This window comes from Sorex fumeus, unplaced genomic scaffold, assembly GCF_029834395.1.
Source record: "Sorex fumeus unplaced genomic scaffold, SorFum_2.1 ptg000011l, whole genome shotgun sequence".
Classification (NCBI taxonomy): Eukaryota; Metazoa; Chordata; class Mammalia; order Eulipotyphla; family Soricidae; genus Sorex; species Sorex fumeus.
In genome coordinates, this window is record NW_026606068.1 from 6,138,919 (window position 1) to 6,196,666 (window position 57,748).

The 57,748-nt window shown below is 59.8% G+C and overlaps 2 protein-coding genes across 2 annotated transcripts; one reads left to right on the forward strand and one right to left on the reverse strand.

Annotated features, from left to right (window-relative positions):
- Positions 1 to 1,017: 1,017 nt before the first annotated feature.
- On the forward strand, positions 1,018 to 37,829 carry AGO2 (argonaute RISC catalytic component 2). The gene is made up of 19 exons (XM_056110923.1): positions 1,018 to 1,188; positions 19,712 to 19,904; positions 27,004 to 27,124; positions 28,956 to 29,137; positions 29,748 to 29,884; positions 30,285 to 30,419; positions 30,752 to 30,839; positions 31,188 to 31,335; positions 31,544 to 31,663; positions 31,739 to 31,861; positions 32,592 to 32,725; positions 32,813 to 32,997; positions 33,614 to 33,773; positions 34,236 to 34,326; positions 34,698 to 34,892; positions 35,268 to 35,402; positions 35,491 to 35,592; positions 36,275 to 36,474; positions 36,573 to 37,829. Exons 1-19 carry the CDS (start codon positions 1,167 to 1,169, stop codon positions 36,679 to 36,681), a joined length of 2,580 nt encoding a protein of 859 aa, XP_055966898.1. The 5' UTR covers positions 1,018 to 1,166; the 3' UTR covers positions 36,682 to 37,829.
- A 10,801-nt stretch (positions 37,830 to 48,630) lies between these two features.
- CHRAC1 (chromatin accessibility complex subunit 1) lies at positions 48,631 to 51,582 on the reverse strand. Its single transcript, XM_056110933.1, has 3 exons — positions 51,353 to 51,582; positions 49,293 to 49,419; positions 48,631 to 49,091 (listed from the first exon to the last, which is right to left on the reverse strand). The coding sequence occupies exons 1-3, from the start codon at positions 51,497 to 51,499 to the stop codon at positions 48,991 to 48,993; spliced, it is 375 nt and encodes a 124-aa protein (XP_055966908.1). The 5' UTR covers positions 51,500 to 51,582; the 3' UTR covers positions 48,631 to 48,990.
- Positions 51,583 to 57,748: the final 6,166 nt, after the last annotated feature.

The following is a 57,748-nucleotide window of genomic DNA, read 5'->3' on the forward strand; positions in this document are numbered from 1 at the left end:
CAAGGTGACCAGCCTTCAGACCAAGGGCACGCGAAGAGGTCAGCTGCTGTGCCTACGCAGAGCTGGCACACACCCGCTCACCACCAACTGCTCAGATATTTGGGGGTGGGGGTGGGTTGTCTGGGGGCCGCACCTGGCGACGATCTGGGTTTACTCCTAGCATTGGGATGATGATCCGGGTTTACTCCTAGCATTGCCCTCGGGGATCACAGCGGGAGGAGCTTGGGGGATGGACCCCCTGCGGGCCAGACAAGTGCCCCACCAGCTGTACCACGGCTCAGGCTTCTTCCCTGCTGAGTTTTTAACTCTGAAAACCATCTCAGAAGTTCCTTCGGAGCTGGAAGGGTGCACAGGCAAGCACGGGGGGGTGGTGGGGAGTGGGGGAGGGGAGAGCACAGCGTGCGGGGCACTTGCCTGGCACGACGCACACCTGGGTTCAATTCCTTGGCTCCCAAGTCCGCCAGGAGGGAGTGACCCTTGAGCGCAGAGGACGCCCCGAGCACTGCAACCAGAAGCCCAGGAACCAACCAGGGATCCTCCTCCCGGAAGGCAGAGCGCGCGGTTCCCGGCCGCGAGTCCCGAGTCCTGCGTGCGCGGCAGCGAGATCCCGGCGACCTGAAGCCCCCGAGCCCGCAGAGACCCGGAGGACCCCGAGCCCGAGCCCGGCCGCGCCGGGAGGGGGCGCTGCAGTCGCGCGGCCGGGGGGCCGAGGGGGGGGCGTCCAGGAAGGGCGGTTTTGGCGCCCAGCGGCCGCCAAACACGGGGCTGCGCTTCCTCGGCTTCCCGGCGGCGGCGCTCGAGGCCCGCGGGAGCGGCCCCAGCCCCGTCCACACCCGCGGAGGGGGCGGGGCTCCTGGGGCCCCGCCTCCCGCCGCCGCGCCCGCGCTCGCTCGCCCCGCCCCCGCCGGCGTCCTCGCCCCGCCCACGCCCCGCCCCCGGCGCCCGCCCCGCCCCGCCCCCGGCGCCCGCCCCGCCCCTCCCCCGCCCGCCCGCCCGCCGCCCGCCGCCTCCGCCCGCCGCCCGGGCCGCGTCGGGTAAACCTGTTTGGCGAGGCGGCCGCGCCGGGGCGGATCGCGCGGCCCGGGCTCCCTCGCGGCTCGCGGCGTCGGGGCCCCTGGCGCGCGCACGGCCGCCCCTCGGCCCCGGAGCCCCTCGGCGGCGCCACCATGTACTCGGGAGCCGGCCCCGGTGAGTCCGCGCGCGCGCGCTCGCTCGCGCCTCAGGCGGCCGGGCGGGCCGGGCGGGCCTCGGCGGCGGCGGGCGGGCCGGGGCGGCGGCGGGCGGGCCGGGGGTCGCGGCCGCCCCGCTCCGCTCCGCGCGGCCCGGGCGTGGGGGCGCCCGCGCGGCCTGCTCGGGCCGGGCCCCCGCGTGCGCGCGGCGTTGGCGGCTAGGCCCGAGGCCCGCGCGCCGCCGCCGCCGCCTGAGGGAAAAGTCTGGAAGGGCCGGCGCGGGGCGGCCGGCGGGGGCGCCCGGGAAAGTTGCGGGACTCGGCGGACTCGCGGGGGCCTCGCGGGGGGCCTCGCGGGAACCGGCCCCCCGGGGCCCGCCGCCCGCCGGACACGTGGCCGCGGGCCTGTCACCGGGGCTCGCGCCGCCCGTCGCCGCCTTTGTCCGCCGGCCCCGCGCTCCGGGACGCGGCCGGGGCCGGGGCCGAGGCCAGGGGGCCGCTGCCTCCCCCGCCCGCCCCCGGCGGAGACCCCCCGCCCCGCCCGCCTCCGCGCCCCGGGCGATCGGGTCTGCCCCGGCGGCCCCGCGCCCGCGCCCTCCCGCCGGGGAGAAATTTCTGGAACCGGCGCTCCGTGGTGGCGGGGCGCCTTATTTGGAAGCGGGGGAAGGTCCGGCTGGGGGGCGATCCGACGGGCTCTGCCCGGGGGCCGGGGGTCGAGGGGCAGCGTCCTCGCGCGGCCCCTTCCGGCTCCCGCCTCTCCCGGCCGAGTTCTGGGTCGGAGCCGGGGAGCCTCCGCGGCCCCCCGACTTCGGAGACGCGCCGGGTTTGGGGCCACCCCCGCCCCCCGGGGGGAGGGGACGGAGGGAGGCGCGGGGGTGACTGCTCGGGAGACCCGGGATCGAGCCCGCGGGGACGGGGACGGACGCTGCCCCCCCCGCCCGCCAGCCCCGAAGGGAGGACGCGGAGGCCCCTGGGGTCAGAGCCCCTTGTGCCCACTGCCCTGCTCCGAGCGAGGCCAGTCTGGCCGGCTGGTTTGGGGGGGCGCCTCGAGCCTCTAGGACGCGGCATTTGATGCTTTGACGTCGGTCTTTGCTTTTATCTGTAAAGTAAGTCGGGCTGCGCCCCCCGATGATGCCGTTTCCATTTTCACTCTGCGTGTGTGTGTGCCTAGTGCCGCTGGTGCTGGTGGAGGGACAGTCCGATTCACGGGGACCTTTCTCTGGCGCCCGGAAGATGCTGGGCTGCACTTCTGGAACCTTCCCCATCTTCCTCCTCCTCCTTCCTGAGCTTGTCTGTGTGAAGCCCCTGGGGGTTGACCCCTGACCCGCACGTGCCCGCCTGGTTGCATCTGTGCCTGTGTTGGGAGGGATTGGGGAGACCCCAGCTGGGCGCAGATTGGCGCCTGTGAAGCTCTTGCTCCCCGAGTGGCGGCTGGGTGGACACCCCTTGGCAGTCAGGGTGTATGGAGGACCCAGGGGGCTCCGGCTGGTCTCCTTCCGGCGCCTCCAGGCCTGCTGGGGTCGCCCTCACTTCCATCCCCCGGCAGTTTCTCTTCCTGCTTGCACCCATCCCAGAGATCTCCCATCTCTGGGGTCTCCTTTTTTTTTGGTTTTTTTTTTTTTTTGCTTTTTGGGTCACACCCGGCGATGCACAGGGGTTACTCCCGGCTCTGCACTCAGGAGTTACTCCTGGCGGTGCTCGGGGGACCATATGGGATGCTGGGAATCGAACCCGGGTCAGCCGCGTGCAAGGCAAACGCCCTACCCGCTGTGCTATCTCTCCAGCCCCTGGGGTCTCCTTTTTCTCCATTGTCCCCCGAGTTTTAGAGCCCCAAACTGCCCTTGAGCCTCTCCCCTGTGATGGGGGGTGGGGGCAGCTTGGTCAGGTAGAGGTGGGCTGACAGCTGGGACGGGTGTCGCCCTGGCTGCTGGCCAGCACTGCCTGGGCCCCAGGTGACCCTTTTGGCGCAGCCTTTCTTGTTCTTTGGATGCCGTGCTCAACGTGGATCGGCCTCTGCTCTGGGTCTCGTTGGGGCCTCCGAGGGGGCGAGTACCCTTGCGGTCAGTCGCCTGGTCTCAGGCTTGCTCCCTAGCGGGACAGACATGGGGGAGCTTGTGCCACATGGTCAGGGCCTGAGGCCGTGGGGCTCCCTCCAGCATATATAGGAAAGCCCCTGGGCGCCGGGGAGTGGAAGCTTCCAGACCCAGACACTGTGTGCATGTCCCCTGCCCCTCAGCCGGGCTGGGAGGGAGGCGGAGCCCCTTGAGCTCTCATGTTTTGTGGGGACAAAGCCATGACGGGGAATATGGAGCTTGGGCCCTTGGCTGTGGTGGAGGGTCACAGCCCTGGCTGCACGCCTGTCGCGGCCACAGCACCAGACTGGGAGGACGAGAAGTCCCTTTGACCCCAGCCAGCTGCTACCCTCTCTCTCTGGCCTCAGTTTCCTCCCCTCAGAGGTGGCCCCGACCCGTGGCTCAGCGGAGATGCTGGCAGCACATTGGCCCTGGTGTTGGGCCCGGAAATGCCAGCCACCCTCTGAGTCCTCCCTCTCCACCTGCCTGGTCCCCTCAGCTGTCACCCCGCTGGCCTGCCTTCTCATCCGCCCCTGCCCAAGGCGGCTCTCCGGCCTCCCTTGCAGGCTGTGAGGAAGACGGGTTTCAGACCCCACTCAGAACTCCTGGGCTGGGGAGGGCAGTGCCACCTGCACTCACCAGATGTGTTGTGGCCTTGGGCAGGGACAGTGCCAGGGTGCTTCCTCCTAGGGATGGGAGGTGTCCTGACTGCGGAGCCTTGAGCTGCAGACATTGGGAGTCAGGCTGGAGGGGGACAGACTTGAGAGGCTCTTGCCCCAGGAAGCCGATTGTACCCCAGCACCAGCAAGGGCTGGAGATGGGGCGGAGGGAGGGGCTGCGATGGGGCGCTGAGTGTGGCCCCTCTCTCGTTCTTATTTTGACTTTGGTGGTTTGTTTCATTTTGGGGTGACACCCGCCAGTGCTCAGGATTTACTGGCTGGCTGGCTATTCAGGGATCACTTCTGGCGGGGCTCAGGGAACCCTTGGTGGTCCCAGGGATGGAATCTGGACTGACCCTGGGAAAGGCCAGTGCCTGACCTGCTGCGCTGTTGCTCAGGGCTTCTTCCCGGCTCTGCACTCAGGGCTCCTGGTGGGTTCCGGGAACCTGTTCTCCCTAGCCACCGTGCAATGTCTCTGGCTCACCCCTCTTCCCTGTGATGGGCCTTAATGTGTCGGCCCCTGTGCTCAGGGCAGAGCAGTTCTGCAGCGAGCAGGAAGGTGTGTCCACAGAGACGCTGAATGTGTCCCTACTACAGTGACACCTGTGTGCGTCCACTCCTTGGGACCTGCAGGCTCACCTCCCCTGAACCCTCTACCCCACCCACCCGTCTCCTGCAGTCTGGAACTGAGGGGGAGCTCATTGTGGGGGATTTCTGGGAGTACTGGGGCTGTGTGTGCAGCTCACTGCAGAGGCCTGTCTGCTCTTCCTGTGGGCATAGGGATTCGGGGTCACCATGGGGGCTGGTGCCCTTTTGTCCTACCCTGTCTCCTTGTCTCTGGTTTGCAGCTGTGGGCACAGTCAAGACCCATCTCCAGTCTATGTGCTGGGCTTGACTGGGAGAAGGCACTGGAACACCTGGTGCTAGGGTTCTGCTGGCCTGCTGAGAAGGTGGCGAGCTGTAGCACCCCCCCACACACACACACACACACATATACACACACACTCCCCTTGCACCAGTGCTCCTTCAGACAAACCTCTTCTTGTTACTTCGATTCAGTTTGGGACTTTTTTCCGTCCTTGATGGAAACACTGGTGCTGGGCTGGGGGCTGTCCTGCCTGGTGCTTGGTCCTTTGCCCCCGCCCACGGAAAAGGCCAGAATTAGGGGCTCGCTTCAGTCTGCTGCAGGATGGCAGTGGGTGCCTGAGTCCCAACCTGGTGGCCAGTCTCCACATCCGCCTGAAGGGGGTTCTGCCCTCGTCAGCACGTCAGCACCTGTGTCCCTCTATCTGGAGAACTTAGCCCCTGGCCTTCCGAGATGGGGAAGAGGCATTTCTGAGAGCCCACGGCAGGGGGGCAGGGAGTGGACATCCCTCTGTGCCCTGTCCCCTCTTGAACCACTCTGGTGTCTGCACACCCAGGGGTGTGCTTTGCTGGTGGTTGTGCTCCAGTGGCCTGTCTGTCCCCATCCCAGAGTGGGTGCCCGTGGAGGCAGCGATGCTCCCAGAGTCACACCTGGGCGGAAGTGATGAGTGACGTGCTGACCTTCAGGGAGCTGAGCTGTCCAGAGTTCGCACTGTCCTCACACCCTCAGACTGAAGGTCTTCACCCTGAACAGCTATTTCTGGATTAAGCTTCATTTTTTTGTTTTGTTTTTGTTTTTTTTGTTTGTTTTGCTACCGTGGTGGTATTTGGTTCGTGGGGTGCAGCCAGGGGTCAAACCTGGTGCCTTGTGTGAGCCAGACTGCACTGGCATTTCAGTCAGGTAGAGAAATGGGAAGGTGTTAGGTATCCACTCGTTCAGCCAGTGCCTCACGGCTACCAGGCCCATGTGTCTCAGTGTGCCACGGCTCAGTACATTCGGACCCCAGATACGCTCAGCAAAGCAGCCCCGCAAACAGGGCAGAAGAAAGCACTCGAGGCCCAGCACCCGGCCAGGCTGTGTGTTGAATGTCACAGAAGTGCACTGGCGTGGGTCTGGAATGTCAGCTATGTGCTCGGTGCTGTGCCCAGCCTAGGGACAGGCGGCCAGCCCTGCCCGCCCTGTGAGCACTGCCCGCATGGTCACAGGTCCCTGAAAATGGCAGGTGCCATGAGCTTTTCCTGGGGACCTGCCTGCCCGGGCCGCCCCTACTTGTGGTCCCCTCGGGCGGGAATCAAGACTGGCAGGGTCTGGAGGGGCTGTGCATCCACCAGCCTCTGCCCACTTCAGCCCCGGTACTCCTTCCCGCCCCGCCCAGTGGCCTGTGTGGGGGAGGGAGGCTCCTGCTTTCGCATGTGAGTTTCTGGCCTGCGTGTGCTCGTTCCTGCATTTGTTCCCACTCGGAAACGCACATGCCAAGACTTTCTCCTCTTAGGGCCCTGCCCCCGCTCCTTATCTGTACTCGGGTTCTACTCACCGGTTCCTACATGAGATGTGCACGGGGTCACTGCTGTCCCCACGTCCCCCTCCCTTGACCTGAGCTGCAGGACTGGCTCCTGTCCTCTGATGGCCGGCGAGGGTCCTGGGAGACGAATGAGTCAGTGAATGAGTGTATCAGTGACTGCCAGGCGCTAGAAGCTTGTGGTTTCTGCGTAAGCTGCTGGTGCTCTCTGGGCAGATGTGCCCTGGGAAGCCACTTGAGGTGTCAGGTGAGGCCTGGCATGCTCGTGGCACCCGGTATGCCAGGCCAGGTCTCTGGTCTGGGGAAATGGAGCTCCCGGTGGCATTTGGTGCTGGAGGCTGGCAGCGCTTGGCCTGGCGAGCCTCTGTCAACCCCAGGCTCCTCACAGCTGTCGGGCTCAGCTCAGCTTCACGGGTGGACATGCCCGGGAGGCGGGGGCTGTGGCAGCTGCACCCCAGCTCTGCCTTTGCACGCTGCCTTTTTAGGAACGTGTTCTCCCAGCACGTCTCCTTCCAGGTCGCTCCTGCTCGGCCTGCGCTTCTCTCAGGCCGGGACTTTTGGACCACTCGAGGAAACCCTATTCCCCTCTTTCGGGGGGTCCCAGGGATTAATCTCAGGGATCCGCTCATGTTAGGCAGCAGCCCTGCCGTGGAGTCATGTCCTGGGAACATGAGTGTGTGTGTGGGTGGGTGGTGTTTTTATAGCGAGTAGTGTGTTTATAGGGGGCGTGGGTGTGTACATGTGTTTGTGTGAAGGGGGTGTATGTGTTTGGGATATGTGTATATGGCATGCATTTGAGTAAGATGTGTGTAGGGGGGTATATATGGCGGGTGAATAGGGTGTTTGTGGAGTGTGTGTGGGGTAAGTGTGGAGTTTGTGAGTGTGGCGTATAAGTGTGTATGGGATGTGGGGGTTTATAGGGTGTGTGAGTGGTGTATGAGTGTGTATGGTGAGTGTGAGTATATGGGGGTGTGGGGTGTGGAGGGTTTTGGGGGATGTGTGGGGTCTGGAGAGTTATGCGATGAGAGTGGTGTTTTGAGTATATGGTGTGTGTGTGTGTGTGTGTGTCGTGTATTGAGTGGGGTGTGTGAGTGGTGCATGAGTATATGGAGGCGGTCGGGGTGTGAGTATGGTGTAAGTGTGGGGGTGTATAAGTGGTGTATGAGTGTATGGGGTGTGAGTGGTGTATGGTGTATGGGGTGTGACTGTGCTGTATGAGTTTAGGGAGTGTGAGTGGTGTATGAAGTGTGTATGGAAGTGTGTGATTGTGTGGTGTATGGGTAATATGGGGGTGTGAGTGGTATGAGTTTTTGGGGGTGTGAGTGTGATGTATGAGTGTAAGGGTGCATTGTGGGTGTGAGCGTGAAGGGGACCCTTGTGACACACACTGGCCACTTGGTTTCAGAGGCCTGTACCCACCTGATCACCCAGGAGAAGGGGTAATGACATTTTCCTGTGCCCCTGCCTGGACCTGGCTTGGAAAAGGGGGTGGTCAGGACCTGCTTTAGTTGCAAACTTGCTGGCACATCAGCAGTGAGAACTGTTGATCTGATTAGCATGTGAAGGTAATGGTTCGGGCCCCTGTGCTCAGTGCCCCCAGATGGGCGCAGAGTCTGGGCTCCCTGCTCTGGGAGCCTGCTGCCTGGCCTGGTCAGGGATCGGGTTCTATGATCCTCAGGAGGCTTGCAGGGCTTGGGTGTGGACAACTCTGGGCAAACCCTTTGTGGGTCCCCTAGCAGAGCACCCCAGACAGCCCTGTGTGTCTGCTGGCCTCGGCCTTTCCCGGAAGTGCTCCCAGCTGCTCCCGCCTTCGGTCCTGCTTGTTTGCTTGGACGACCTTAAAGTTGTTTTTTTTTTAAACAAAGTCCCAGGAGAAACAAAGCAGACACATGAGCACTGTAGCTGGACGTGCATTTTAATTCAAAACAGGCCGAGGGAGCCTCCTCCAGAACAAGGTGTGGTGCAGGCTGGAAACAGACTACACTCATTTAATTTGCAAGAGGCGTGTCCAGCTGGCGGAAAAGGTCCTCACTGCCATGCTTAGAGTAAGTTTGGTCATGTCAGGCTTTCGCGTGACCCATGTTTTCCCCCGAACACACGCAGGTCCTGTGACTGCCGCCGCTGAGGGCCCCCTGTGGTCGTGAGCCTCCCCTTGCCCCTTGGGCCTCAGTGTCGTGCCGGCTGGTCTGTGTGGAGGCAGCTGGGGCGGGGGCGTTGCAAGTAGCTGTGGTGGGCCCCGGGTGGCTGGACATGGTGAGCGGCTACAGTGAACTGGGGAGGGGACACAGTGAGTGGCTGTGGTGGACACAGCAGCTGCAGCAGCCTGAGCGGGCGGGTGCCCTGCAGCCAGCCCCTCCCGCTATTTGGTTTGGTTTCTCTCCCCGAAAGGGGCCTGTCTTACGTCTTCATTTCTGTGCGATGGGGTGACGCCAACTCGCACAGTGCCTGCGTTCCAGGAATCTGTTTCGCGCTTTTCCCAAAGGAAGTTTCCCCTCGCTTGCTGCCAGAGCACCGAGACCCTTGGGTGCTGGGACTCACAGCTGGGCACTGGGGGGTGGCCCATCTGCTCCTGGTTTCTCTGGCACACATGTGGACACTTTGTCCTTCAGACTTACTACTTGCTGCAGAACCCTCAGGTGATCGGGGGGGGGGGGGGGGCGCCGGGCAGGGGCCTTGGTTTTGAGGGACCCTCCAAGCTGTCACTTTCTGTGACTCAGCCAACCAGGATGCAGTTCAGTGCTGTGAGAGCCTAAGGGGGGGGGGGGGGGTACCAGGGATGCTCAGGGACCAGGGCAGTGTGAGCATGGAGGGTGCCCTGGCCTGTGTGCTGTGTCTCTGCACCTTTGCTTCCGTGGCTGCTGTACGTTCTCTGTAGTTGTGGAGTTCACACATATTCTAGTTGGGGTTCGGTGTGTCCCCACCTTTGGTGGTTGGGGATCAGTACGTGTCCACCTTCAGTGGTTGGGGTTAGGTGCGTGTCCACCTTCAGTGGTTGGAGATCAGTACGTGCCCACCTTCGGTGGTTGGGAGTAGGTGAGCATGCCCCTTCAGTGGTTGTGGTGTGCTCAGTCAAGCATACTTGAGTGAGTTGCTATTGCCACACCTGCTGTGTGCTAGGACTTGTGTCGTCTGGGGTCGCAGGGAACACATCCTGCATATGTGGGCAGCACTGGGGTGGAATTCTCAAAGTAAGCCTTGAGTTCCTGAGCCCGCCTGTCCCCCATTCCCTCCCGGGCTCTGTTTTATTTATTCGTGGAGAGTGTATGTTAAGGGCACACCTGGTGGTGCTGGGACGAGAGGGTAACTGCTGGGAGGGCCTGGGCTGGTGCTGGGAAAATCACTCCAGGGTCAGCTGTGTGCAAGGCCATTGCCTCGCCTGCTGCACTTTCCCTGCCCCTGGTCTGTTTTCTGTGCTGGAATTTGGCCGTGCCCTGCAGCGCAGGTGCTTTGAGCCATATCAGACTCAGGCCACTGGGGGAGAGACTCTCGCAACTTGTGACGCTGAGGGGACACATAGGAAGGTGATCACAGTTGACGTGCTTGCATGCTGCCACATGGGGTGGTTTCCAGTGTGCTGGCTTCATGCAGGGTTCTGGCTGAGCCCATTTGGGACAGGAAGACACTGGGACTTCGGTTCAGAGCAGAAACCTCTGGATCCCGCAGGCTGGCCTGGGTGTCCCGCATTCCATGCCCCTGCTTCTGCCGCTCTTCTGGGCCCAGTTGCTGACCATTTCGAGACCTTAGATTTCTAGGATGGCGGGGGTGGGGAGGTGGGCGGGAAGGGGCTGAGTAGCCTCCAGTTATACGTGGCAAGGCCCACACTCGTGGGACCCACACTTTGGGGATTTCCAGCCTCGCTGACAGCTCAGATCTGAGGCTCTCATGTACATTTATGAGGACAGTGGCCCAGACAGGGCAGAGGATGGGGCTTCTTGTTACGTGTATGGGTTTCTCCATCAGCTTAGCCCCTTTTCTGTGGGATCAGGGGTTGGGCACGGGAGTCTGGAAGTGTTTGGAGGCCCAGCACCCCAGCATTGGCGTGCTAAGTCCTGGGGTGCTTGGAAAGCAGATTGCTTGGCAGTGCCTGGTTAGGCCTAAATGACCTCGGAAAGCAAAGTTCCCTGTTACCCAGGGACTGCCGCTCCTTTGGGGGCCCGCCTGTCCCCTGTTACTGACTGGTTTGGGAAGAGGCGTTTGTCACTCTCTGGGGGTAGGCCAGGGAGTGATGGCCCCCGAGGAGAGGCAGGTCGGGGTGAAGGCGCACAGCTTATGTGCATGCAGCCTGTCCCATGGACACAGTGGGGGGTGAGGGGTCACAGTGGTGTCCGGGCCCCTGGGAGCTGTGGGGATCAGGGGTTCACAGCACTCTGTGGGGTTGAGGCTCCCTGATAGGGAAGCCTGTGAGGGCTGATGGAAGGCCAGGGGTCCATGGAACTCTCCAGAGCTGTTGGAGCAGAACCCAATTTCCTTGTGTGCTTCTCTGCGGGATGCCCTTCGCTGCAGAAGGCAGCAGCAGTGCGTGCAGGGTTTGGGGGCAGATTTGGGAACTTGGGAGCCATCCCGGGGAGGTGGGGGTGCTTTGGGGTGTCTTCAGAAGCTGTGGGTGAGACTGCGGTGTGCTGAGGGTCTGGGTGTGCTCTTCGATTAGGAAGCTCCTGCTGAGAATGCTCCTCTCTCGGGTGGGCCACACCTGGCAGTGCTCAGGGCTCACTTCTGGCTCCCGGGTCGCTGCTGAGTGGATCTTGGGGGATCATATGTGGTGGCAGGGATTGAACCCAGGTTGGGCACTTGCACGGCAAGACCCTTCAGCCCTGTACTCTCCTGACGCCACAGAGTGTGGCCAGGTGGCCCCTGAGCACAGCTGGGCCAGCACTGCCTGGCTGAGTGTCCCTGAGTGTTCAGAGCCTCACCGGTTATTAAGAAGGCCCAGAATAGAGTGGCCTCGTTTGTCCCACCAATCCCACCTTGGGCACCTCCTCCAGCGTGGGCAGTTTGTTCTTGGGCTACTGTGGCACCCTTGTAAGTGGGGTCTGCACCTCTTGCTGGTGGCTCCTTGGAAGGGGGGGGGCAGGGTCTGCCACATGGGCGAGCTCTGCAGTGGGCTCTCAGTTAGCCCAGGGTCACCTTGAAAGTCGAAGGTTCCAGCTGTTGTGCCGTGTGCCAGGGGCGGAGCTGCAGCTGCATCCCCGCGCCTGCCCTGGCGGCCGGAGGGGCCTGGCTTTGCTCTGAAGCCCCTTGGGAGCTTCTGCTGCTATTCATAGAAGCCACACCCCGCCCTGCTTCACCTCCTGGCTGGTGGGGTCCCCGCGGTCAGGGGGCAGCAGGCTGCTCCTGGCTTCTTCTCGTTCCTGCTCCTTGTCCTGAATGTGGGGCTGGTTGTGTGTCTGTCCCCTCGCTTGGCCCAGCATGGCTTGCGGACATCCGTGGGGTTGGCTTGTGGCACTCAGGGAGAGTGCCACACTGTTCACACAGGCTCTGAACACTGATGACTAGGGCCAGGACGGGTGGCCTGGGTCTGCACTGCTTCTGGGTGGTTCCATGGTGGACACGCTCAGGGGTGCCCACAGCAGGCACAGCCAAGTCCAGCAGGACACCAAGGCTGAGCCTTTGTTGAGCTCTTCCCTCGGACCCTCCTGTGGTGTGTGGGTCACATCCCACTGCCGACCAGCGGCACAGGCCTCCGCTCTGCTCTTTGCGCCTGCGTTGTGGTCTTCCTCCCCTTGCACCCACCCCACTTGATTCTCCCGGGGCACCTCTCCCTCCCCCTGTACCCCATGTCACTCTCCTTGCGCTCAGCCTCCTCCTCCTCCTCTCTGATGCTGCCCTGTGTTCCCTATCTGTGCTGGTGTGTCCTGTTCAGACGTGGCCGCTGTTGGTAGGGCCCGTTCACAATCTGGCTGCTGTCCTTGTTCCTTTGTGGTGTGGGGGTGGGGGATTGTGGAGCCCTGGCCGCTCTAGACCTTGCTCTAGGGGAGATTCTTGTGGCTGGGGGTCCTTATATGTGCTGGGGATGGGACCACGGTAGTGACTACAAGGACTCCATGCGGAGCAAGTGCCTCACCTGCCCCAGGGGCCTGCCACGCGCCCCTTGCTGTGTCCTGAGGACATCAGCCTATGGAGGCAGGTGGCTTGCGTGGGAGGGGCCAGGTGTGGCCCAGGTTCTCCCAGAGGGTTCAGAGCTCACCTGTGGAATGGGCTGTGACTGTTGGTCTGTGAGGGAGAGAGCAAGAGAACTGCCCAGCAAACAGTGCTGGGCATCTGCTCCCTGAGTGTGACCGTTTTGTGTCCACTGCTAAGCCCTGGTCATCTCAGCCGAGTCCTGCATGCCCTCCCCTGCACTGTCCTGGCCCCTCCCAGCCCTGCAGCTCCCTGCCAGGCCCTGGCCTCACCCGCCACCCTGGGCTTTGGGGATCGAAAGTCCTTGTACCCTGAGTGGCTCTGGAGCAGCTGGGGCTTGACTGTCCACGCATGCCCTGGAGTGGCGGTGGCATGGCTGCAATGCCTCCCAGGAGATGGTGTCCTGGTCTTTGTCCAGTCTGAGGCCCCTCTGTCTGCCTGGTGTGCTCATGGGATATCTGCTGACCACAGAGGGGTACCATCAGACCTCCTGGCAGGGCAGCGGGGAGAACCCCTCTCTCTGTCCTGGCACCCCGTATGGTACCCCAAAGAGCCCCAAGCCCTTCCCCACAAAACAAAGGGTTTTCCCACCATTGCCCAACCGCTCCTGAGATCTGATGACGTCCAAGCGTGTCTGTGGCCGGCCTTGCTTGGGGCTTGCTCCTGGGTGACCACCGTCCCTGCGGCATCTCTCTCTCTGGCCCTCAGCTGCTTTTTTTTTTTTTTTAAATTTTTGTTTTGTTTTGGGGCAACACCTGGTGATGCTCAGGGGTTACTACCCCTGGCTGCACACCCAGAATTACACCGTAGTGCCGGGGATGAACCTGCACTCTGTACTGTGTCTCGGCCCAGAGCCAGGAAATCGGTGCCATTCCTCTTTCACCTCAGCGATGAGCTTGTCTCCCTCAGGCCAGGCAGCCTGGAGTTCATAGCCCGTCTCCAACAGATTGGGTTCGAATTGATTATTCTGATTTGCAAAGGAATTGCCTTTCAGCAGGAGGTCACCACCTGGAAGTGACATTTCAGCCGTCAGGTGGTGTGAAGTGGGGACTCTTCCTTGCTTTGTCACTCTTCCCTGTGTTGTCATGTCAGCATGGGATTGTGTGCCTTGGGGATGCTTCTGGCGGGTGGGCTGGTCAGTGCAGGACTGAGCAGCGCTGTCTGGCCACTCGTCTCTTCGCCTGGGTGTGTGGCTGTGAGCCGGGCAAGGCCCTCGGGGCTGCTGTGCCACGCGTCCCTTCCCACCGCCTTGGCTCCGTGGGCAGCTTTTCAGCCGAGGTCCCTGGGAGACGTGGTAATGAGCCCGCCTCCAGCAGAGAAGCACTGTGGAGGGAGGTTTGGAGGCCCCTCAGCCAAGCCTCCGAGGCAGACTGTGCCTGGCCTGCAGGTGACCGCCCGGCCGTCCCTCTGCTCTGCCGGGCTTCCAGGGTCAGGGGGAGGGGTGCTCCGGAGGAAGCTGACCCTGCCCCTGGGTGTAGGCAGGACAGTGAGGCCCGTCTGCAGGTGGTGGGCTAAGCTCTGGCTTCTGGCCGTTTGTGAAGGGCCCCGGGTCATGGCAGGTCAGGTGGGGGTGGCCTGCACGGGGCGTGTTCACTGAGAGGTACCCCTTCCCGTGGGGCAGGATGGGGCCGGGCCCCTGTCCCTCAGGGGTGCTGTGGGATGCCCCTTGCCTTAGTCTCCCTGGTGGTGGGAGGTGCCGGGAAAGGCCACGGGACCCTCTACAGCCTGCTCCTGGGCATCTTGGGGCCTCCCCAGGTCCTGCCAAGCCTTTGTGCCACCAAATCCCATGTGCTCCCAGCTCGGCCTCCCTCTCCCAAGGGTCAGAGGGCCCGGCCTCAGTGTCCCCAACTGCTCTCCCAGCCCAGAGTGGGGAAGGTCGCAGGAGCGAGGGTGCTGGAGGGGAGAGGTACCCCTTCCCGTGGCAGCGGCATATTCCAGGTGCTCTCCCGCGTGGGCCAGGAGGCTGCTTGCAGGGGCCACGGGCCTCATCTGTGTCTCACCCACATGGGAGTTCCTCGAGTCCATGGACACCTGACCCCTGCATGCTTCCAAGCCAGACACAGCTTGGCCGTACTCCTATAGTGGGCCAGGTGCCGGCCAGGTGCCAACCGTTGCTGGTGGGAGTGCAGGAGGGGGCAGGTGTGTATGGGGCCCAGGTGTGTGGCGGGTTTCGGGGCCAGGCAGGTTGTGGGGTGTGCGTGTACAGGGAGTGGCTGTCAGCGGGGCAGACTGCAAGTGTCTTGACTGTCTCGGGTGGCCCTCAGGTTTGTGCCAGGAGCACAGTGCCCATTGGCACTGGTATTCCTGCGCCTCTGCACGTGCTGGTGATGCCTAGACGTGGAGTGTGGCATGAGCGAGCACTTTTCTGAAGCCGCCCCAGAAACTCTTCTGGCCCCTGGGAAACCCATTGTCCCCACAGTTGCTGGGTGCTGCGGCCCACGTGGATCTGCTGCAGCCTGGGCGCCTCTGCCTGGCCCCAGCAGACCCAGGCAGACCTGTGTGTGGGCCGCCGCCCTCGCGGGCAGCCCCGGCTCAGCTTCTGAAATCAGTTGCACTATTTTGGGGCTCTGACTCACTCAGCCACAAAGCGGATGAGGTGGTGGCAGCCATCCCCAGGGCAACCCGCTTCCCTGGGGTCCCAACCTGCTCCCCAGGAGCCCACAAGGAAGAAGTGGGTGTCCCAGGACTAGCATGTCTGCGACCTTTACCATCTGACTCTGGGAGAACAGGGTCACCTCCGAACACGGGCCCCTCTGTTCCGCACTGCTCGGACCCTGATTTGCTGGCAGGGGGGAAGCAAGGCTGGGCTGTTGTCTGTCCCTTCTTCTGTCCCAGACTTCTCCGGGGCCTCGGGCTCCTGTTCCCGCTCTGCTCAGTTTTCCTTCCTCACCATCCTTAGAAATTTGGGGTGCTCCCAAGCATTATGCTGGCAGTTTGGCGGCATGGAGGGGCCCTGAGGAGGTTGTGTCCAGGCCCCACGGCCACAGTCCAGCTCTGAACGCGAGCTGGGTATGTTGAGGGTCCCCTGCTCTCTGTCCCGCGAATGGGATCCAAAGGATCGGGCTGGGGGAGGCCTCTGTCCTCTCTGGCTCCAGAAGCAGGACGTGGCTATGCGGCTTCCCCGAGGGTTGATGTGCTCGGATTCTGTAAGGGGTGTGTGCATGTCCTCCGCATCTTGGTCTGGGCTCCAAGAGGGTCCAGTGCCCGTGTCCACACGCTACCAGGAGCCAGTAGGCCAGGGAGCCTCACTCTGGGCCCCTCCTGCTGCCCTGTGGCTCTGCCACCATGTGCCAGTGCGGGAAGGGCCAGCGCTCTCCTCACGCAGACAGGCTAGGGGGGTGGCCGGCCGGAAGAGCCTCCCTTCTGGGAAGTCTGCTATTTCCATCCTCCCCCCACGCGCCCCGAGAGGGAGCCCCACACTACGGTGGCGGTGGCTGTGTCCCCAGCCCCCACTGCTGCCGCTGGCTCTGTCTGCGATGACTCACAGTTCCTCGGCCCCTCCGTTTCCAAGGCAACTTGTGGCTGCCAGTCTGTGATTTCCGACCGATCTCCTGCGGGTGGTGGGGCTGACGGTGTGAGCTGACGCCTGTTGCGTGGACACACCCCGGTGCAGCCCCTGTGGGTGGGGGCCCTGGTGGGCAGGCCCAGTGTTACGTAGCAGGAAATTCCTTGTACCCGGGGCTCTGGCTGGGCGGAAGCGGAGCCTCCAGGTAGAGCTGCGTGGCCCAGGCGCGCTTCACTCCCTCCTGGAGTGGAGGTAATGCTGCCAGTGCTGTCAGGGCGCCTGATTCCTGATCCCCAACTTGCGGGTGGCTGCTCGCTAGACTGCCTGTGAGACCTGTGAGCCCGGGAGCACCGGTTGTCATGGCAATGGGTAAATGGTGCGCTCACGTGACCGCGGTGGAGGGCAACGTTGGAGATCGCCCTTGGGGCCTGGGCCTACCGGGCAGGTGGGAGCCGGGCAGCTTTTTTGACCCCCGTCCCCTCTGGGCTACGGACCCCTTTGTGGCTCTGGTGGCTCCCTTTCTGGAACTGTGGGTTTCAGGACAGATTAGAGGGCTGGAGGGAGGGGAGCACTGCTGCCGCACAGGGCCCACGGCAGCCAAGCCACACACGCATCCAGGCGCCTTTGGGCCTCTGTGGGCTTCGCCTCGGCTTCAGGTGGGAAAGGAAGACTTCGCCCAGCTGGAGCGTGGGTTTGGCCGGGTACCCCGTTTCCTGCCTCCTCTGTCCCTGGGCTTCTGCTGGTGACTCCCCTCCTCCTTTCTATATTGGGCCACACCCAGCTGTACTTGGGGCCCACTCCTGGCTCTGGACTAAGGGCTCCCCTGGGTCGATTGCCCTTCCCGCTGAGCACCTCCTCCACCTCCTGCAGACTTATTTTCCCTGAGAAGACATATTTCAAATGGTTTTTAATTTCTTTATCACTGGCTTGCCATTTTGTGGAATTTCAGGGGCTCAAGTTTAAGTCCCAGCAAACGTCCAGGACTCACGGAACCTACTGCAAAGCTCCAGGACTGCCCGCCCCAAGATCTCTCTGGCCACAAAAGGGGGTTTGGGCCACCTGGGCAGTGCCCTGGCCCTACTCCTGGCAGGGCCCAGGGACCTGTGCACTACCTTGGTCCTAGTTTTGTTTAATTTTTGGGGGGATGTAGGGGGCACCCAGGAGTGCTGGGGGTCCCCAGGCCAGGCCTTGAAGTGGGGAGAGGAGATGCATCCTGTGCCGTGGGCAGGCCGGCCACACGTGGGCAGGACCACAGCACTGGGGTCCCTCTCATCTGTCCCACTGTCTCTGTACTGTCCTTGTGCTCTCGAGATGCGGGTGTGGAGGCCTCCAAGGGAACACAGGCAGCTGCCTCGTGGGTGCGGGAGTCTGGGGCAGGGACATCTCTGGGGATCCTTGAGTGGGAGAAACCCAAGTGGGAGGGAGAGGGGAGGAGGGAGAGGAGAGAAGGGAAGAAGGAGAGGAAAGATGGGGGAGGAGGTGGAATGCGCATGTGTCCTGAGCAGTGGGGGTGGGGGTGGAGTTGGGCGTCTTTGGTCTGAATTTTCAGGAACCCCAGGAGCCCAGCCTGGCTGGTCTGCGCTGCTTCCTGAGCGGGAGGGAACCCCTCTCAGCCCTCCTGCTCCCCACCACCATCATGGAGCCAAGGCAGCCTCTGCCTGTATGTCCTGCATCCGGGAGCTGTGTCTGTCTGTCTGACCTTCTCTACTGGCTGCTGCCACACCTGCTTGGGGACCCTGGGCTGCATGCTGGGGCCGGGGGCAGGGCTCATGCAGCCTTGCCCTGGGACTGACCCTCCACCTCCCCCCAACACTGTGGGTTTCCTTAGGGGGCTGCCCTTACTCCAAAGCCTGAGAAACCCCACAGCTATTGTGACTGCCGTTCTCTGCCTGGAGCAGAGGTGCCGGACTGGACCCCACAGGGCTGACCGCCACCGCACGGAAAGGGTGGTGGTTCTGCCTCCTGTGGAGGGGATGGGAGAGTGGCCAGGTGGGGCAGGTGTCTCTCCAGGCCTTGCAGCACCTGGACTTTTCCTTGAAGTGGGAGAGCTGTGGGGGGCGGGGCAGCAGGAGGGATTGGGCCTGATCCTGTTGCCTCGCCTGTCTTCTGATGGGCTGATGCTCTGCCCCCTCCTGCCTCCTGTACCTTTGTGTGTGCGCGTACAGACCAGCACACACGGACACGAACACACACACATACACAAGCCTGTGGGTGCACACATAGTCCGGCATGAGTGCACATGTACACACACACAAGCCTATAGGTACACACATGCACACTCACTCAACGAACACACTCAAGCTTGCAGGTGCACATGCAGACCAGCGTGTGCATGCTTAGTGTGGGTCCTGCCTGGCCCCGGGCCGGGAGTCTGACAGGTGCCTGTGGTTTTTGATCCCACGGCCCAGAAGTGAGCTGGGCCGAGCTGTTCTCCGTGGCAGAGGTGGTCGTGCCTGAACTCGGCCTTGCTTGTTTTCGTGGCTTCCCCTCACGTACTGGAGATGTGGCTGGGCGCGCCTCTAGCTTCCCAACAGGTGTGTGCAATTGACCAGCAGTGGACACACTCTGAGAAACGGCCCAGGCTCCTGGGTGGGGGGGGGCAGGCAGTATGACGTGGTCACTGGAGAAAGCGGGCCGTGGGGTCTGCACTTTTGCTCAGCAGTGGCCCAGTACCCCAGCCCCAGAAGCTGCTTGGAGACCTCCGAGAGCTGCGAGCCACCTCAGGGTCTTGCTCCTGCATGGGGCAGGAGTGGGCATTTCCTGGGACCCCGACACCTGTTATCGTGGCCCCAGAGCCAGGAGGTTGCACTTCCTGGATTGGAGGGGCATCCCTGAGAACGGGGCTGTGTGTTGTGAGAGGGTGCCTCCTTTTCTTGTTTTGTTTGGGGGGCCACACCCAGGGATGCACTGGGGTCATTCTTTGCTCTGAGCTCGGGGTTCAGTCCTAATGCTGCTTAGGCGACCCCATAGGGTGTGAAGATCGAACCCAGGTTGGTTGCTTGCAAGGCAAATGTTCTATCCTCTGTACTATCTCTCCAGCCCCCAGAACATCAAAATTGGGGAGGATTTAGGGGGGAAAAAGCATTTGTACAAAAATGAAGTCTTAGGGAAGAATGTTTAGTGGTATCTCCTGGAGCAGTTGGGAGTTTCCAGAAGATGTCAGTTGGGATCGCTGCGAGGGAAGCTGGCACGTGTACTCCATGGCCTCTGGGAAAGCGGCAGCTCCACTGAGGCAGCTGTGGGGACAATTGGGGCCCTTCCAGTCCCCCAGCACCCCCACCCTTGTTGGAGATTGGGTCTGGAGCAGGGCATGGGGACCTAAACGACCCCTTCTGAACCCTTCCGTGTGGCTTCCAAGAGCCGTGGAAGTGGGCACTGGGTGGTCTCAAACTAAACTTTCATGTACCCTGATCTGGCTACGTGGGGACCAGTAGGCGGATGTACATCGGAAATGGCAGGGTCCAAAGGTGGCTTCTAGGGTATATGGATGCTGGGAACCCACCGATTGGGGGTAGAGTGAGAGCAGCATGCGCGCGCGCGTGTGTGTGTGTGTGTGTGTGTGTGTGTGTGTGTGTGTGTGTGTGTGTCTTCAGGAGCAGTGCAGTACGCTGCAGGGGGAGCAGGTTCTCTAAGGGGCCATAGGCGTTTGGCTTGCCATGGAGGAGCTCCAGGGTCCTGGTTGGTGGGAGAGGCTACATGGACCCCTGTCCCCACGTGTGGGCTGAGCAGGTCAGGACAGCATGAGTTCTGTTTTCTGGGGGCCACACCTGGGCCCTCTGACAGCCTCTCTCTTTCTGCTGTTGCAGTGCTCACGCCTCCAGCGCCGCCACCTCCCATCCAAGGATATGCCTTCAAGCCGCCGCCCAGACCCGACTTCGGGACCTCCGGGAGAACAATCAAACTGCAGGCCAACTTCTTTGAAATGGACATTCCCAAAATCGACATCTACCATTATGAACTGGATATCAAGCCTGAGAAGTGCCCAAGGAGAGTGAACAGGTATGCCTCCCGGGGCTGACCATGCTGGTCCCTCTGAGCAGTCTTTCTGCCGGGAACAGAGGACACGAGCCGTCGGGCTTGTCTGTGTCTCCCTGCTGGCCTCGGCCTTGTGTGTGTCAGAGCCACTCTTCCTGGCGGGGACAGTTTGTTGAGCTGAGTGTTTCACCGTTTGTCTCCCTCGGCCCTGAGCTGTCTCGGCTCTGTCATTTCATTCTGAACAAGGTGGGGGAACTGTGTGGTTCCGGGCTTCGGTTTCTCCTGGTCTGGACTGACGCCTCCGGCCTGATATGTCCTTAAGATGTCTGCAGCAAGTCCCTGCTGGGCCACATCCACTAGACTGAGGCTCTCCTTCCTTCCGGTGTGGGGTCCAGACCGCGGGTGCTCGGGTGTGCTGGTGGGGCTTCTTCTCATTCCCGAGGGCTGCATCCCCTTCTCCGTGTCGAAGGCTTCCCGTATAATCATGTGGAAATCAGACCCAGGGGAGATTACAGGGGTTAAGAGAGATTACATGTGGCCACCTGGGTTCCAGCTGTGGCCCCAAACCAACCAAACCAACCCTCTGTTCAAATCCCACCTCTGAAATTGAGACTGTCACGCAGGGTGCCTTTGGAAACCTCTGCCTGCCTGAGGGATACACGGGCATGCACGCACACTCACATCACGTCCACGCATGCCTCCTGTCCTCAGCCAGCCCAGGCCGGCCAGCTGCCCCCGGCCTTGCATCTTTGCCTGCTGCTCTAGGCCCCTCTGGCGCTTCACTGGCACTTTCTGGCAGGAAACCCCGGTGGCTTTGGTGTGGGTTTGGGCCAGACCGGCATCCCCGGGCCTGCTCCTCTGTGTCCAGGTCTCTGGGCAGTGTTTTCATTTGCCTGCTCCTGGAGGGGGCGCTGGTTGCCGACGAGGAGGAGCTCTTTGCCCATCAGTGTGTGTTGAAGCTCTGGCAGGACCGAACCGTTGAGCTGGGCGCTGTTTCTGAGCTGGGTGTGCCTCTCAGTACTGGCACGCACGCTTGGTGCTACTTCATGCTTTCACTTGGCTCGCAAGGTGTGAATACCGTGTGGTGGAGGAGCACCCTGGCCGCCTCGTCCCTGGTTGCCGGACGTGCTTGGTGTTCATTGGTTGTCTCTCTGCTGTCAGACAGTGGCAGGCCAAGGGCGTTTGCCCTCCCTGTGCAGAGAATCCTTGCCGTTGGGTGTTGAGTTCTGGCAGATGTCTTTTCTGCACCGTTGAGGTGTGGTGAAGTTGCTCTCCCCGCATCTACGCACCATTTCTGTGGTGTATCACATTGGATTTCATTTTGGATGCTAGTTCAGACTGAATCCGAGTGACATGCCCTTCAGTCACACCCCGTGGTCAGTGTCACTGGGTGGGATCCGAGCAGTGTGCCTATGACCTCAGGGACGCTTCTTCTGTCTGCCAAGGTCCCACTGGAGGTTGGACTCATGTCGATGTCTTCCTGGCATGTGTCTGAGTGTGGGCATGGTGTGGTCCAGTGTCTGACAGAGTGTCGGCCTCTTCAGGTCTGTGACATCGGGTGCGGTGGCTTTCCTTTGTACAGGGAGAGCCCTGTTGGTCTCCTCCTGCTTACTGGGGATGTGTGTGCTGTTCATCCCTTCTTGCCATTGTGACCGTTGTCGGTGCTGGTAGTCACCCCATGCCCGATTGACCCCCCCCCTCCCATTTTTGCCTCTATTTTTTTTATTGTTTTTCCCTCTTCCACTTTGAGTCAAAATCATCTACTTTATTTTTCATTTTTGCCGGGCTTGGATCACAGCTGCCAGTCCGCAGGCTGTTTCTGAGTGCTTGGGAGTGACCCCTGGTGGTGCTCAGGACCATACGGCTGTGCTGGGAGTTTGTACCGGGCTGAGTGGGATGTGAGGCCTTCGTCCCTGTCTCTCTCTCCAACCCTAGATCATTTATTTAAACCTTTGGTTTTCAATTCTGTTTCCTTAACTCTGTGACTTTTCCTCTGTGCCGGACTTTACCTGTCGCTCACAGATTTTAATGTATTTTAATTCCTTTGCAGCTTAAAATATTTCCTCATTCTGTTTTCGGTGCATTCTTTAAGAAGCAGCCTCCTATGTCTTTCACTGAGGATTTTTTTGAAAAACCCAGACCCACCGGGCTGTGGGCTTCAGGCCTCTCCCGGGGTGCTCCCTGTGGTGCGGGGTTGAGCCCTGCGTGTGCCTGACATGTGTTCGGTCCCATCTGTGGCCTCCCCCTCTTCGCAGGCAGCTGCTCATTCAGGTGGCTCTGAGGTGTGAGACTCAGCAGCACCTGGCGAGGGGCCATTTCTCACTCATGCATCTGAGAGTCGGGGCATCGGGTGACCCGGTCTCCAGCTCTTTGTGACCCGGAAGTGATGTGGATTTCCCTGCCTTTCCCTGGCCTTTCCTCTCAGCTCTGCCTTGGTCTTAGAGCTCTGTCGAGGTGTCAGTGTCTACACTTGCTGTGTCTTCACCAAAAGTGGGACCTGTTACCCTTGGGAAGTGACCTCCGTCTGGTAGTTCTTCCTGTGCAGAACTTTTAGATCATTAATAAGCCTGATAAATAGCCTCATTCTTCCTGTTTGTTTTCTATGCTTACATCTATGTGGTTCATGTGTGTCTTTGGTGAATCATAAAATTGGCATTTTACCAAGCCTGACAGTTTGTCTTTGTTTTCCGTGTCGGGGATGGAACCCATGGTTTCATACACAAGACATGTTCTCTTCACTGAACCCCTCAGCTCGGTTTCTTGTATCTGGAGTGTTGGTTTCTTTTGAATATTATCTCTGGGGGCTGGAGAGGTAGGGAAAGTGGGGAAGGCACCAGCCTTGCCTGCGGCTGACCTGGGTTTGATCCCAAGTACCTTAGATGTCCCCGGACGCTGCCAGCTATGGCCCAAAAGCCCAAGCAATAAAATCTGTGGTTGAATTATTTTCCAATTTGGGGCCATACCCAGTATGGTGTTGGGGGGCCTCCCCTGGCTCTGTGCTCAAGAGTGGTTCCTGGTACTGCTAGAGAACCAGGCAGTGCCCTGCAGGGACTGGCCTTGGGCTGCCTGCATGCAGAGCCTGGGGTCTGCCCCTGAGCCGGCCGCCTCTTCTCCCTGCCCGTTTCTTGTCCACAGATCTGTTTGTTTTCCGTTCTGGTTTCTGTCCCTTTCCCCCTGGGCCATCAGCTGTTCTTCAGGGCGTGGTATTCCCTGGTCATCCTTGCTCTGATTTCGATGCTTGCTCCACGCTTGCGACACGTCCCTTGGCTCAGCAGTCTGGCTGGCATTGCTGCTTGCCTTCAGGTGAGGCGAGGGATCCCGTCCTGCTCGATTCACTCGTCACTCAGTCCTGCTGCTGTGCTTGCTGTGCGTGTGCGCCGAGCCCGTGGCATGACATCGCCTTTAGAAGAAGCGAGGCGGGGGGCGGATCCTCTGTTGGCCTTCTCCTTCCCGTAGCGGTGCCAGGTGTCAGATGGTTGAGTGGCGCCAGCTGAAGCCTCTCCTTTGTCCGTGCCAGCAGTAACGGGGTCTGTCAGCGTCCTTTGTTGGGGGCCATACTCGGCAGGGCTCAGGAATTACTCCTGGCTTTGTGCTCAGAGATGACTCCTGGTGTGCTCGGGGAACCAGATGGGTGCTGGGGATCATCTCAGGACCTGGGTTGCGTGTGTGCCAGGGAAGCGCTGGCTGCTACGTATCTCCTGCCCTGTGTAGCATTTGGAAGGTCTGCTGCTTCCTTCTCGCTCTTTCCTTCTTGCTGTTTCTTTGTGATGGTCTCCCACACAGTGCTCAGAAGGCCCGAGGCCCTCTGCTGGTCAGCACTCAGCCCTCGTCTCTCAGAAGCCCTTTAACTAGTTGTGGGTCGTGACGGGTCCCGGTCCTGAGCACCTGGGTGCTGCCTTCTGCCGCCTCGTGTCACACGTGTCACCTGAGCTCCCGGGTCACTCATGTCCTCTCCCCACCAAGCCCCTTTCCTGACCAGGCAGTGAGGGTCTGAATTTTCAGGATACTCATACACGCAGGCACAGTACTGCCCCTCTCCACACACCGGTGCTTTCATACACTCCAGTTGCAGTTGAACCCCAAGACCCCCCTCCTCCCACCCTGCTTGCCCTGTTTTGGGTTGCCGAGCTCGCTGGGGCCTGCACCCCTTCAGCAGTATCATGGCTGTGGTGTGGCTGGCATCACATGTGGCGCGGGGCCAACAGGTGGCCACGACTGAGCTCAGGGCTCGTGGCTGCCCCCTTGCAGCAGGCTTCCTCGTCCGAGCACGCCTCTGGGTGTGACCATCTGTCCAGCCACATGTGTGCTCACTTCTGGGGACGCTGTGTGGCAGGTACAGTGACCCTTCCTGGCTTCCCGAGGGCAGACGCCCTGAGGACTGGGTTCTGGGCCCTCCACGGGGACACACTGTGCCAGAGTCAGGACCCGAGTTTCTGCATGTGACAGTGGCCTGACTCTGGGAGTCCTGAGAGTCCTGGTAGAGGGGGGGCGGCAGCGGCAGCCACCCTGTATGCGAGGGAGGACCAGCACAAGGGCCACGCGTGCTGCCACATAGAGCCCAGCACAAATCCCTGAGTGTCTCCAGGGCCAGAGGACCTGGGGAGGGCCCTGCCCGCGGTGAGGAGGGATAACAAAGCAGAAGCCTGAGAGGCAGCATCACCATCCCTGGCCTGCAATCTAGGCTGATGTGACACCCCAGAGACACACCCCATGCCCTTCTCTAGGGACCGCCCACCGTGAGAGGACTCTGAGTCCAGCTGGGCAGGAACTGGACTCCCTCACGGGAAGCCTCGACACCCCACAGACCCCAAGTTTCCCACGCACCTGGGTGAGAAAGCGCTGGGGAACCCTGCAAGGGCAGAGGTGCGCAGATGGCCACTAATGGTGACATGGCGAATCCTGGGACTGGGACCAGAGACCAGCAGGAGAGATGATCAGAGGGCAGAGGACGCGAGCTGAGAGGGACCCAGAGACCAGCACAGCAAAGAAACAGGGAAAGTTGTGTGGCCCCACCTGTGCCACACAGGGGCAGTGCCCTCCACTCGGGAGCCATCAGTGCCCTGTGCCAGCTGAGGGTCTGCCCGTGCCAGGTGATGGTGGGGACTGTCAGGTCAGCGGAGACTGTGCCAGGTGATAGTGGGGACCATTTCAGGCAAGACTTTTGGCGTGTGCGCAGCCAGGGGGCTCACTAGGAACTCGCCTCCCAGCCTTTCCTGCCTTCCTTTTCTGAGGCTGGACTGGGCCCAGGAACCCCAGGTGCCATCCAGCCCCTGGCGAGAACAGTGTGGAGGTGACAATGGGCACTGAGAGTGGTGAGTGGCCATGTGTTATCTGTATTTTGTCACAGTTTACAGTTTTAAAAGTTTAATTGGGATTGATTCCAAGTCTCAGTTAAAGCTTGCTGGGACTTGGAATCCTTGTGTGCTAGTGGAAGGTTCATCCCCTTTTCCTTTCTTTGCTTTTGGACCCTCCTGGCAGTCCTGGGGGCTCTGGCTCAGCACTGCCGCACCTTGCGCCCTCGACCCCCCTATGCAGAGACCGAGAGCACTGTTCTTGCTCACCGTGCCTCAGGGGGCACTCCGGCCTGCCCTTGTAAGGTTAGGTGCCGGTTGGGGTACATCTTAATTCTGTCCACGGCAGCGAAGTTCTCTGAGTCTTTGGGCAGGATTCCCCTGCGGAGAATTGAGTGTCCGCGCCTCCACAATGTGGCGCTTCTCTTGGAACTTCAGTGCCCAAGTCAAGGGCCTGCATGTGCCGCTTAGAGGGTGGCCCCTAGCTTGAGTGCTCTGCCCTGTCCCCCGTACTCTGTCCTCTGCAGGGGCCGTTTCCTTCCCTGCTCAGCTGGACGCCCCTCTCCCTGCAGCCCTGGCTTCCATCCCTGACACCGGAATCAAAGAACAAGCTCACAGGTGGCACAGCACAGTTGAGAGATCAAAGTTCAGTTTGCCTGGATTCCAGCTGGCTGGTTTTTGCCATCCCTTCCCTGTTCTGTTTTTTGTTTGCAGGAAGGCAAATCTTTATCCGGGCAAGACAGCCATGTGCCCAGGACTGTGACAGAAACACAGCCTGCTTTGGTGGTGAACCAGGCATCCCTGCTTTCCATGTATTTAAGTTTCGAGTTTTAAACAATTTTTCTCAAAAGATTCCCCTCTCTTTGACTTTCGGTCTCCATTTTTTCTTCCTACTTCCGTGAACCCTCTTAGAGTCCACCTGAAGCCTCACTGTGGAGAGAACCGCCAGTCAGCAAGAAGATAGCAGCTAGTCTCTGTTCCAAAAAATGTCCTCACTCAGGTTCTCACATCCTGTGGCTTTAGGTCTCAGAAAGCCCGAAGCCCATGTCCTGTCAGCCACTAGGGTCCTGCCTTGTTCGTGCCCTGGCCTGTCCGTCACCATAGCCTGCAGCTTCATCTCACATCCTGGGGTTTGTTTTGAGATGAGCTTCACTAGACTCACGTGGTGAATTGGGGCACCCCTCTCTGCCCCCCTTCAGCTTGCTTTCTGGGGGTAATTGTCCTGTGGTGCATGCAGGACCCAGAGGAGCCATCTGAGGACAGAGTCCTTCTAGCTGTAGGGGGAGGCCAAAGGTGGCAGGCTGGGAGGAATCCTGGTCTCGAGGCCCGGCACAGCCTGTCCAGGGACTCCTATCTCCTGCTTGGGAACCCCAGAGGCCATTGAACTACCACCTCATGGGGGTCGTCTGGCGGGGCACACAGGAGGGCCCCCAGCTTTCCTTAGTGCAGGAAAGGACAGACACAGTCCCAGTCCCTGGGGCTGGAACGAGCTGAACGGGCTGAACGGGCTGAACACAGGTTCTGCACGCAGGGACCCAGGGTCCAGCCGCATGGCGGGCATGTGGGCCTTCCCCACACTCTCCTGACTGAGCCCATCGTGGGCCTGTGGACCTTCCCCACACTCTCCCGACAGACTGAGCCCCACATTCCTTATGGGAGCGTGTGGGCGTTCTCTAGCTCTCCTGACTGAACCCCTTGTAATGGTAGTGTGCCTGGCCATTTGGCTCCTTAGAGAGGAAGGTGGGATGTGGCCAAAAGGAACAGCGGCCTTAGGTTGCTCAGCGCCAGGGCAGAGTGAGGCCTGGCTTCGCTGATGTTCTGTCTCATTTCAGGGAAATCGTGGAGCATATGGTCCAGCACTTTAAAACTCAGATCTTCGGGGATCGGAAGCCAGTGTTTGATGGAAGGAAGAACCTCTACACGGCCATGCCGCTGCCCATCGGCAGAGACAAGGTGAGGGCCGCACGCGCCTCCCAGGCCCACGGGGCACTGCTGGTATTTCCCGTGACACACCCACACGCCCCCTCTCCCTGAGGGAAGGGCCTGGGACCCCGCAAGGGTGAGTGGCTGAGAGGTGTGGCTGCAGCACCCGCGGCTCCTGGTCTTCCCCGTCGAGCCTCTGTGTGCCCAGACTTGTCACTTGTGGCACACTCTTGCCCCAAGCAGCCTTTTGGCTGATAACGACTCCCACCTCAGAGGCCTCGGCCCGCGCTTTCCAGAGAGCCAGGAGCCGCCCACCTAGTGCTCGTTCCCCGCCACCAGGCACTGGGGCTCCGGTGCCCGGCTGATAGCGCGGGCGTTAGAGCGGAGGCTGCGATAAGGGCCCCTCCCACCGCTCTCGGGGACTCAAGATAAGGGTGGGCACAACAGGCAGTGTCCAGGGGGTGACTAGGGTGCGAGTGGGCCAGCTGGAGTGCGTCCTTTGATCTTGCGTGCGTGTGTTCAGGGCTGGTGTGCTCTTCAGAGAGCCAGGTGCCATCGTCCTTCACACTGGGGCGCACCATGTCCTCACTGCCCTCTGCTCGGTGGCAGCGGAGGACCCCACTTAGGGCCACACAATGAGAGACCACCCCAGGAACAGCGTTTCCGCTCCAGCATCCTCCTTCCGCCAGCTCTGGGGCTGTGCTCAGAAGCAGCCTGCCAGGTGTCCCCGCTGCCCGGCACCAGCCCCTGCATGGCCAGGGTTCAAGTCCTTTATCCCACGGACACATGGCAGCTCCTGCTCAGTGTTGTGGTCTGGCTCTGTCACCCTCTGCCTGCTTGCCGGGGTACCTGGTGGGGTCAGAGCTTCGTTCTGTTGGCCTAGGAACCTGCCCTGTGGGGTTCAGGAAGAGACAGTCCTTTGGGGTCCCCTTAGCCCTGTGTCCCCGACCAGGTCCCCCTTCCTGTCCCTACAGGCTGCTTTGTCAGGTGATTGAAGGATTCTGCAGGGCTGGTAGCGGGGGGTGCCGTTCTGCATGTCCTTCCCCGAGGGCAGCGGCCATTTGGGCCATACTGGACAGGGGTGGAGTGGTGGCTGCCCCCCAAGACCATGGTCACCCTGGCTACGAGCATGCAGGTGGCACCGGAGAGGCCGGCATGTCCCCCACGGATGGCATGGTGGGGGTGCTCCCCAGCGTTGTGGCTTCTACGCAAGTTCGTGTGAGCGGCTGGGGGCTGAGTGCAGCATGGCGCTGGGCGCAGGGGAGGCCGTGCAGGAGCAGGAGGAAGAGTGGGGAGCGGCCTGGGTCTCGGCCCACAGGACGCCTCACGGGAACCGCTGGCTCTGAAGCACCAGCACGGGGTTGGTCATGGTGCAGACGTCAGTAGCCATGTGATGTTGGGAACGTAGGGCGAGCTGAGCGCCACACAGAGGCCGCCAGTGGCGTCGTAAATTAGTCCTAGGTGTGCTTTCGAAACGGGGACAGTTGCCACACAGGAGGCCGTGGCCAGCATGCGGGCACTGGAAGTGAGCCCAGCGCCAGCTGATGATCGCGAGCCAGAGCAGAGGCACAGCGTGCCCGCTGCCAACCCCATGACCACCTGCTTGGCTCACGATCTGTTGGGCCGCAACCCCCGTCTCAGCAGGGCACCATGGACAAGGGGAGGGGCCAGAATGACTCTTGCCCCATGGCCTCCCCAGCAGGCTCAGTGGACTTCTCTCTGGGAGCTTCCTCTCTCCTGGGCATCAGGCGGTGGCTACGGCCCAGCTTTGTTGTGGTCTGCAGCGAGCCGTGCAGGGGGAGGGGGCAGGCGGGTCGCTGCTGCCTGCGTTCTGGTAGCTGACCAAGCGCCTGGCCCGCAGGTGGAGCTGGAGGTGACGCTGCCGGGGGAGGGCAAGGACCGCATCTTCAAGGTGTCCATCAAGTGGGTGTCCTGCGTGAGCCTGCAGGCGCTGCACGATGCACTTTCGGGGCGGCTGCCCAGCGTCCCTTTCGAGACCATCCAGGCCCTGGACGTGGTCATGAGGCATTTGCCATCCATGAGGTAAGGCCCGCACCGGGGGTTGGGGCCATGGTCTCATTGGGGTCACGGTGCGGGCTGCAGCCAGGGCTGACTTTGGGCTCCTTTCTGGACTCACTGGGATCCTCAAACCCTGGACGGAGGGCCCAGGGGCTTCTCACCTGATGGCGCACAGCGGGACCATGACCCCCCCGGGAGCTCCTCACCCAATAGAAAAGGTTCTCAGAAAATGGGCTTCAAGGAGCAGGACAGACCCCAGCCTTCGGTCCCGCTCCGGGGCTGCTGGGTGGGCTGCAGCCCCGTCTCCCTTCCCTGGCCTGGGCCCAGCCCGAGCTGTTGACGGAGGGTAATGCTGCATACAGACCTTCTAGAAAGGGCTGCTGCGAGGTCAGGGTCTCTGGTTTTGTTTTGGAGTGACTCAGCAGTGTCTGAGGGACCAAGGCTCCCGCGTGCACGCCAGCCCCCAGCGCCTGCCTGCCGCAGCACCCGCTGGCCCTTCCTGGGTTCCCCGTTCTTGGGGCGGGAGGAGAAAGTGGTGTTGGTCCTGCTGGTGTGGAGCAGGGGGAGGTGGTGGCGGCCCCGGGGTGGCATGAGGCGCGTGCTCCTGGGCCCAGGCAGCGCTGGCTCCTTGCAGGTACACGCCCGTGGGCCGCTCCTTCTTCACCGCCTCCGAAGGCTGCTCCAACCCGTTGGGCGGGGGCCGCGAGGTCTGGTTCGGCTTCCACCAGTCGGTGCGGCCATCCCTGTGGAAGATGATGCTCAATATCGACGGTGAGTCCTGGGGAGGGAGGGCACGGACGGACGGATGGACCAGGCCGGCACTGGCTGCTTCTGCCCAGGGCAGGGATCTCCTCTTTCTCAGGCCTTCTGGCTACGCAGGTCCATGTAGCTCAGTCTCGGGCCAGCAGGGCCAGCCATTCTGTCCCCACGCCGCGTGTCTTTCCCCAGCCATGTGTCACCTCCCTGTCACACTATCCCCACGCCATGTCACCTCTGTCACAGTCTCGACGCCACAAGTCACCTCCCTGCCACACTGTCCCCATGCCACATCACCTCTCTGTCATACTGTCCCCCACACCCCATCACCTCCTCGTCACTGTCCCATGCCACATGCTATCTCTGTCACGCTGTCCTGCGTCACGTATCACCATTTGTCTCTTCTTACTTGCAGTCTCTGCCACTGCATTCTACAAGGCCCAGCCAGTAATCGAGTTTGTGTGTGAAGTCTTGGATTTTAAAAGTATCGAAGAGCAACAGAAACCTCTGACAGATTCCCAAAGGGTGAAGTTTACCAAAGAAATCAAAGGTTCGGGGTCACCGTCCTCCACTTCGGGGTCTGGAATGGGTGGGAGTGTCCCTGGCAGAACTGAGCCCACTTCTCGGGCCCCCCTTAGGGAGAGCTGATAGCACCGTGCAGGATGTGACCATATGGACCTGGGATAGAGCCTAGGCAGTATCCGTGCTCAGAACTTTCTAGACCTAGGTGCCTGTGTCCGCATACCTGGAGAGGCTGTGCCCACTCAGTGTGGCCTTCTGCCTCTGAGCTACTGGGCTCAGCTGTCCCCACTGCAGGAGGCCTTGCTGGTGGGGAGAGGGGGGACCCTGGGAAGGCCAGGCTGGCTGACCGCCATGTCTCAGGCCTGAAGGTGGAGATCACACACTGTGGGCAGATGAAGAGGAAGTACCGCGTCTGCAACGTGACCCGGCGGCCCGCCAGCCACCAGACGTAAGGCCCCCCCCCACATGCTCCTGGGGCGTCTCCCGGGCCACACCTTAGGAAGGGGAGTCGGGGATCCCGCTAGTGGGTGGGGTATGACTCTTACCCCATGCTCCTTTCCCTAATGCACATTGCTTGCCCCAGCATGCAGCAGGGCCGGCTGAGGGGCGGGGAGGTTCACCTGGGGAGGGGGAGGGAGGGCAGGCCCACGTGGGTGGGCTCAGGAGCCCCGGAGCCAAGAAGTGGCCTCTGCGTGCCTGTGCCATAGCCATTGCAGGCCCTGCGGGTGCACCTGCCCTGGTCTCGGCCCTGCCTGCTGTTCTGGCCTGGGCCAGTCTAAGCCGTGTCCGTCCCCAGGTTCCCGCTGCAGCAGGAGAGTGGGCAGACCGTGGAGTGCACCGTGGCCCAGTACTTCAAGGACAGACACAAGCTGGTCCTGCGCTACCCCCACCTCCCGTGTCTGCAGGTCGGCCAGGAGCAGAAGCACACCTACCTCCCTCTCGAGGCGAGTCACAGCGCTGCCCGCCGCCCTGCATCCGCATCGTCGGCCCCTGCTCCAGGCCCGGAGCGCTAACGTGGGCACTCGTGCCTGTCAGCACGTAGCCTCAGGGACCCTGCGGCTGGTCCACTCCCTGACCCTCGTCTGGGGGTCAGGAGAGGTGAGTGGGGGGCGCGCACTCGGTCTGCAGAACTGATGAGGCCTGTGCCCACAGGTGTGCAACATCGTGGCTGGGCAGCGCTGCATCAAGAAGCTGACGGACAATCAGACCTCAACCATGATCAGGGCGACCGCCCGCTCCGCGCCCGACCGCCAGGAGGAGATCAGCAAGCTGGTGAGTGCAAGGGCCCGGGAGCCCACGCACGGCACCCCGAACGCTCCTCTGACCCCACCACCGCCTCTCCCCTAGATGCGCAGCGCCAGCTTCAACACGGACCCATACGTGCGTGAGTTTGGAATCATGGTCAAGGATGAGATGACCGACGTGACTGGCCGCGTCCTGCAGCCTCCTTCCATCCTCTACGGGGGCCGGGTAGGTGCTGGGGCCCAGGGACGAGGGGCCGTTTCCACACATGGCTCGGCTTTCCTCGCTGCTCTGCTCTGCAGAGATCGGCTGACAGGCCTAGCAGTGGTCACTCTTTGCTTTTTCCCTATGACCTCTGGGGGGGTGGGGTGGGCTGGGCCTTTCAGAGGTTCCTGGGTCCAGGCCGTGCGCCCAGTGGGAAGCTCATTAGTGTCCTCTCCAGCTCAGCCCCTCCTCAGCTGATCTGACTGCAGGGCCTCGGGCAGCAGTGGGACCAGCTGAGCAGAGAACAGTGGCCCCCACCTGCCCTGCACACACACACGCACACGCACACGCACACTACTCACACACACGCACCCCACCAGGGATAGGGCCAAAACCGTGGGTAGATGAGCTTTTTACAGCAGATGCTTTCCCGTCACTTCAGAGGATCTTCTCTTCCTCCCAGCTACCTGGACTATGGGGCCCTGGGATCTCTCTTCCGTCCATCTGTCCCCCCGCTCTTCCCACACCCCTTCTCCCCATCCTTCTCCTCCATCTTCTTCGCCCTGCACCCATCGCTGCCGCCTCTCCCCCACCCCTGGCTGTCCACCTTGTCACCTGCTTCCCTGGGTGTCTGGCGGCTCCGGGCTGGCAGAGCCTCAGCAGCCCCTTCTGGTCTGGGTCCATCCCTGCCAAGAGGGAAACCGAGTCAGAGGAACATGGTCTGGAGTTCCACTCCCTTCTCGTCCGTCTGCAGAACAAAGCAATCGCCACACCTGTGCAGGGGGTCTGGGACATGCGCAACAAACAGTTCCATACAGGCATCGAGATCAAAGTGTGGGCCATCGCCTGCTTTGCACCCCAACGCCAGTGCACGGAGGTGCACCTCAAGTAAGGGGGCAGCTGAAGGAGGGGGAGCTGGGGTAAGGGGCAGGGCCTGCTGGGGGGTGCCTGCCCTCACCGTACCTCTGCTCCCAGGTCCTTCACCGAGCAGCTCCGGAAGATCTCCAGGGACGCAGGGATGCCCATCCAGGGGCAGCCTTGCTTCTGCAAGTACGCCCAGGGCGCTGACAGCGTGGAGCCCATGTTCCGGCACCTGAAGAACACCTATGCCGGCCTGCAGCTGGTGGTGGTCATCCTGCCGGGCAAGACCCCTGTCTACGGTAGGCGGCAGCCTCTGTCTGGGATAGTGGCTCAATTCCCAGCGTGTCGTGATGGCACAGCGTCCCCCTGGGGCGGCCAGGCCTTCCCCTCTAGTACTGGGCTCTTTTTCGGGGGCCGTGGGTCAGACTCGCACCCGCACACGATTGGGGGTGCCAGTGTGTGTTCTTAGAATCCCGTTTCTGGCCAGCGGCCACACTGCCATGCTTACCCAGCAGAGCGCCAACAAGTCCCTCCCTGCGCTCCAGTACCTGTGTGCTGCTGGCTGACCCCTGCCCGCACCCTTGATTCCCTGTGCCTTGAGTGCCCCTGCTCCCTAATCCCTGTCCCTGTGCTCCCTGATCCCCGTGTTCCCCGGTCTTCCCTGCTCCCTGCTCCCCGTGCTCCCCGGTCTCCCCTGCTCCCTGATCTCCGTGCTCCCCTGTTCCCTGATCCTATGTTTCTTGATCCTTCGTCATCCCGGATCTCCCGTATTTTCACCCCTGTGTTCCCGAGCCTGCCCTGTGACTGTCCCTGCCCGTCCCTTTCGCCCTTGCCGTGGGCCTTGTGGTGGATCTGGGTGACAGGCCAGAGCTGCCATGTCCCAGCAGTGAGGACAGCCACACCCTGTGCCTGCAGCTGAGGTCAAGCGCGTGGGGGACACGGTGCTGGGCATGGCCACACAGTGTGTGCAGATGAAGAATGTGCAGAGGACCACACCCCAGACGCTGTCCAACCTCTGCCTGAAGATCAATGTCAAGCTGGGCGGCGTCAACAACATCCTGCTTCCCCAGGGCAGGTGTGTGGGGAGGGGCAGAGGTGTGAGTTCCTGAGCTCCAGGCCTGCTGCTCTGAAGGACGGGTCTGAGGGGGGAGGGCCCAGCATGGGGATGGCAGGAGGAGCGGGGCAGGGTGGCCCCTTGGGGTTACGGGTGCTCTGAGCCAGGTCTCTGCTGGTGGGGGTCATCGCAGCATCTCTTTCCCCACCTCCACTGTTGGTCGGAGGCCATGGGGGGCTGAGAGCCGGAAGCTGCGTCTGCCCCGGGAGTGCTTTGGTATAGGGGGCTCCTGCTGGGCCCCCCTGCACAGGCCATCGGTGGACCCTTGGCTTTGAGGGTGACCCCTTGCGGCTCTGATCTGGGCTCACCCACCCCTCCCCACCCTGCCTTTTCCAAGCTCAGGCCTCCTGGAGGGCTGGAGGCCCTGGTGTGTGCCCTGAGCCAGCTTCGCCCCTGCTGACACCACTCCCCTCGTCCCTGCAGGCCTCCAGTGTTCCAGCAGCCCGTCATCTTCCTCGGGGCTGATGTCACACACCCCCCTGCTGGTGATGGCAAGAAACCCTCCATTGCAGCTGTGAGTGTCACACTTTCAGGCTGGGGCAGATCCAGGGCCATTCTGCAGGTGACAGTGGCCAGGCAGTCCCTCGTGGCTGCACACATGGAGACTGGGGGACCGGTGCCTGGACGTTCCCACTCACGGCAGCCAACGTGTGGTGTGGTCTGGCGAGAGTCGCTCAGGGCTGTGTCGTCAGCTGCTGGCTCTGCCCCCCGTGCCCCCTCCAACCCTGGCAGACCACTGGTCACCTGACAGCTTGGGCCTGGCCTTGGGCCACTGACCTGAGACTCACATCTCTGCACTTTGGGACTCTGACCATGGGGGTGTCTGGGCACACCTGATTCTGTGAGCCCGTCAACCCCTGCTGAATGTCCGGGCCTGCTCCGCAGGTCGTGGGCAGCATGGATGCCCACCCCAACCGCTACTGTGCCACTGTGCGGGTGCAGCAGCACCGGCAAGAAATCATCCAGGACCTGGCGGCCATGGTGCGGGAGCTGCTCATCCAGTTCTACAAGTCCACACGCTTCAAGCCCACCCGCATCATCTTCTACCGTGATGGCGTGTCCGAGGGCCAGTTCCAGCAGGTCAGCCTCTCTGTGCAAGTCTGGGTGGCCAGGCCCCGGGACTGACCAACAGCAGATGGCCACACAGGGTCCCAGTGAGGCACCAGGCGGCCCCAGGAGCAAGTGCGGGTTGGAGTCTGGGCTGCACGCCCCGCTGCGTGCTCTTAGGCAGCCCTGACGCCCCAGTTGAAGCTGTGTGAGGTCAGTGTCCACGGAGAACATTTCAGACTCTGCTTGTGTCCACCATCTGCCCTGCTAGCACTGGCTCACATGGAAGGAAGGGGCTCCCCCTGTAAGACTCTGCCAGGCTCTTTGCCGAGTCTGTGGCATGTCTCGTGGTCAGCGTGGTGGGTTGGAGGGGTGCAGGCGGCCTTGAACTCGGTGTCCCGCCCACAGGTGCTGCACCATGAGTTGCTGGCCATCCGCGAGGCGTGCATCAAGCTGGAGAAAGACTACCAGCCGGGCATCACCTTCATCGTGGTGCAGAAGAGGCACCACACGCGGCTCTTCTGCACTGACAAGAACGAGCGGGTGAGTGGCACAGTGGGCTCTCAGCCTCAGTCCTCACCGGGAGCAGAGGTGGCGGCGGTGCTGACCCTTCCTGTACTGGTTTTTGCAGGTGGGGAAAAGTGGGAACATCCCAGCAGGCACCACTGTGGACACAAAGATCACCCACCCCACCGAGTTTGACTTCTACCTGTGCAGCCACGCTGGCATCCAGGTGAGGCGCTCGGGCACAGGGAATGGCGGGCTGGGGCCTGGGGGCGCCGAACGCCAGGGATCTGGAGGTTCCTACGGAAGAAAGGAGCTCCTCCTGTTAGGCACGCAGGACTGCCAGGCTCTTGGCAGAGTCTGTGGCATTTCCGATGGCGAGACCGCACACTGCCCCCGGTGACTCCGCAGGAAAAACTGCTCCATCCTACTGGAGATCGTTTCTCACCTTTCACCAGTTGTGAAGTCCCATGGGAAACAGTGTCTCTGGCTGATGGCCAGGGGCGGCTTTCAGATGCGGCTGCTTCTGTGTTTGCCTTCTCGACCACATTGCCGTGCTCAGTGGCTGTCCTGATGCTGTGTCAGGGGACCCTGCTGTGTGGAGCAGAGCCCTCAGGCACTCTCAGTCTGGGTTTCACGGACTTTTTGTTTGGTTTTTGTTTTTGCTTGGGGGGGGGGCGCCTCTCCTGGTGGGCTTGGGAACTACCTGCAGTACCCAGGGTGGAACCCAGGTCTGCCGCGGGCACGGCAAGCCAGCGCCTCCCCCCATTCTGTGTCAGTTCTGCTGCTGGTTCCTGCCGCACCGCGTGACCGCCTCTGACCATCCAGTCCCCTCGGCTGCTACTGCCCCCTGCCTCCCGTGCCTTGCAGGCCGTGCTGAGCCTCTCTGCTCCCCTCTGCTCTGCTCGCAGGGAACCAGCAGGCCTTCCCACTACCATGTGCTCTGGGATGACAATCGCTTCTCTTCGGACGAGCTGCAGATCCTCACCTACCAGCTGTGTCACACCTACGTGCGCTGCACGCGCTCGGTGTCCATCCCAGCACCCGCCTACTACGCCCACCTGGTGGCCTTTCGGGCCAGGTACCACCTGGTGGACAAAGAACACGATAGGTGAGTGGCCTGCTCCTGCAAGCCCCGGGCCGACCTAGCCCCCCAGCCGGCCGAGGGCACTGCATTCACTCTGCGGCCATCTCTGCTTGTGTCTGCAGTGCTGAAGGAAGCCATACCTCCGGGCAGAGCAACGGCCGAGACCATCAGGCGCTGGCCAAGGCCGTGCAGGTCCACCAGGACACGCTGCGCACCATGTACTTCGCTTGACTGTTGACATGTTTACGATTGTGCACCAGTTGGATTCACATGAGACCAGCTACACTCAGACCAACAGAGGCCCACCCCTTCCGTGCAGCCCGCGGGAACATGAGGCGTCGTCGGCTTCGCTAGATTCGCCATTTCCAGATTGCCTTCCGTCCCCGATTTCAGACTTGGATTTGGAACTGCAGCCTGTGTGAGACCCACTGCCTAGGAAGTATGGTTTGCCAAAATCTCTAAGCTGCTTGTTAACACAGAGTCCCGTGTTCCCGAACATCTCCCAGAACCAGTCTATGAACTCAGGGCTTTAAAACATTTTTAATTTATTTGGTTATTCGATGTACTCGTTTCTAACACACGATTCTCTATGGAAGGGATGGGCTCGAACTAGCCGTGAGCACTCTGAGAGGGAGCCACCCACCGCACGGGTGGTTTTAAAGCCTTGAGCCTCCCGGTTCCAAGTGACCGAGCGTGCTCCTTCCCGGGCTGCCCCAGCCCCTTGGCCGCCCCCACCCGCCCTGGGCAAAGAGCCAGGAGCAAGCAGAGGTGGGCGGTGTGCGTTTACACTCGTGGGCCCAGAGAGATTGGCAGGCAAGTGCCATTTTGGTAGAGATTTATGTAAAACAAAACAAAAAAAGAGCAAAGACAGAATGCCGGCGGTCTGATCGCGGGCTCGCCTCTAGGACTGTGATGTTTATTCCCAAAGTTTCTGAAGAATACGGGTCTGTGGGATGGACACAGTACAATCCTCTCTCACTGCGTGTCTGTGACGTGAAGAAAGTAGATACCTGGTTTGCAGTATTACTGGGATAGGTAGAAACTTTTTCATTTTGGGACTACGGGGTGCTTCTTCCTGTTACCTGTTCAGCGTGTCAGAGTATTAGTGGGGCGGGGGGCGGTGCCACCCCGTGGCCCCCGGTGCTGGCGAGCGGGAGCCTGTGTGTCTCCAGGGGTGCTGCGGCCCGTACCTCCCTCCCAGGGCGCCACCCCACCCCGCCCCGTAGGACCCCCACCCGACGAAGCACAAATTGGGTGTGCTGACCCTCCCGTCCTGGACCGGGTTCCGTGAGGGGCACCCCTCCCCGGTGGAAGGGTGGATGCACTGAGACAGACACGGGGCTGCCCGCTGTGGAAGCAGTTGCACCAAGGGAGCGGCTGGCTCACTCGGCTCCGTGCACACCACAGGGCCCCGGGGGCTCCTCCTGTGCTGCTTCGTGCTGGCAGTTCCCTCCCTCTCCCTCCCCCCCCCGCCCTGCCCTGCCCTGCCCGCTGCCCAGGCTGTCTCACTCCCTGGGGAGTGGGGCGCAGAGTGGCTCTTGGTCCCATGGGTCTGTCTTGCTGTCCCTTTGTCGCGGCCCCCAGGCGCTCGCTGAGGAGGGCCCCCCCCCCCACTCTGCTCCATCTGATTGGCCCGGTGCTGAGCTCGAAGTCTTTAGGAGAGGTTTCCTTCAGAAGGGGAGCGGGGCAGGGCACGCAGACGGAGCCTGCGTGCTGCCCGCCTTCGTACCTGTCCGGTGGTTCAGAATCCAAATGGCTGTAGTTAGTTTCTCAGGTAAATACTCGTTTCCCAAATTTCCACCAGTCCCGTCACTAGGCTCGACCCTGAGACGCGTCACACCTCGGTGCAGCAGGCTCGGGCCTCGCCCTGTCCGTCTGCTTCCACGCTTGCTGGCCCCACCACGATGCTCGGACTCGCCCATCCCCCGCTGCCCCCCTCGAAGCTCGACCCCCTTCCCCCACACTGTCCAGTCAGGTGTGCCTTGCTTGAAGCAAACTGAATGTGAACTTGGGGTGTAGAATCCGGTGCTCTGGCTGTGCCCAGCGCGTTCCCTCTCGGAAGATGAAGGCTTCTCCGCGTCCCCCCCCCCCCCCCCCGCCCCGCTCGCCCCGCCCCCACCCCCCGGTCTGTGGGTGCCTCTCAGAGGCTCCGGGTGGGCCTTCTCGGCTCAGAGCCGTGCCACTGTGCTGTGGGGCAGCTCTCCCAGGTGACGGTGTTGTGGCCGGGGGCTCGGATGTGCCCTGCCCTGCCCGCTGGCGTGTTTCTGGGGGGGGGGGAACCCCTTCCGATGGCACTTAGAGGCGTCCGGTGGGGCGGGGCTGTCTCTGAAGTTCTGTTCTGTGTCGTTTTTATTGTTATGAAATGCAAATGTCGCTATTTATTTCCCCTTCCTGCCGGCTTCGCTTGGCTGCGCGGCTCCTCGGCGACGTGAGGGGCCTGACGGAGGTCCCAGGCACTGGCCCCCAGCTGTTGTAGACCACCCGGTCCGTACCTTCGCGTTTGCTGCATGATTTATTTTTGAAAGCCACAATAGTAGTTTTTCGGGGTGAATTGTTTTTCTTACGAAGGCGCCAATGTGCTTTGGCATTGGTCAGTGGGGCGATGGGGTCTTATTTTTACAGGGCAGATTTTCAGTCAGATTCTATATTTGATATAATAGGTTCAGGGTAGAGCGCCCGGCGGGGCAGCGCAGGCTTGAGTCTGGTCTTCCTGGGCCTCTCCTGGCCCTGCAGCGGTTCCCACCTAGGTGGAGTGACACCCATGGGTGCGTCCAGTGGACAGTCCCATAGCCTGCAAGCCATAGCCATTCTCAGTGACCTCCATCTGCTGTGCGCCCACTCGCAGGGACCCCTCCACATCCGAGTCCCCCTTTCAGAGCCCCTAGCACCTTCTCCGGCAGTAGTGGGGCCTGTCTGGCACTGAGGTCTGGGCAGTTTCTGTCATGCTGCTCGGCGACGCAGGGTGGCAGAGCACACGGGGGTCGCCAAGGCCGCCCACCTGATCAGTGTTAGATGTCCTCAGTCATGCCTGCCCCCAGCATTGTAGAATGGGGGCTCGTGGCTCTGTGGGGCCATGAGGTCACTGCTGGAGGGGCCTGGCGTGTCCTTCGCACATCCTGCTGCTCTGTTCGGTCTGTCTGGCCGCACTGCGTGTGGTTGCTTGTCATACCTCTCTGGATGAGGCAGTGGGCACAGACCAGGCTACCTCTGCCCCCTCAGCCACGCCAGCACCCGTATCCGGTTCTCATTAGAGGGCTCTGTGCTCTGTGCCCTGCCAGGATGCCGGGGGACTCCTCCTGCACCCTGTCTGTCTGCGAACCCCTGAGTCAGAGGGAGCCCCGCCTCCCTGCCTGCCTGCCTTGTGATCTGCGGCTTTTCCCAGGGCTCCCAGTCCCTCCTCACAGAAGGCAGTGGTGGCCCCACCATGGGCCCTTCAGCACTGGGGACACGAGCAGGGCAGGTGCGCTCACACCTGACTCCGGTCCTGCCCCCCTCCGGGAGTGCTTTGGCTCGGAGGGCCGGGAAGGGCTGGGTCCCCGGTGCTGTGTTCCAGGAAGGTCTCGTCTGCTGTGCCCGTCGGTGGGAGTACGAGAGGCTGCAGGTGCCTGGCGGCTGGTGGGTGGGGCCTTATTCAGCTGGCCCCTCTGTGGTGGGTGTCCCTTGCCGCTGCCCTCCGGGTTTTGTGAGGTGATTCCAGGAGAATTGACACCGAGGCTCCTGGGAGCGCAGTCTTGCCCTTCTGGGTGACGAGAGTCGGATGTTGGGCCAAAGGGTTCTTGTCCTCATCTGCCCACACACACCCCACTTTGGGGGGCCTGTAGGAAGCGTGTTCTCTCATTTACAACCTTCTTGGACTAGGTCATTCTGAGTTCAAGCTATACCAAATACTCGCTCCCCCCAGCTGGCCACTTGTGCTTTCTGACCCGGGCTCAGGCCCGGGAATACCCAGACAGCCGGGGTGGGGGGTGGCCTACAGGCAGGCCCTGCTTTGGCCCTCGTCACTACCCTTCTAGCCAGGGCCGCATCCGCCTGGTCACAGTGTCACCAAACTGTCACTCTGTTGCCTGGTCTAGGTGACCAGCCCAGCACAGGGGTCAGGCCTGTTGTTCAGGTGAGGCACGTGGCCTCCTCACATCTCCTGGGGACAGCGCGGAGTGTCGAGGACCACATCCCTAGGTGAGGGGCCCCCAGCCCAGCACCCCACAAAGGTAGGCAGAGCTTGGGAGCACATGCTTTCTTGGCTGGTGGTCTAAGAACCCAGCCTCCTGGCGGGATGCTTCTGTGGGACAGACGGGGAGATGGTCTGCGTGGTAAGCGGCGGGATGGGGCAGACACCAGGCCACCCACGGGGTCAGCGTCCCATAGCTCTCTGCGCTAGTGATGTGTTGAAAGCGGACTTCGGAATTTGATGGTGGAATTTGTGTCGTTGCTGAAGATGTGAATTCGTATTTTATATCGTGTAGAGGCAAGCGCGTCTTTACTTTGTAGAGAATTTTCAGAGAATGATTGTAAGCCTCACGCAGCAGAGTGGCTCACTACTCCTAAGTGCAAGGCAAGAATGTAGTGTCTGAGTCCAGTTTTTCTTACCTCTGGTACACTTCAGATTACTTACCTAATATGTATTGAGGGTTTTAACCCTGTGTTTTATCAGCTTTTCTAGTTTCATTTTATTTTTATAAAATAATTGAAAAACAACCAAAAACAAATTCAGAAGTTCCATAGGTTGGTCTTGCCGCTTCTTAATCCCTGCCCCCTCGCCCCCCACACACTGCACACACGCATGCGCGTGCGCCCCTCCGAGAACCGTTTTAGGAGACATTTTGCGTCGGACTGTACCTGCTCTTTGAAGGTTGACTTTTCTAAGAAGCCGAGCAGCTGTAGGGCCGTGCCGGGGGCTGTTCCCCACGTGTCTGTGCCCCCTGCCTCCGGGGTGGGCTGTGCTGTGTATGCCTCGGCAGCCCCGTGTCGCTGGCGTGTCTGTGCTGGCCTCGCCGGTTGGACTTTGCGTTTGTTCCATGCAACGTCAGGCCGATGGTGGCAGCCGAGAACCTGCTGAACCCAGTTCCCAGACTCGCTGTCCTGTCTCGGCCAAGCCCCACGCTGTGTTTTTGAGGATGTCCCATGCTTGCGTGATGCTAGTTGGTGACGCCACTTCAGATGAAGCCTTAATCAGATGTTCAGTTGTGAGTTTCAGAGTATGCAAAAATATTCGGCAGAGTGAGTTGAAACTGCTCAGATCAAGATGCTGTGTCAGAGCCAACAAGTCATATCTCTGGAGTCACAAAGGGAAACTTGGGTACAGAACTCTCCCGTCTCTCTCCCTCTCTCTGCCTGCCCCGCCCCCCTGCCGGAGGGAAAGGGCTGTGCGGCTCAGTGGGGGGCTCGCCGCTCTGAGATGACCCACCGGCTGCAGGCTGCAGGCTGCAGGCCTGGCCGCTCCGCGCTCCGCACTTTCTCCCCACGCGCCAGCCACCTCCCGGCCCGGCCTCCATGTTGATCCCACGGGTTTGCGTTTCTGCAAAAGCATCTTAAATCTAGACACAAAATGGAGGGGACCCAGCTTTCTTTACAATGTGGATCTACCTCAGTTAAAACAGTTGGGTGCTATTTACTTAGTCTGTCAAATTAAATTGGAAAAAGTAACCAAACAGTGAGCTGTAACTCCACATGAAGCTTGAAATCATCTTTCCGTTTATTTAATATTTTTATTTATTTTGTGCCTTTTGTGTTGAATCCTAATGCATTGAAAAACCCATTTGAAATGAACTATTTTATATTGGCCGTGAAACTTAATAGATCCCCCTCAGCCAACTACTAACGTGCTTTGGAACCCCAACTGCCCTCTCGCGAAAAGAAAAAATGTCCCGGAGCAATTTCATGTTACCAACAAGAAACCCCCAGCCTTCCGTACTCGCCTCTTTTTCTCTCCCTCCGTTTTGTGTGCCACTGGAGGGGCGACAGGCGGCCCCCGGCCCTCCCATCACGGCGGCCCGGCACCTCCTCTCGGCTGAGCTCTCAGCAGCACATGGACTGTCGTCAGTTCATCTCGCCAGGCCCGGGGGCTTTGGTGTCAGTGGACAGTCGGGGTGCGGTGGGGGGTGTACTCCCAGCACCCTGGCTCTCTGGCAGGCGGGAAAGATGAGGCACTCAATGACTTTCCATGCTTTTCTATTTGGCAGTTTACAATTCTAGACTTTTCCTACTCTGGCGATCTTTTTTAACTTAATTCTTTGGAAGTAAACAATATTTTGGAGTCTTAACCATTTGATTTTGTACCGATCAATAAAAATTAGGGATCTTTCCTGTAGTCTAGTTTTACTATTTTCAAGAGATCTCTGAATTTTACAAGGGAACCAACATTCCTTAGTGGCAGAACTTTGAAAGCTGATGTGGGAGGCTTTTTGCTGCAGGATCTCAGAAGCAGTGGGATGATGAGGCGAGCTGTTCCTCAGACGCTCCTTGGCTCCGCTCTGTCCGGACGGAATCATCCTCGAGTATGCTGCAAAGATCCGCCTTGTTGCACTTTCTCCGTAATAATAGGCCCTGTGATTGGCTGACCAGGAAGCGTTTTGTTTTTTACCTGACAAGAGTACTTTGGGGCAGGTGATTAAATTTATATAGGTACCTCAAGAAAAAGAACCTGAATATGCTGCATTTTTGTTTCTTTAGCTTTTCTATGTAGCATTTTGTTTTTGCTCTTATTACTTCGTTTAGATATATGCTTTTGGACCCCACTAGACTGTTGAAAGAAACGTTGAAGTCACTCTTGTAGCTAGACAGGACCTTTTTCCCCCCCCGACCGACCGCAATATCTGATTCAAAGGTTGCCCACCAGTAGAATGACCCTCTGCCCAGTGCGCCTGCACGGGAGGGCGCTGTGTCTCCCAGCCCCTTCTGTCCATGCTGCTTCCGGGAATCTTTCTCCATGTCATCACGAGGTTGGATAACTGACGTACAAGGTTAGACTTTAAGCATCACGGCATCTAAATGCTTCAACACAGACCTCACCGCGCTGCCGCCGCCGCCGAGTAGCACGGCCCTAACGGTACTGCGGGCGTCAGGCAGCCAGGCGCGCCTGTCTCGGGCCAGCACTCCCTCGGCCAGGCAGGCCGGGCTGGTCTCAGACTGAGTGGACTGGTGAAAAGCTAAAGGCGGGACCCCGAGCATCGATTGTCGTGTTTAAGCTTAGCTGGGTCCTTTCGAGTTTGTTTTACAGCTTACTAGGTTAAGTAGTTTGCACTATTTTTGCAATAAATTCATGGAAATCCTAACAGTTACTTGTTTTGTTTCTTACTGTGTGTATATAAACTAATACTAAAAGTTTGGCATAGTGTTTTTTCACCTCCTTACATAAACCTTAACATGCACAGAATGCTGTAAATCTGATCAAATATGATGTGAATGATATTTTATAAAGTTATTTTGTATGGTGTCAGTTTTGTTTTGCCTCATAGTATGTCAGCAAAAAAATAAAATAAAACCTCTCGTATTTACAGCTGCCTCTCCCCAGCTGGTCATTCGCGCGCAGCTGGGCGTGAGCTCACGGGGCTCGGTCAGGCCCCCGGGAAGGCTCCTCAGCCCCCGAGAATTCAGGTTGGGGGCGGGGGGCGGCTGGCCTGCGCCAGCAGCTGTGAGAAAGGCAGAGGCAGGGGGGACCTGACCGTGTGGGGCCGCCCCTCACTCCACCTGCTGACCTCTCCGCTGTCAAAGGCCTCAGAACACCATCACCAGGTGTCGGAACCAGAGGGAAAGTGTGAGGAGAGCCACTGGGCACGGGCGTGGAGGTGCCCAGAAGTGGTTTCTGCGGCAGACCTGCCCTAAGAGCACCCGGCAGCTTCCAGAGACCAGGTCCCCTTGGCCGGCCCGCAGCTCAGGCTCAAGGGGGAAACGGGCCCCGGAGCAACCCGGCACACAGTGAGCCCTGAGGGAGGAGGAGGGCCAGGTGTGCTCAAGTTGTTCCTGCGCTGCGCGGTGGCGGCCATGGAGCACTGGGCCTCCAGAACGCGGAGGTGAAGCCTCCCGCTAGCCCTCTGCGCCCTCTCCCCTGCCTGCTTCCCAGCCGGAAACAAGATCAAGGTGGGGAGGTGAGCAGGAAAGGGTTTCGGTGCCTGCCTTGCACAGAGCAGACCAAAGTTCGGCCCCGCCAGGCATGAGCCCTGGGAGTCGCAGGCCAGGCCCACCTCCCTCCTCTCCACACAGAAGAAAGAAGTCCAGATGTGTTTCCCCCTTAATGTTTCCAGGGCCGTGTACTTGGCTCCAGAACCAGAAAGCACCTGCACGCCCCCTGCCCGGTGCCCACCTCCAAGGTGATCACCACCGCGACCTCATCAGAAAAGGAGCACTTGGTGCCCAGTCTTCTGACGTGGGATAGGATTCAGGATTCTGGGAATGGAGCGCCAGGTGTCCCACGTGTGGGATGGGAGGTTTGCGTGGAAAGCAGTAAGGTGCACGACCAAACTCGCAGCCCACCGACTGTGGGGCAGGACGCATGGCCCCATAGCAGGTCCCACCTCTCTCTTCCTGGCTGCTCCTGGGACTGACTGGTCTTCACCAGCCTGTCTGCATTCATTCCCTTTGACAGAAGTGGCGGGCCTGCAGGTACCGAGGTAAGCCTCCCGGACACCCACTCAGACAAGCGCCCTGGCCTTCGTGACTGCTCTATTATCTGTTCCTTTTTTCTTTTCCTCTAGGTGCTGGAGATAGAATCCAGGGCCAAACCAAAAGCTATTTTCGTTTTCATTTTTGGTTTTGGGGTCACACCCAGCAGTGTTCTGAGCTCACGCCTGGCTCTGAGCTCGGGGATCACTCCTGGTGGGGTTTGGGAGATTATAATGGGATGCTAGGGATCGAACTTAGCTTGGCCACCTGCAAAGCAAGCGCTTCTAACACTGATCACGAAAAGATGAGGCATCATTGTAGGATAACATTGGTTTGTCATTTCTCCCTGGCCACCAGGAGCTTAGGTTTATCGGGTTACAGCCATCACAGTGCTCCCAAGTCACTCCCATTCGTCTGTGTTTATCTGTAAACTCTTGTCTGTGCTCTCCTCCCCAACCAGTTAATCACCTCCAACACCTCCCCGGCCCCCCTACATCAGATTCTGTTAACTTGTAAGGTCAGATCCTTCTAAAAGACACTTAACTTGTAAGTTAAATACTGCTTTTCCCCATCCTTTGCATAGCGATAGCACAACCGGTAGGGCATTTGCCTTGCACGCGGCCAACCTGGGTTCGATTCCTTCATCCCTCTTGGAGAGCCCGGCAAGCTACCAAGAGTATCCCGCCCGCACAGCAGAGCCTGGCAAGCTCCCTGTGGCGTATTCGATATGCCAAAAACAGTAATAAGTCTCACAATGGAAACGTTACTGGTGCCCGCTTGAGCACACTGATGAACGACAGGACAGTGCTACAGTGCTACTTTAAAGCAATGTCCTTTCGGTACGGAAACAGGAAGACATTTAATATTACGCTTTTGTAACTTAGGAGTTAATTGACTCCAAATAATATTCACTTCCAGATATCTGCTTTCCCGACTCAGTTGTCCTTAGTTCCTAGCACCCCAAAAGTAGGATCCCGATGAGGGACTGAATGGACCCAGGGCAAGCTGTGAACTACCCTGGCATCGAAACGGGCCAGGCCAAGCGCCATAATACTCAACTAAAGTGAAGAGCATGGGGCTGGAGCGATAGCACAGCAGGTAGGGCGTTTGCCTTGCACGCGGCCAACCTGGGTTCAATTCCCAGCATCCTATATGGTCCCCTGAGCACCGCCAGGAGTAATTCCTGAGTGCAGAACCAGGAGTAATTCCTGAGCATTGCCGGATATGACCCAAAAAGCAAAAAAATAAAGAGCATGGTCATGGACAAATGCTGTCATGATCCAAAATTAACTATGAGATTAGGACCCTGCTAGGGATAGGAAAGACTAATCTGCCCCGAGCACTGTAGTCTGAGATCAAGATGACCCCGGAGACCCCAGGAGAGCAATTCTATAAACTTGACATACCTCTTACTGTGTGCATACAAAATGACATTGCTAGAAATATTAGAAATAAATTTACAATGACTAAGTGCCCGCACGGCAGAGCCTGGCAAGCTCCCCGTGACGTATTCGATATGCCAAGCACAGTAACAACTAGTCTCATAATGGAGACGTTACTGGGCCCGCTCGAGCAAATCATGAACAACGGGAAGACTGTGACTGTGTGAAGTGGATTACTAGCTGGGGAAAGAAGAAAGCAACACACCCTGAATGGAATCCCGCCCTTGAGTGGATCTCCTAGTAATTCGGAGGAATCCCTTTAGATGAGATTTTTGTCCTTGAGGAGTGGCCTTACCTCTCTTTGTTGATTTGTTAATGTTCAACCCTACCTTTGTATCCCCACCCTACATCCCCACCCTACATGATTTCTATATAAACTAGGCTGTGAGAGTGGGCTGGGAGGCGGGAAGGAGAATGAGGGGAGCCAGAAGGAGCCAGAAGGAGAATGAAGGGGGGTCAGAGGAGAATGAAGAGATTGGAAGAAACTGCAGTTGATGCCGACCAGCCTGGCCGTCATCCCTTCCTTCGCCTGCCCATCGCCATCGGCCTTCCTGGGGTGGGGGGAAGTGGCAAGCGGCAGGAGAGACAGAATGCTGCAGCCCTTTAGAAAATGCACACATCACGAGATAGATGACTTTTGTAGTAGCTGCTGAAAGGAGTAATGAGGGGCCAGATTGTATGGTGGGCTGGCCCACTTAGCAGGACTCAGAACTATTGGGCTAGGGCCAGAGCGAGAGTACAGCAGGTAAGGCACTTGCATTTGCTTTGCATGTGCCCTACCTGGGTTTGATCCCCGGCATCCCCTATGGCCCCCCAAGCACCACCAGGACTAATTCCCGAGTGCAGAGCCAGGAGTAACCTCTGAGCAACACACCTAAAAAAATAAATAAAACAACTATAGGACCAAGAGTGTTTTTTAATTAATTTTGCTTTTTGGGTCACACCCGGCCATGTACAGGGGTTACTCCTGGCTCTGCACTCAGGAATTACACCTGGTGGTGCTCAGGGAACCATAGGGGATGCTGGGAATCGAACCCGGGCCAGCTGTGTGCAAGGCAAACGCCCCACCAGCTTTGCTATCAGTCTAGCCCCAAGAGTTGGTTTTTAAAATATTTTCGGAACCAGAATGATAATGTAGTGGATAGAGCATTTGCGTTGCATGCAGCACCCCATGTTTGGAGCACCACCAGGAGTACTTCCTGAAGCAGAGCCGAGAGTAACCCCTGAGCACTGCCAGGTGTGAACCAAAAACCACTTTTATTTTAGGAGTCCGAGTGATAGTACAGTGGGTACAGCACTTGCCTCGCATGCGGAGGACCTGGGTGCAATCCCCAACACTCCATACGGTCCTTGAGCACTACCAGGTGTAATTCCTGAGCACAGAGCCAGAAGTAACCCAAGCATTGCCAGATGTGGCCCAAAAACACAACAAAAAGTATTTTAAAATCAACTTGAAAATACACAGGACAGAAAACCCTAGTACTAAGTGAAGCATTAGTGGGGGTGACAGAACTGTCCACACACTCTAACGTGTGTTACCAGATTCAAATCGTAACCATTTCTACAAGATCAGAAAGACAAGAGCCAAAAGCTTCGTGTGTGGAGGTGGGGAGTTGGGGAGAAGGCTGTAGAAACAGCTATTCCTGGTTTTCTGGGGTGCACACCCAGCAGTCAGCCACTTGGCATCCACACCTGGATTCCAACCCCTTCAGCCAACCAGAGTCGTGACAAATGGGGAGGTATCTTTATGCTTTTAAGTCATCTTTAAGAAAAGCATGAAAATATATATACATATGTATATATACACACATACACACACACACATATATTTTTTTTTCCCTTTTCGGATCACACCCAGAGATGCTCAGGCATTACTTCTGGCTCTGACTCAGGAACTACTCCTGGTGGTGCTCAGGGGACCATATGGGATTTGGGGGACTGAACTTGGGCTGACTTCGTGCAAGGCAAATGCCCTCCCCGCTGTGCTATCGCTGCAAGCCCCAAGAGCAGTATTTCTTTCTGGATATAACAACTTTCGTCTGGATGTTAAAAATGCTTCTATTTTAATTGCACAAAAATCTCAGAGTGATGGGACTCTAGAACAAATTCCACATTTATTTTACTATAAAAAAATACATAGTTTTTAATAAAAATGGGTGATTTATTGGAGTACAAATTTTTTTTTAAATACAAAATTCAAATCTAACGTACTGTGCCCCAAAGCTGTCATTTTTAAACAAGTTTCCAAGAACTATTTACTACGTGTTTAGTTTTTGACTAGAACTGATTTCAAAACCTGCATTCACGTGTGGATGTACACAGCTGGCACTTGGCGCTAAAAGCTGGAAGGCAGAATGCAAACTGCCCATGCCTTGGGCGCAAGCTGGGGCAGCCGTGAGGGGGCCGGGTCCAGGGGGCAGTGCAGGTCCCTGCTCCGGGCACGTGGCCAGCGGGGCTGAAGGCAGGTCCCCCGGGATGGCGGCTGGAGCTGACCTTGGGGTTAGGATTCCGTGGCGTCGGCATTCTCTTCCTCGTCCGAGCCCCTCTTCTCCTTGAGCATTTTCAGATACTTACTCGCTAAAATCTTCTTTGGTAATATATCTGAAAGACAGAAGGTGACAGGCATCGGCATGGTGCTCGTGTGGCCGAGGCTTTCCAGCCCACCAGTATCCCCTCCCGGACCAACAGGGCGCGCTGCCCGCCTCCTCCAGCCCGCACACAGTTCTGTGGGCTTGCCCTCCGGTCACGCATCTTGGTGCGTGCTGTGACGTCGTACACCATCCCGGCAGGGCTCTCGCTTACCTGCCAGAAACTGGAAGGTGTCGGAGTCCTCGGCGGTGCTGGACAGGTCGCTGTAGGTAAGCGCCTTCTTCTCCTTGCCTCCGCCGTGTCTGTACGAGTAGGTGGCCAGGTACTGCACGAACAGCTCCTGCAAGCAGCATACAAGGACAACAGGCGTCCTGGGCCCTCAGAGAGAACTCGGGGATGGGGACTCGGGGCTTAGCTCCCGGTGGGGTTCAGGGGACCTGCGGGGTGTTGGGGATGGGAGGCGAATGCCCTCCCCTGCACCAGAACTGAATTCTCCAATTAGAGTGTCTTGCAGGCTGTCTTGGCACACCTCGGGTTTCCCAGGAAATCCCCAAGAAAGGGGAGAAAATGAGGTGAGAAAAAAAAAAGCGTGTCAGTTGGTAGAAGCAGGCACTCCTCTTACGAAGTCTGTATTTTGAACTTAGGAAAGTCTATGACAGTGATTCCCAGTGACTCGGGTGCATGAGGCCCAATCTCTGGAGAAGGGATTAGAATGGAAGCACTTGTACGGGGTGACGGGGGCAGTTACAGCCAAAATGCTCAACATACTGCCCAACTGTGACAAACAGGACCAAATCCCTTTCTGGGTGTGGCAGTTGGCAGTGCTGGGAGTACCAGGGACAGGGGCCCGCCCATGCACGCTTGGCAAAAGGGACCCTCCCTTTCCTTTCCTGAAAGTGCAAGGCACCTGCCTAGCTTGGGATGTGGTGCCCGGCAAGCCTGTGCCCCCGCCTGGCTGACCTTGGCCCATTCCCGTCTGACTTGGGCTCCTAAGCACCCCGGTCCCTCTGCACCCCTTGCACTCATCCGGACAGAGGAAGCCAGTTCGGGTGGCTCAGACGGTCACAGGCCAGGGCCAGCTCGGCCATGGCACAAAAACAAGTTCGCTCAAAAGCGCCAAACTTTGCACGCGTTGGGGGGGTTCCCGCCCCCCCCCCCCCCCGCACTACCAGCTGCGCCCAGACCCCAGGAGAACCACCAAGTCCGTAGCCTCCTTCTTCCGAGGTCCAAGTTGAGTGTGGGGAGAGGCTTTGGGGTCAGGGTGGGGGGGTGCGGCAGCACCTCCTTCGGGAACCCCGCCAAGCCCGCGTTTTCCAGGGCGCCCAGGGGCCCACTGACGAGTGCAGGTCCCCGAGTCAAGAAACAAATCGAGGGGCTGGAGCGACAGCACAGCGGGGAGGGCGTTTGCCTTGCACGTGGCTGACCCGGGTTCGATTCCCAGCATCCCATATGGTCCCCTGAGCACCGCCAGGAGTAACTCCTGAGTGCAGAGCCAAGAGTAACCCCTGTGCATCGCTGGGTGTGACCCAAAAAGCAAAAAAAATAAAAAAAGGAAAGAAAAGAAAAGAAACAAATCGAAAGGGAAGGGCGGGGCAAGAAAGGCACGTGCCAGGGGGAAAGTGTGCGGTAACCACCTTCGGCCGGGCGCGGGAGCGCGCGGGGAGGGGCGGGGCCAGGCGACGAGGGAGCGGGGCGGAGCCAGGAGGGGCGGAGCGAAGCGGGGTGGGGCTGGAACTGGGCGGAGCAGGAGGAGGGGCGGGGCAAGGCTGGGTTGGGGCGGGGCCACCCGGGGAGGGGCGGGACCAAGAGAAGGGCGCGCGGGGAAGGGCGGGAAGGGGGCGGGGCCAAGAACGGCGCTCGGGGAACTGCGGGAGCAGGCGGGGCCAGGCGAGGAGGGGGCGGAGCGAAGCGGGGCGGGAACTGGGCGGGGTAGGAGAGGAGGGGCGGGGCCAGGCTGGGTTGGGGCGGGGCCATCCGGGGCGGGGCGGGGCCAAGGGGACGCGGCGCTGCGGAAGCGCGGGGGGCGCGCGGGGGCGGGGCCAGCAGTCGGAGCGCGCGCGGGCTCGGGTGCGCGCGGCGGCGGCGGCGGCCCCGAGGCAGGCGGCGGGGGCGCGCGCGCGCGCGAGCCCGGGAACAGGCCACCGGGGCGCGGGCCTGGAGGGCCAGGCCGCGCGGCGGAGTCCGGCGGGCGGGGCGGGCCGGGCCGCGACGGTTCCAGGCGGCGCCCGTCCCCGCCCGCCCCCGCTCTCCTCCCGGCTCGCGGCCCGCCTCACCGTGGCCTTGGCCGTGAGCACCAGCGCCTCCTGGTTGATACTGGACACCTCGGGGGAGCTCTTCATGATGACGCGGATGCGGGACAGGGGCAGGGACACGAGCCGCTGGTCCCCGCACTTGTCTTTGCCGACGGCCGCGTCCGCCATCTTCGCGCCCCTCCCGCGGGCGGCGCGGGGACCCGCCGCGAGGTGCTCGGGCCGGTGCGGGGCGGCGTCCCGCTGCCCCCTGGGAGTTGTAGTCCCGCGCCGGGCGCCGGACTACGAGTCCCGTGATGCCCCGCGCGCGGCCCCGCGCCTGCGCAGACGACGTGGGCTGTGCCCGCGGGGAAAGGGACGTGGGCGGGAGGCGGCGGGCAGCGGGGTGGGCCTTGTGCACCGTGTCGGGCGGGGGGGGCCTCTCCGCGAGTTTCGGGGCGTCTCTCCGCTCCCCGCCCCGACAGTGCAGCTCCAGGCCGCGGGGGCGGGGAGCTCAGTGGGCACACTAGGGCCTTGCAGGGGGCGGGGCGGCCCAGCCCCCACCCCAAGACCCCCCAAACACCCAGCCCGGAGTCGCCCCTGAGCACTGAGCACTGCCGGGCGTGACCCAAAGTCAAAACAGTGAAGCACCGGCTGCAAAAGCTACGCGAGGAGCATTTTCCCCGGTGCCAGTTCATTTTAAGGCTATAAAGGAGGCGCTGGGGGCAGAGCGAGGCCTGCAGGAGGGGCGCCAAGTTCCAGCCCCTGTCCCCTACGTGGCCCCCTCGGTGATTCCTGAGCACTGCTGGTGGGCGTGCCCCCTTGGAGGGCGATTGCGGGGTCCCTGCAGGAGCCAGCGCTGGTGTGCCCGTGGAGGGAGGCGCCTCCCGCCCCGACCGAGTCCTGCCTCCACCTGCGGACAGGACAGGGCGAGGACGGGGGACGGATGAGCCGGCCGGAACTGGAGCCTTTGGGACTCAGTGGAAAAGCTGAGTCTTGTTTTTTTTCCTTTCGTTTGTTTTTGGTCCGCACTCAGCAGCACTCGGGGCTCACCCCTGTGTGCACTCAGGCATCACTCCTGGTGGGGCTGGGACCACGTGGGGCTCCCAGGATCAAGCCCGGGTCGGCCCGTGCGAGACAAACACCCTCCCCGCTGTCCTGCCTGGGTGAGCCTGTGCTTCCCCGCGAGGTCAGCTGGGGTCGGCTCAGTCTTGCTGGACCTCTTGCTCCGAAGCCGGTTTGCAGCTGCCTTCCGGGAGGCTGGCTGGCACCGCACCTGCTGAACAAAGGTCCTGAGTGGGCAGGTGTGTGGACACACTGGGGCAGGGGCTCCTGTCCTGGCACTCAGTAGCCCCCCAAAGCACCACCAGGGTGGCCCCAAATCTGAGAAATAAATAAAACGGAGGCTGGTGGTCTGGGAAGGACGAGGCTCCCCGGGAGAGCCGTGGCAGGGACGGCAGGCCAGCTCAGGCTGTGAGCAGGGTGGTGTGGGGGCAAGTGTCAGGGACAGCCCAGGGGGGCTGCACAGAGGCAGAGGGTCCATCCACCCACAGCGCTGATCGTACAGGGAGTCTATTTCAGGTTGTGAAGCCCGGGTCGCACACAGGACCCAAGAGGGAGAAACCCCCGGGAGTGGGCCCAGCAGGGTCTCCTAGCCCCCACAGCCCAGCGGAGGTGTCAGGAGGGAGGGGTGTGCTTTGTCTCACAGCTCGGCAGAGGAGACCGAATTCATCTCCTGGAAGCAAGGAGGGGACACAGCTTGTTTAAACCTCAGAATCAAGCTGGAGCAAGCGACAGCGGGGAGGCCGCTTGTGGCTGACCCGGGTTCAATACCTGGCACCCCCCCCCCCCCAGGGGCTGGAGCGATAGCACAGCGGGTAGGGTGTTTGCCTTGCACGCGGCCGACCTGGGTTCGATTCCTAACATCCCATAGGGTTCCCTGAGCACCGCCAGGGGTAGTTCCTGAGTGCAGAGCCAGGAGCAACCCCTGAGCATCGCCAGGTGTGACCCAAAAAGAAAAAAAACAAACCTGGCACCCAGAGGATCGCCTGTGCCCTACCAGGAGGGAAATCTGAGCACAGAGCCAGGAGTAAGCCCTGAGCACTGCTGGGAGTGGCCCAGAAGCCAAAAACAAGTGTTGAAAGTGAGGCCCGCCCACCAAGACAGCACAAAGCAGAGACCGGAGGTGAGCCCCACACCCGCCCTGCCTCCAGCATCCTGGGCCTCTGCACAGGCTCCTCCCAGGGCTGCCATAGGGAGGCCACTGCCCGCGGACCGAAGCCAGCCGGTGTTACCCCACAAAGGGGCTGATTCCTGACTGCGTGGGTCCTTGAAGATCGTCTGAAAGGCCCCACAATCAGAACTCGTGCTTCAGAAGTGGATTGTGCGCTCCGTTTCGGTTTTTCTGCCTCGGCCCGTGCTGCTCGGGCTCCCTGTGGGCGCGTTGAGGGTTGATGGGCCTCTTGCAGTGCAGGGACATGCCCTGTCCCCATGACCCGTTCCACGTTCCCACCTCCCGTGACCCCCCCCCCCCACGCCTGCCAGACACCCACCCACCCACGCCCCCATGAACTCTGAGATTCAGGACAGGCGGAGAGGCCAGAGCACATGCTCTGGGCCCAGCAGTGCCAGGACCAGGCCCCCCACAGGGACTGGCCCCGATCACTGCAGACGGGGCATTGCTCCAAACAAGCTGTTGAAAGTATTTCACGTGGGCAACCCTGCTTTGGTCTCTGGTACCACATATGGTCCCCAGAGCCCCTCCAGGAGTGAGTCCCAAGTACAGAGCCAGGAGTGAGCCCTGAGCACCACTGTGTACCCCTCAAAATAACAACAACAACAAGTTCAAATAACTAGTGACACGTAATTTATACTCCAGAACATTCACTCACTTTACAAGTCACTGGTTTTGGTGCAAGCACCATACGCACAGGTCCAGGACGTTTATCACCCCTTCATTAAGTTCGGGGGTCAGGGACGTGACCAGAGTTAAGGCACTGACCCAGAGCCAGGAGTGGCCTCTGAGTGGTCCAACCCCAAGAGGAGCCGAGCTTGGTTGGATGCGTGAGGAGGACACGGTGGTTAAGGACGGGGCGAGTGAGGGTTCGGGGACTCAGCGGCTGCTGTTCCATGACTGCAGGGCTGGAGAGTTTTCACTGTTTTGGGGGCGTTCCCATGGTGAGGGGACCTCCAGGCCACACCAACGATGGGACTCCACCCTCCGCACTGTCTGGCCGGTCTGCCACGGAGACTGGTGCTTGTGGCTGTGGGTCTGACTTGGGCTGACGCGCACAGCAAGGACTTGACCGCCAGCTGCCTCCACAGCCCCTGCTGGCCAAGCTGCAAAGACGGTGATGTGTGTGTGTGCGTGTGCATATGTGTACATGTGCGTATGCACGAGCACATGTGTGTGCATATGTGTGCATGTGTGTGTGCTCGTGCCTGTGCATGGCTTTGTGCATATGTGTGCGTGAGTGCACACACGTGTGTGCGCACGCGTGGGTTCTGTGGGTGCCGCGCATCCTTCGTGGAGGCCAGTCTGTTTGCGTCTCTGTCCCACTGTGGCGTCCTGTATCAGGTGAGTGGATGTGGATGTTCTCCGTGATTTGCTCCTTTCTCTCCTCGGATGTCTTCAAGCATTCCTTAGCTATTGCTGCATACTAAAAATGGTCTAGGGGACAAGGGGCTTGGGAACAGCCGGAGGTGCCGGCAAGGTGCTGGCCAGGGCTGCGGTCGAGGCCAGGTGATGCACCCACACGGGTGTTGACCTGAGCCCTCTTAGGGCCAAACTGGAACCCGCCACTGGGCAGACTCCGCATGAAGGCCCCACGGCACAGGCCTGACCATCTGTGTGCCTCAGTACCTGTCACGCCGTGACCCTCCTTATCAATGTCTCTCTGTGTCTCTTTGCAACTTGGAAGGGCCGGGGCCATAGCACATGGGCTAAGTCACTTCTCCTGCCTGCAGCCAACCCCTGTCCCCTGGGGTCTGGGATCTGGGGACTGTGCAGGACAGGACTTAGACACAGGCCAGGCGCGTGCTCCAGCCACAGACCTCCAGCTCCCTCCCTCCCTCCCTCCCTATCTCTTCCTCTCTCCCCCTCCTCCCTTCCTCTCTCCCTCCCTCTCCCCCTCTTTTTCCCTCTCCATTCTCCTCTTTTCTTTTCCCTCTCTGCCTCTCCCCTCTCTCTGTCACCCTCTGTCACCCTCTTTCTTTATCTTTGCATGCGTATAGGCAACCACCCCATCTTCTCCCTCCTGTGAATGCCCCCTTTCTCTTCCCTCCTCCGTCCTGGGCTCTGGCGTGTTCCCACACCTGCACTGTCTGGCCCAGCTGTGGTGAGCGCCACGTCCAGAGTCCAGGTCTCTCGCTGGTTTTGTTTCTGTCACACCTGCTAGTTCTCCAGGGCTATTCCTAGTCGGTGCTGTGTGTGGGGTCAGGGCGTGTCTCGGGGGTCTCTCATGTGGAGCGTTGCGGGGATTCGCGCGCAGGCGTTACCGCTGGGTCACAAGGAATCCAGGGCCGCCTAACATAAGGGCCGCCCCGGCCGAGTTGCGGGCTGTAGGTGGCTGTGCGTGAACAGATGGCATCTGGGGCCATGGGCTGAGCTTGGCACCGCGCCATGCCAGGCGTGGCTGTACCCTGAATCCTTCCCAGCCCCATCCCCCAGACTGTGAGCTTCATGAGCTGTTCACCGACCTCAGTTACCAGCCCTTTGCCTGCTGCACGATGGTACGACTCTTTCTCTGCCCGAGGTCACTGTTTGGGCCACACCTGACTGTGATCAGGGCCCTCTGCTGTGTTTTTTTTTTTTTTAACAGTTTGTAGTTTTTTATCATAATAAAAATTGTTGGGGCCGGAGGGATAAACAGTAGTGAGGGCACATGGCCAGCCTGGGTTCGATCCCTGGCACCACATGCAGACCCCACCCCCCCAGCCCCACCAGGAGTGATTGCTGAGCACAGAATCAGGACTAAGCCCTGAGCACCACTGGATTGGGAGCCAAAAACTGAAAGAGTGTACTTCTGTAGGACGCCTGAATATTTTTCTTCATCTGGAACCACATTGGCAGCTTTGCTATCAGGTGAAATACTGCTTTTTCAGTTGTTGTACAGCACCATGCATTTGAATGGAAGGTTTATGTTCATGAAACCTTTGCTGATGCTAGGAATATCCGAGGAGGTATAGTATGGCTGAGAATTCTGATAGGTGTTTTTGGAATGGCAAACGCCCAATCCGCCGGGCTGGAGCCTTGGCCAGAGGTCAGGGCTCCGGGCTTTGCCAGTGAACCTGGCCCATCTGTCCAGGCAGAGGGGCACTTGGCTCACTGGCACACTTGGGCAGCAGCCGCTCCTCCAAATTCAAAACATTAAATACCGCCCCCCCCCCCCCCCCGAAACAAGGGGCTGCAGCGAGGTCCTCAGAGCTTGCGACTACCTGCAGGGAAAGGGCCTGGCTTCTGACACATGAAAGGGAAATGAAAACTATCCGTAATGCCTTGATACTCGATACACAAAGGGCATAGCACTGTAGCACTGACTTCCCGTTGTTCATCGATTAGCTCGAGCGGGCCCAGTAATGTCTCCACAGTTGTTACTGTGTTTGGCATATCGAATACGTCACGGGTAGCTTGCCAGGCTCTGCCGTGTGGGCGAGATACTCTCGGTAGCTTGCCGGGCTCTCCAAGAGGGGCGGAGGAAACACAAAGGGCATAAAAAAATAATAATTTGGGGGCTGGAGCGATAGCACAGCGGGTAGGGCATCTGCCTTGCACGCAGCCAACATGGCAGACACAGGTTCAATTCCCAGCATCCCATATGGTCCCCCGAGCACTGCCAGGAGTGATTCCTGAGTGCATGAGCCAGGAGTAACCCCTGAGCATCGCCGGGTGTGACCCAAAAAGAAAAATAATAATAATAATAATTTAAAACCTTGTTTATTACAGATACAGAACTCATACCATGAGGTGTATAGCTCATTGTTATTTTATGTTTTGGGGGGGCCACACCTGGTGGTTTCAGGGATCCTTCCTGGCAGCTTGGAAAACTGAACCGGGGTCAGCTGTGTGTAAGGCAAATGCCCAACCCGCTATACTATCTTGCTGGCCCCATACTTGTTATTTTTAATATCACCTTTATCTGTATATATATTTACTGTTACTGTTACTATCCTCCTGTTGTTCATCGATTTGCTCGAGCAAAGCCTGGCAAGCTACTCGTGACGTATTCGATATGCCAAACACAGTGACAAGCCTCATAATGGAGGCGTTACTGGGCCCGCTCGAGCAAATCGTAAATCGACATATTTACAATCACATTTTATATGTAACATAAAATGTATCACTGTATCACTGTCATCCTGTTGTTCATCGATTTCCTCGAGCAGGCACCAGTAACGTCTCCTTTGTCCTAGTCCTGAGATTTTACAAAGTGCCACATTCGA

What these genes read in the sequence shown, in the direction of transcription:
- AGO2 (XM_056110923.1), top strand. Translation starts at nt 1,167, where the DNA reads ATGTACTCGGGAGCCGGCCCCG. An exon ending in GATGATGCTCAATATCGACG is followed by an intron (nt 29,885 to 30,284) that starts GTGAGTCCTGGG and finishes TCTTACTTGCAG; the next exon opens with TCTCTGCCACTGCATTCTAC. An exon ending in AGGAGGAGATCAGCAAGCTG is followed by an intron (nt 31,664 to 31,738) that starts GTGAGTGCAAGG and finishes CCTCTCCCCTAG; the next exon opens with ATGCGCAGCGCCAGCTTCAA.
- CHRAC1 (XM_056110933.1), bottom strand. Translation starts at nt 51,499, where the DNA reads ATGGCGGACGCGGCCGTCGGCAAAGACAAGTGCGGGGACCAGCGGCTC. An exon ending in TGCTCACGGCCAAGGCCACG is followed by an intron (nt 49,420 to 51,352) that starts GTGAGGCGGGCC and finishes TGCTGCTTGCAG; the next exon opens with GAGCTGTTCGTGCAGTACCT. An exon ending in CACCTTCCAGTTTCTGGCAG is followed by an intron (nt 49,092 to 49,292) that starts GTAAGCGAGAGC and finishes TCTGTCTTTCAG; the next exon opens with ATATATTACCAAAGAAGATT.